Source organism: Castor canadensis, chromosome X, assembly GCF_047511655.1.
Source record: "Castor canadensis chromosome X, mCasCan1.hap1v2, whole genome shotgun sequence".
NCBI lineage: Eukaryota > Metazoa > Chordata > Mammalia > Rodentia > Castoridae > Castor > Castor canadensis.
Window position 1 is genome coordinate 98,099,714 of NC_133405.1, and position 72,089 is coordinate 98,171,802.

The window sequence follows — 72,089 nt, forward strand, 5'->3', positions numbered from 1 at the left end:
AATAGTGTTTTCCAGACAGTACGAGGTTCAGTCAGCAAGTGCCAGACACAGCTGCTCCCTCTGGTGGTCTGTGCCTTCCACCAGCGGGGACAAGGAGGTCAGCTTCAGCAGTCTCCTGCCATTCATCTGTCAGTGAGTTTTTCTTAGAGCTTTTCCTGAATGCTGGGTATTTAAAAGCCAGCTTCTATATCAGAAAAACTCAAAGTGAGGAATGTTCTATTAAACATGGGAATGCCATACAAGACAAAGAAGGGTTGTGGAAATGTTCCTGATTGAAGGAGGCTAAAGAGATGTCAATTAAATGAAATACCTCACCCTTGACCAGAGCCTTTAACAGAAGGAAACAGATAAAAAGATATTTCTGTCAATTTGGTCAACAGACAAAATTGAAGTATGAATGACAGATTAAGAAAAACATTGAATCAATGTTAATTTTTCTGAAACTAGACCACGGTGACATAGGGAATATGCCCATTCTTCGGAAATGTCCATTGATGTATTTAAGCATGAAGGACCCGATATAATTTGTCCTCATCAGGTTCAAACACACACACTGATGAACAAGTGCACATGTGCAAATGATAAAAGTGGTAAAATGTTAGCAACAGGATGTTCTTTTATTTTTATACCTTTTTTGTAATTTTGAATTTTTAAATGTTCAAAATTTTTAAGGGCAGTCAGAATTTTCTGGCACATGCCAATTGAGCTCTTCCCGGTCAGATATGAGGAATGAAGATGTGGCTATGTCTTCCCAGGTAGGGGAAGACCAGGTAGCCAGGAAGTTGTCAAGTGGCACCCGAAGCCACCCATTTCTGGATTGCCTCATCCTATAAGACACAAAAATAACGGAACATTTTCTTCTAAGGATTGTGGGCCCTGAGTGTTGAAGAAATTTTGATTATGAAAACAAGGTATATCTGTTCATTCATTCATCCATCCATCCACTCAGTAAATTTTTCTTTGACGGCACTGGGGTTTGAACTCAGAGCCTCACATTTGCAAGGCAGGTACTCTTACCACTTGAGCCACTCCACCAGCCTTCAGTAAATGTTTTGAGTACCTACTTACTATCTGCCAGAACTGTGCCAGGGGCTGAGGATGCAGCCCAGGTACAGGAGTGATACAATCCCTGTCCTCAAAACAGGACCCCCTGTGAGGGGTTGGGGCTGTAGCTCAGTGCAGAGTGCTTGCGTAGCATGTGTGAGGCCCTGGGTTCAATCCCCATACCTGGCCCCCTCAAAAGCCTGTGAGCTCATTGGGGTATACGCACAACCATACAACTAAATTCATATTTCTAAGTGAGTTGACCACAAAGTAAACTCAGGAAGCCATGGGGATCCAAGTCCTATGGATGTGTTCCACATTCGATTCTCTCCCAAGATCTCCTAGGCAATAGTTACTTGGGTACCTGATGCTGAGGACAGAAAAACACAGTGCTTAGCCCATCCTGGGCTCCTTCCATCTGTTTCAGTTTCTCTCTCTGTGGGCCATGTTGCCCTCTGTCAGGATCAGGGAAGGACTCAGTGGCTCATTAGCCACTCTATCAACATCCCTGGGCTGATGTGCCAATGAGCTTTGAAACAGTCTTTCTCCTGATCTCTGCCTGTAGGTAAACATGGAAGATATGTCATATATGCTTTTAGAAGGCAAAACCCCACCAAATACAGTCGTGTGGAAGACTGGTAGCATACTATAGCCATGAGACTCCCATCACTGGAATGCTGAGTCACGAAAACAATATGACTGTCTTCCAAATGACAGAATAATGCCCTTTTGGGGACAGTTTTGGTTTCCCCGAGCCCTAATCCCAGGTGTGACACTGACTGTGATGCCCTGTACGCAGGAACAATGCCTTGGGGTGCCAACGTAGACAGCACTAGGGAGAGAGTTCTTAAGATTGTCTGTGTGTGCATGTGTGTGACTGCATGTGACACAATATGCCCTTTCTGTCCACGGGTCTCAGGTGGGTTGACCTTCACCTCTGATGAATTCTGGGCCCAGTCCAAAGAAGCTCCAGATTCAGATCCAACAAACGTTTACTGAGTCCCTACAAAGTTCCAAGCCTTTTTACTTTATACTTTGACACATTTTATATCATTTAATCTTTAACAACAACCCTTTAAGGTAGGAATTGCCTGCATTTTACAGATGAGAAAACAATTGCAAAGAGGTTCATTGATTTGCTCAAGTATATCATACAGCTTTTTTTTTTTAACACTCACACACTACACTGTCAACTGAGGCCTGTCTGTGTTGATTGCTTATCTTACAGCATTTCTTGTCTTCTCTACTTCTGGAGCGACTGCTCCCCTTACACAAGCCCCCTTATTTCTTCTCTTTTCACTAGCCCTCATGGGCTTTGTTTTTAATACTGCATTTAATAGCACAAAAATCACGAATACGAAGAAACTGGCAAAGGTGTTCGTCAATGAGCTAGCCCTGCCTCCTCCACTTTTCTGCTTTCATACCCACGTACGTAAATGGGCTACATTTTTATAAACTTTTCTCCCCCCCCAAAAACGTGTAACTGTTATGTGATTGGTCAATTGAAGCTGAAACACCCATGGAGAAAGATGTTTTACGGTTACAAGGGCACAACCCCCCCACACCACCCCCCTCCCCCCCACACCTTCCCACACAACCTTTTGGAGGAATATAGGATGTGTACCAGTGTCAAGATCTCCCTGCTCCTGTCTTCCCCACCCAGGGCATTCCTGCCATTTAATTTCCTTTAATTGACTGCTTAGTCTAGAGCCTCTTATCCCTCCCCTCCTATTTCTCTTCCAATCAGGACCTTTTGGACACTGGGTACTGTTCAATTCTTACTCTGTCAGGCCCATGGGCCATGGTCAAGTAGGTCCTTTAATTCTCGATGCCAGTTGTAGTACGAGTGTCAACATCTTCCATTACAGGTAGGTCTGTGTGGCTTCAGTAGGCTTGCGTATTCATTTCTTTCACTTTCTCTGACTCGTGTTCAAGGACCTGTTTGTGGTAGAACAGTAAATACCCTTCACTGTCCAGTACGTCCTTAATACTGGCCTTGGTGATAACAGCGTCATCACACTTGAACCACTGGTCCTTGTGGTGTCGGATGAAGCTGGTGTAGTGACCACTCTCCAAGGTTCCTTGGTGATTAACCACAGCAAACAAGGAATACTTATTCTCGTTGTTCCCACTACTGGTTGGCAGCTGCAACTGTCCATTCATTCTGCTCTCTTTACTCGAGGCCATAAACGGTGTCATATCCAGCTCCAGAGGAAAGGAAATGTATGTAGTGATCTTGCGCCTCTGTTTGGCTGAGTGTTCAAACCGTTTGAAATGAAAACAGGCAACAACTGGCAATTTCTTCAACGTAAGCTGTTTGGTAGATTCCTGGTAGCTTTGGCAACTACCACATTTGATTTTGGCACTGCTTCCTAGGTGCTCTGGCCTCGTAAACCTCCGCAAGCAGTCCGTGAGGGTGGTGATGCCCGGTAGGTGACCTTCCCCATTCACGCTGCTCTCCCTGCCCGGACTCATGGGCCAGAAGGAGGTGCAAGAGCCTGGCAAGTCCAAACTGATGTCCCAGCAGGGGTCTATGGTGGTGGAGACGCCATGGCAGGCTTGACAGGTGACATCGGATTGCAGGCCACCTGTGAAGATTTGGTCTATGATGCAGTTACAGTGGTTGGGATTGTTGGCCGTCTTGCCAACATCGTCACCTTTGCAGTGCCTGTGCAGGACATCTAAGGCGGCAATGAGGAACTCATGGGCATCCTGCTGCCTGTACCCTGCTAAGTGGCGAGCATGTATCCACACCAGGTGCAGTAACTTATAGGGAACGTGAGGAGACGGGTTTCCAGAATACAATTCTCGAAAGAGTGAAGACATCTCACAGACCAGACACAAGTCGGGGCTGGGCATTTCGCACCGGTGCCTGTCGGAGAGGAAGAAGTCTCTCAGTATGGGCGTGTGGGTCAGGGCCTGGACGATGCAGTTCATAAAGCAGGTGTTGCCGAGATTAATCAGTCCTCGTAAGCCGATGGTAAAACTGGAGGGGATCCTACGTCTCCGTGGGTTGTGCCCCAGCAGTTCTAACTCGGGTTTGGTTGTTTCCCAGGTGGGATATTTCTCAGCAAGGCCAGGCACCGAACACTGCTGGTGAGAGACCTCTGTTGAGGTGGAGGCTTGTAATTTCAAGGCTTCTCCTTGCTCTTCTTTGGCAATTTGCTCAATGTCTTTGTCATACACATAGTCCTTGCACATGAAGCAGTAGATCCCTCCGTAATAAAGGTCTACCGCTAAGTTGTGTTGTTTTGTCTCAGCGTGCTCATGAATGTGTTTCTCTGTGAAGCAGCCAAAGAAGACACAGGAAAGGCAAGAGTGGAGTCTGTTCAGATGGGTGCCACACACATGGCAGATGCACGACTTTGCCTTGCTTTTCCTGGTCTCTGGGGTTCCACACCACACGAAGCACTGGTAGATAACCCGCAGTTCCTGCCTCCAGTTCTCTCCCACCTTAAAACTGTTCACGTGGGAGCAACCTGGTGGCCCCACGGCAAAATCCACATCCAGGCATCCGCCCCCAGGGCCGCGCCGGGGCCGGGGCCGGGGCGGGGGCCGTGGCCTAGGCTGCGGAGGGGTACGGAGCCGGGTCTGAGGCCGGGGCCGGGGTCGGCGGCGCGGGGCACGGCTGCGGCGCGGAGAGGGATCGGGGGGCCGCGGTGGATCGGAGGGAAGGGTGGGGGGAGGAACCTCGTCGCTGCTGCCGCCACCGCCGCTCGGCGCTGGGTTCTCATCCTCGGGCTCCTGCTTCGTCTCCCCCTTCGGCTCCTGCTCCTCCTCCCATACCGGCTCGGGTTCGGGCTCCAGCTTGAGCTCAGCCGGGCGGCCCGGACCCTCCACCGTCTCCACCTTCCCGGCGGCGTCCACCTTCCCCGCTGTCTCCACCTTCTCGGTGGCGTCCACCTTCCCCGCTGCCTCCACCTTCCCGATTGCCTCCACCTTCCCCTCCACCTTCGCCTCCGCCTCCACCTTCCTCTCCGCCTTCTCCGCCGTCTCCGCCGTCTCCGCCTCCTCTCCCTCCTCCGCCTCCACTGGCGGCGGCTCCTCCCCCTGCTCGCAGGGCTCGGCGGCCACTGGGCGTGGCGGTGCGGGGGCCACGCAGACCTGGGGTGTCCCCCGCCCGGCCTGAGGGAGCGCGGCGGCTGTGGCAGCTGGACCCAAAAGGGACTTTCACTGAAGGAGGCGGCGGCGGAAGCAGGCGACGCCCCCGGGAATCCTCCCGCCGAAGCCCCCTAGTGGAGGCCGCTTCTGCGGCCAGCCCCGTTTCCTATAATTCAATATTTCCCAAACTTGCTTGTTCACGACAATCACGTGGGGGAGCGTGTTCAAATGACAGATTTCACGGCCCCACCCGCAGGGCTACTGAATCAGACTCTGGAAGGGAGCTACTCCGGAACCTGGACCTCTAACTAGGGCCCAAGAGGCTGCTTATGATCAGGCAAGTTTGGGAAACACAGCTCTAATTCATTGAGGCTGGCGGGAAGGGGGGCGGGCACCGCGCAGTCTCTTTAAGGCGCTTCCAGCGCTCAGCTCCAATCGCTGCGCTGACCCCCTTCGTCGTCTCCTCCCCTCTCCTCGTCCTTCCCTTGTCCATGCAGGCTTCTCCGTGTGCTGCGGGGCTGGGGATCGGATGGTTACCAAGCCAGAAACGTTTCTGAGCCTGTGAAATGTTCCCTCACAAGGGGGGTCCTGGGGAGCGCGGGCACAAGCCGTGACAGCCGTCATTCAGGCGGCCGAGCCTGTCCCCGTCCTGTCCCAGCCTCTCTTCCCACCCAGTCCTCCCCAGCAAAGGATGAAGCTCCAGCTCCAATCGGGGGCAGGCCTGGACCCCAGTTCCGGAGGGGTAGTGCTCCCAAGGCCGCTCCACCTGAAATGGCACGTTCCCTTGTCCATCTTATCAACACTATGCACAGTACTTTCATCCTCGGCTCCTTGCCACTTCCTCAGGCTCCCAAGGCCGCGGGTGGAATGAGGGTTTGGCAGCTGGCCTTCTGGCCCAGCTGATGCCGAGCAGCCTGGGGACAGGACCCAGCTCTCCCAGACAAGGCCAGCGGGAGGAGCAAGCCACCACGAGGGCATCCTTGCAGCTGCCACCTCCCCTAGGCGAGGGCGGAGGGCAGCAAGCCATAGGACCCTTAGGCCCTAGCAGGCTCTTGGGGTGGGCGGCAGGTGGTCGTGGAAAGGATGTCTGTTGAGCTGCCGGGGGGAGAGGAGTTAGGGACCGGCCTGAAGGGGCCTCTGGAGCCCCTGTGCTGAGGGGCTGCTGGCACTAGAAGGCAGCACCATAGGGTCCACAAGAAATGAGCCCAGAACAAGCGGCTCAAGTCGTGCGCATGGCAGGAGTTGTCCCAAGCAGCTGCTGCTGCTGGTCCTAGGAAGCGCAGCCCAAGGCAGGTAACAGATGCACGTGGGGCCAAAGGGAGAGTGTGGTAAGAGCGTGGTCCTGGTGGCCATTGGCTGTGGCCTGGTGCACACTGGCTGGCTTGTGGGGCTGTGCTGCCTACAAAACACAGCAGAGTTCTCCCAGGTTACCATTGGCTGTCACCCTCCACCTGGCGTTAGACCCTGGGGTTAGCAGCCTGGAGGACTATGCAATTCTGAGCCCTTAAAGAGGCTGTCTGGTTCCTAACTAGCCTAGGGCTGTCCGAGTGCCTAAATCAGCGCTGCCTTAAATTCCTTGAAGTACCTCAGCATCCTTCCAATAAATGCCTGCCCTTCCTGACCTGCCACCAGAGGAAATGCAACTAGCACACCCCTGAAGGAATGCTGCTGTTAAAAGTGACTGGGGTCATGGAGCATGGGAGGAGGGAACAAAGGAGCACTCTCACCCCCCTTTCACAGACTGACAATAAAGAGGCAGATCTAACTTGGAAGTGTCTACCACTGAATAGCCATGGTAACCTGAAGTTGCCTGACTGAGAACTTCCTGCAGAAAACCAAAGGTCCACCTGGATTCTGCCCAGGCCAGACCATTGTGGAAGTGGATTCACTCAGCCCCCGCCCAGTGGTAGGAGCTGGAGACACAGCACTGAACCAAAGTCACTTACCCCAGGGCTAGAATCGGGGCTGGCTAACACTAAGGAAGTGTATAGGTCACTGGCAGAGAAGAGGATGTCAGAAAGAGTTTGACATTTGATTTTTTTTTTAAAGCAGTCCCCGTGGGAAAAATCACAACTTAGTTGTTACTTCCTTACACTCATTTCCTGATTGCATGTTGCTTTTGCTTTGAATCACATGTGAAGGGTTTTACCATAATCTTTAGATGCTTAGTGCTTGTATGGGTCTGAATTCAGTCCTGGGCAAATGTCACCATCTCTGCCTCACAAAGACCTGACCTTAAAGACAACTCCTCGGGCAGTCCTTGTGCCTGGGTGCTAAATACAGTTTGACCACAAGGTGGCAAAAGAGCAAATGACAATTCCTCATATTTTTTGTATGTTTATATAAAACTACTGGTTTATATCAAAATGCTCCCTAAAAGTATTTTTGAAAAATATGCTCCTTCATGCATTTTTAGGCTGACTTCTAAAATTTTGCATCATAAATGTCAACCGGCTGCAAAAATGTAATGCCTGACAAGTGTTAACCTTCAAAAATAAAACTGTTACGTCAGTACTTTACACAAATCCGGTAAAACCTAAATACCTTAGTGATTTCAGAGCCATCATCGTCTGTTTTAAAAATTCATAACAGAGCCCTTCGATTGTTGCAAGTTGTACATGTTCCCTTTTCTCCCTGAGTTAACTGCACTGTTTTTCCACTAGAATTTTGACCAAATAATATATATTTTTGCACTTAAAACAATTTTATAGATTATCCTATCTTATCACTCTGCATCAAATATATGTATATATTTTTCTATTATAATTCTCTTTAAGTGTTCCTGTGATCCATGATAAAACTCTAAGTGTTGTTTAAGATTTTGCTCTTGCAAAAATTTTTTTCTTCTTGCTTGGGTTATTATGACAATTAGTATTAGAATATGATGGGTCCAAACATTGTATATATAGTACAAATTTGGTAGGTAACATTACACAAAACTTTATTGACAACAGATAAGTCTTGATAGAGCTTTTCTGAAAAAAATTGTGGGTGTATTCATAGCTAAATATTACTGCTTTTTGCAGGAATGAGACAAGAATTAAGCATCAAATTCCTTCCTAATGTTTGTTTGGTTAACTGTTATCACACAGAAACCTCCTTTTTTATTAAAAGAGAATGGATATTTTCACAATAACAGGTCTTTGAGTTCTTTTGGGGAGTATATGAGGAAAAATTACACAATGATTTAGCCTCAAAATTATTTCTCATGATTTATCAACTGATGACTCCACTGGATTTTCCCTCAATTTCCATGGAAGCAAACAATTAGAAACTGTCCAAGGTGCGAAAGTATTTGATTCAGTCATTCATTGGAGTAATTTGTGTGTCCGCCATCCACAGCAGTGTTTAGAATCGAATGTCTGGCACCCTGAGGATTTCACACTGCATGACAGTGTATCCAGGTAACGTTCAGGATGGATAAAAATATGCTTTTCTTTTGTAAGGGCAAAAGGGAGCATGTAAAAGGGGAAGGAACAAGACAACCAACTTGATTCCTCTACCACAAGCATGTTGCCTGGCAGGGAAATTTTTAAAAAGTACATATAAAATGTGAGGATGTAAAAATTGATTTCCTTCCATCTCCTATACCTCCAGGTAATGCATACCTTGCTTTGAAAGTTGCTGGTTTATTTGTATTGTTTTAAAAGTAATATATACAATATTTGGGGGATTTGAAAAAAATACCTTTTTTCAAGAAGGGAGCATGACATAAAAAGTGAAAGTGCCTCTCTCCCCCACCAGTCACACCCAGTTCTAGTCCTCTGAAATTTTTGAAAAATTGCTATGCAAATATAAGCAAGTTTTATACATATATCCTTTTCTGAAAAGTAAATGAGACTATAACATACTGAAGTTCTTTCCACATTGCTCTACACATCCAATGAAATGTCAATAAAAAATTCAATGAGTTTTTAAGGAAAGACTTTACAAAGCAATCCCTACATTAATATGAAAGACTGAAAAGCAGTTTTCCCCTTTCTCTTTCTTCCTCCTGGAAATGAGGATTTAATGGCTATAATTGAGTAATCATCTTGCAACCGATCACAATGGAAAGATGGAAAAAACTGATCACCTTTGGGCCTATTCTTACTTGAGGAAGAAATACTGTCTTTTATCAACTCCAAGTGTTTTGACATTGCCGAGATCTTCGAATGACAGTTTATGTATGGCAGCATTACGTTTTCTTTCTTGGTGGTACATAAAATCCTGTGTGAGTCTCCGCTGATAGCATCTTAGAATCAAATGCCATCCTTTTAAGTCTTTGTTATTTGGATCATAGTTATGTGTAGCTGAATACAGTTCCTAAGTAATAGTAGGCTTTCTATGTCACTCCTCCTAGAGTCTCAGGTCTTTATTCTGGCCTTTCAGGTCCTACTGAATGTGGCCTCGGTCTTTTCAAACTTGCTTCTTATCAACTTGGCCTTGCGCAAACAGACTAGACTTATTGTCAGTCCTTGAGTAAACTCAGCTGACTCCTGCTTCCAGGCCAATGCCCTTACTGTTGCTTCTGCTTGGAAAACCCTTCTCTTAGAATCATCATGGCTTTCTTTCTCACCTGCTTCACTTCTCTGCTTCAATGTCACCTTATCTGAGACCTCGATTGCTATACAAAATAGCGGCTCATACCTGCTTTATTTTTCTTCATAACACCATCACCCATGATGTATCAAATAGTCACCACATGAATATGTTAAATACTACACACTTATAATGAAGCTAAACTCCATGAGTGTAAGATGTTTATTATCCTATTCCCAGTGCCTATTTGGGACTTACTACATATTTAAATATTTGTGAAATGAAAAAATGGATGTTTATCATCATGAGTGAAGCCCACCATATTTTCATCTCTTCACCATTTTGTATTACCTTTCTTTGTGAACTGTCTGGTCACATCCTTTGTCTAGTTTTCTTATGGGTTCTTACTAGTCGTCATAATAACTAACACTTGGATTAGCACTTGAAGCATGGCAAGAACTGTTCTATTTTACTTACTTACCCCTTGCTACAGTTTTAAGCCGTGAATTTATCATCCCCATTTTATTTTTATTTTTTGCAGTATTGGGGTTTGAACTTAGGTCCTCATAGCACAGTGATAAGGTAGGAGTAGTATTATTGCCAGTGTTCACATGAGGACTAAGGCACACAAACACTTGAAGGGTTGGGGATGTAGCTCAGTGGTAGAGTGCCTACCTAGCGTGCACTAGGCCCTGGATTTGATTCTCAGCACTGTAATTTTTTTTAAATTAAGTACTTTGAAAATGCTTGCGCTTACTCACTGCTTCTGTACCTCTTCCCACTTGGAATATACCTAATTTCATCAATGAGATCTGATGCCTACTTTTTCTGGGCCATTGATGTCTTACTAGTGGCTTGCAAGTCTTCTCTGGGCTAAAGAAAGGGAAAATAGCAAGTCCACACAACACCAAGGCCCCTGCATCTCAGAGCTGGGCTCCTTTCATCCCATTTAGACCAAGCCATGGCTGGAGGAGTGGCTCAAGTGGTAGAGCACCTGCCTAGCAAGTGTGAGGTCCTGAGTTCAAACCCCAGTACTGCCCCCCAAAAAAGTTTAATGTCATCAACTATGAAGCTAGCAGCCAAATCCAGAATGTGGGATGTTTTATATAAAAGCCCTGATTTTTCAATAATAAATGGCATTTAAAAGAGGATTTATTCGTCACCTTTCTCTTCTCTTTGACAAAATAACTGACAGAAACAACATCAGGAAGGAAGGATTTATCTGGGCTCATGGTTTCAGAGGGCTCAGATCAGGGTCAATTGGCCCCATTCACTTAGACAGAACATCATGGTGGTGGGTGTATGTGGCAGAGATTTTTCAGCTCATTTTGGGCAGGAAGCAGAGAAGGGGGACTCTAAGAGAGGCCAGGGCAGATATAGCTTCCAAAAACATGCTCCTAGTGACCTACTTCCTCCAACTAGGCCCCACCTCCTACCTTTCAATACCTCCCAATAATGCCACCATACTAGGAATCCATCAAGGGATGAACTATTCAGTAGGTAGAGCCCTTAGGATCTAATCCTCTCTGGAAACCCGTCACAGACACACCCAGAGGTGTGCTTTACTAATCTCCTAGGCATTGCTTAATCCAATCTAGTTGAGAATCAAAATTAACCATCATAGGTTATGAGAAAAAAAAGATATTTACAGGTTTTTAAAGAGACTTAACAACCAAATATAACATTACATTTGATTTGAACAGTACTGTGAAAAATCAGCTTTAAAGACATGGTATTACACACCTGTAATTCCAGCACTCAGTAGGAAAGGCAGCTGGCAAAGTTCAAGGCTATCCTGGGCTACATGGGGACTATGTAGCCCTGCCTTTTAAAAAAAATAAGTTAAAAAAAAAACACTTCTTGAGACAATCAAAGAAAGTTGAATATGAATTGGCATTTAATCATATTAAGGAGTTACAGATAGTAAATTGTGGCAATGGTATTGTGGTTATGTGAAAAAGTATTTTTCTGTGAGAAATACACACTCAATGTCAGTACACTGAGCAATATGATAGCTAGGATTTGAATTACAAGATTTCAACAAATCTTGGGATGGGTGGTATAAATGAAGCAAGTTTGGCAAAATGTTGATAATTGTTGTAGCTGACTAAAGTGGTTCATTATATTAATCTCTACTTTTGCATCTATTTAAATTTTTTCATAGTAAAATGATTTTCAAAGATAAACAGTGGGACTCTGTTTCCAGAAAAGTGTGATAGGTATACTTTTCCCTATCTCTCCTGCTAAGTAAAGTTATAAACCCTGGACATTGTATATAACACAAATCACAATAAGACTCCGTCACAATAAGGCAGACTGGCCGTAGACCTCAAAACCCAAACAATGACATATCAGTGAATTCCCTGAGGGCTTTTTTTCCCTTTCCTATATTCCTGACTGAGCTGTGGAGATGCTGGTGATCTGGAAACATCAATGAGCATAGACTGCCCCCCTCCCACCAAAGCCTCAGGGAAAGCCTGCTCTCTCTAGCCAAAGGACCAGGAGAGGGACAGCCTTTCAAGACAGGTAAGTTTTAGATAATAACCATTCTACTCCAACCAACCACACAGAAAAAAATTGCCCCACTATCTATGCCTACCAAAGCCAAGTGGGAAACTTAAACTTCCACCTTTGGCAGGCTGTAATATGGTGATATTACATCTCCATCATGGTGATGTCAGAGAACTGCAAGTTGGGAGCCAGAGCTGACATTCTCTCTGGGCAGCAGCAAGCCCCATCTGACAGTGGAGAACACACCCAAATTAAAATGTCAGCACTAATGGAACATGATAAGGTATTATTATTATATATAGCATACTACCTAGAGTGGTCAATTAAAAAGGGATATAAAGCAATACATTTCAAAAACACTATAGGTAAATAAAATTCAATCCCGTTTTTAAAAAAAGTATAAGCAGTGGCTCATGCCTATATTCCTAGCTACCTGGGAAGTAAAGATCAGGAGGATCAAAATTTGAGGCTAGCTGGCATAAGATACTGTGCGAGACTCCATCTCAACCTAATGGCTAGGATGGTGGTGTGAGTCTATCATTTCAGCTACATGGGGAAGCACAAGTAGAATTGTGGTCCAGACCAGTCAGATCATAAAGCAAGACCCTATCTCAAAAACAACCAATGCAAAAAGGTCTGGTGGAGTGGCTCAAGTAGTAAAGCACCTGCCTACCAGGTGCAAGTGCAAGACCCTGAGTTCAAACCCCAGTACTGCAAAAACAAAACAAAAAAAAACTTCAAGTAACTCATAGAAAGGTAGAAAAAAGAATAATAGAAACAAAAAACAAAGAGATCAAAGAAAAAATAAATACAATGCTAGATTTAAGCCCTAACATACCAATATCAAAACGTGGAAATAACCAAAATGTTCTCTTTTTTTAATTGTTGTGCTGGTGGGGGTACATTGTGGCATTTATAAAGGTTCTTAAAATGTATCAAAGATATCATACTTGAATTCACCCCCTCCACTGCAAAATGTTTTTTAATAGGTAAATAGCTAGGCAAATTGTGATCCATGCATACCATGAAATACTATTCACCAACAGAAGGACAAACTATACCTACAAAAATTTGGATGGATCTCACGGACATTATGCTGAGTGGGGAGAAAGCCAATTTCCAAAAGTCACTAACTGGTTCCAATTATATAACATTCTTGAAGTGACAAAATAACACGGATTCAGAACAGGTTAGTAGTCACCAGGGGTTAGGGATGATGGGTGGGAGGGGAGTGGGCATGGCTATGAAGGGGTAGCAGGAAGGCAATCTTTGCAGTGATGGAACCGTTCTGTATCTAGCTTGTGGTGGTGGCTGCAGAAGTCTACACATGGCAAGATAATGAGAACTCTACACACAACATTGTCCCAATGTCAACTTTATGTTGCACAAGATGTGACCATTGGGGAAAATTGGATGAAGATTATATAAAACAAGTATTATCTCTTAGAAAAGGAATCACAAATAAAAAAGGAAGAAATTGAATTCTCATCAATAATTTTTCTACCGTATGCTTTTCAATTACAGTATGAGGTATTTTCACCTAAATGCAGAGGCTCCCAGGTGTCTCCATAGGCTCTAATAAGACTGACCCCATACAGGTCTGTGTGACAGTATTTCCTTTATTGCTCCTCTGGGTAACATTGCTGGAATACAGAAAGCCTAGGCCTCCATCTAGGACCATGGCTGTGGACGTGTCTTAGTCTGTTTGTGCTGCTATAAAAAATACCTGACACGTATGGAAGAGAACACACAGTACTTGTCTCTCTGTGTCTGGCTTATTTCACTTAATATAATGTCCTCTAGTTCCATCCATTTTGCTGCAGACGACAGGATTTCATTCTTCTTTATGACTGCAGATAAATTTATGTCTGTTTTACCTTCTACCTCCAGATTGAACATCTACCCTAAACTTAATACTCCTTCAAGTGTGGAAAAGGTCACCATTCTGAAGGTATTGTCTTCTTTTCACACAGAAGAAAAGACCCAGTTTGTCGGGGCTTATTCTTTTTACAAGGTAATGAAAGAATTCTAAGTCACAATGTTTTGCTTCTACTACTTATATAAAATGAAAGTGTACTGATTTTTACCTTTGTTTTAAAGAAGATGTGCTCATGAGCATTTCATCCAAGGATTCATGGAAACAGACGTGATAAAATATTTATTAGGATAAACATAAACTAGGTATCCAATAAAATGTAAAAACATAAAAAAAGTATTTCCCTGGAAGAGTATTTAATGCCACCTGAACCCTTGTAAATGGGCATCATTGACTAACATCAGGCACAATTAGACTGAAAGATAGCTCCCTCAATTAGAATTTAGCAATCCCCTCATATTTCCTTAATAACACTAAGCCCAGTATTTGTAAAAACTGCACAAATACTAGTTATACTAGTACTAGTACAGACAGTCCCTGGTTTACAATGGTTTGACTTACAATTTTTCAACTTTTACAATGGTGCAAGAACAATACATATTCAGTACCAACTGTGCCTCACATCTTGGATTTTGGTCTTTCTCAGTCTGATACTCTCTTGTGATGCTGGACAGCAGCAGTGAGCTGTGGCTCCCAGTTCATCATGCAGCCCTGACACTCTATAATGCACTGGGTTGCTAAACTAGATTGTGCAGTAGGTTAGGGATATTCAGTGCCTTTTAGATTTACAAAAGTTTCAACTTCCAATGGGCTTATTGGGTTATAACTCCAGTGTAAGTCAAGCAGCATCTGTACCAGGAGTAGTAAGCAGTTTTAGGAGAAACCTCACATGGAAAGTGACACTAGCACTCAGGAAGCTGAGACACGAGGATCTTGAGTTCCAGGCCAGCTTGATGATTATGGTGGTGGTGGTCATGGTGGTGGCAGCAATGGTGGTGGTGGTGGTAGTGGTGGTAATGATGGTAGAAACAACAATGACAGCAGAATTAACCAAACCCTGAGTTCACAAAACTATTACTAGGTAGACATCACACACACACATACACACAGGATTGGAAAGACCTCTAACATTTTCCTTCACATTGTCAGTACAGGTTTGGGGGAATCCCAAATATGCCAGAAAAAAATCTACTGCCAAAAAATATGACATGGCTGGGTGCCAGTGGCTCATGCCTATAATCCTAGCTACTTGGGAGACTGAGCTCAGGAGCATCAAGGTTCGAAACCAGCATGGGAAAAATAGTTCAAGAGACCCCATCTCCATAATAACCAAAGGAAATGGACTGGAGGTGCGGCTCAAGTGGTAGAGCACCTGCTTTGCAAGCGTGATGCCCTGAGTGCAAACTCCAGTCCCATCAAAAAAGAAAGAAATATGACATGAAGGGAAATTCAGCATTCTGAGGGAATTTTAGGCAGAGGATTTTGGGACTACATTCTCTTGGATAAACATGATATCATTACTAGTGGAAAGGCAGGAAAACCAGAGGAAAAAATAGAGGAAAGGGATCACATTACCTGAATTCATGACAGAGCTCCCTTTCCATGAGGGAGAAAAAGAGAGCATGAGCAAGCGTAATGAATAAAACATGGGACAATACTGACCTACTTTATTGAACAGATGAAAATGGCAGGCCATGCACACCCATGTTTATTGCAGCACTATTCACAATAGCCAAGTTATGGAAACAGCCAAGATGCCCCACTACTGACGAATGGATTAAGAAAATGTGGTATTTATACAGAATGGAATTTTATGCAGCCATGAAGAAGAACGAAATGTTATCATTTGCTGGTAAATGGATGGAATTGGAGAACCTCATTCTGAATGAGGTTAGCCTGGCCCAAAAGACCAAAAATCGTATGTTCTCCCTCATATGCGGACATTAGATCAAGCGCAAACACAACAAGGGGATTGGACTTTGATCACATGATAAAGCGAGAACACACAAGGAAGGTATGAGGATAGGTAAGACTCCCAAAAACCTAGACAGCATTTGTTGCCCTCAACCCAGAGAAACTAAATCAGATACTTTAAAGCAACTGAGGCCAATAGGAGAAAGGGACCAGGAGCTGGAGAAAAGGTTAGATCAAGAAGAATTAACTTAGAAGGTAACACACATGTACAGGAAATCAATGCGAGTCAACTCCCTGTATAGCTATCCTTATCTCAACTAGCAAAAACCCTTGGTCCTTCCTATTATTGCTTATACTCTCTCTTCAACAAAATTAGAGATAAGGGCAAAATAGTTTCTGCCTGGTAGCAAGGGGTTAGGGGGGATAAGGGAGGGTGTGGGGGGAAGGGGGGGAGAAATGACCCAAACATTGTATGCACATATGAATAAAATAAAATTAAAAAAAGAAAATGGCAGGCCATCGGTTTCAATTCTAGAGGTCAAAGGGCAATAGCTCTAACAAATGGAGGGGGAGTTATGGGAACTACAAAGAAGTCAGTGATTCACTAGTAACTCCACCCTAAGAAGTAAGTGGGAAGAATGTTTCTGAAAGTGATGAGGTATTTGAGGAGTGTCAAGGTAAGGGACAAATCTATGTCATTGTGGTGTGCCTTGCTCACCTCTGAGGTGCACTAAGACGGCATGTCTGCACGTGAAACCTTGAAAGCAAGTCAAGCAAGGGAGATGATCTTCAAGGTAGGAGAGAGCAGGAACAGAGCACCTAGCAATGCAAAGAAACCTACCCTGCTCAGCCATCCACCCACCCTGAAGTAGAATGGACAGTTATCATTGAGAATCTTGATATTCAGTTAAGAATGAGAAAGTTTTCCGTTCCAGGGAGGGTGTCCTAAGGAGTGAAAAGCTTTCCAAGTGGTCAATGGAGGTATAGTGCAACATAACAGAGGAAGTTGTTGGGGCTTTTTGCTCAGACAATTGACATGGGGATATGTAGAAGGTCAGAGAACATATAGGAAATATTTGGGAATAGGATTAATCAGAAGGTAATGGTGAATCTTGAGAGAGGTTTTCATGAGCCTCACTGGGAAGCCTTTTTGCTAGTCATCACAAGGACATTCCATTCAATTATAATGGAACCTCCAGGGTTCCTATCCCCAAGAATGGCAATAGCCACTCAAAATACTACACTTAATAATTTGGCACTTACCCCATTACATAAAGTATGGAAAGACTATATGATCTTTTAATTATTATATCCAAAAATAGTCAAAGGCCAAAACAAAATGGTTGATGCTAATTACTTTCTAGAAACCATCTAGAAAACAACTTTCTGATGATTGTGATGGTTACTTTTAGGTGTCAACCAGACTGGACTAAGGAACACCTAGGAACCTGGCAAAGTATTATGTCTGGGTGTGTCTGTCAAGCATTTTCCAGAGGGCACCAGCATGAGTCTGAGTGGATGAGGTCATCAACATGGGCAGGCACTATCCAATCAGCCAGGCCAATTTGTGACCCAGGAAGAATAAAGGCAAAGAAAAGGTGAATGTTTCTGTCCATCCAGGATCTGGGATACACTCTTCTTCTCTTCTACTTGGACATCAGAACAACAAGCTTGTTGACCTATGGACTCCAGTACTACAGCAGAAACCTTCCCCTGGATTCTTGGGCTTTCAGCCTTGGACTGAAAGTTACACCATTGGCCTACCTGATTCTGAAGCCTTCAGTCTGAACTCAGTTACAATCCCAGCACTCCAGAGTCTCCAGCTGGCAGATAGCCTGTCATGGAACTTCTCATACTCCATAATCATGGAATCCAATCCCACTAATAAACCCCCTATCATCATCCATCTATCTATCTATCTATCCATCCATCTTTTTATATTCAATTGGTTCTGTCTTTTGGAGAATTCTAACACAGTGGTGAACTGAAAAATTGGAAATGAATTCCTACAATAAACCAAGGGTAGTTAGCTTTACAAAGAGGAATGGACAGAGATTTGAGAAAAATAAGATGATATTGAGGTTCTTATAAAGTGGAACATATATTTGCCATATGGCCCAGTAACCCCCTCTCAGGTATTTACCCAAGAGAAGTAAAAATGTTCATTCACAAAAAAAATCTATCTATGAATGTTTATAGAAGCCCCCAAAACAACACAAACAGTCTTCATGGGTGAACAGATAAACTAACTTTGATATGTCAACACATGAATTACTAGTCAGCAATAAAGGCAATGAACTGTTGATACACACAATAACATGGATGATCTCAAATACATTGTGCTGACCAAGAGAAGCTGAAATCAGAAGGCCATACACTGTATGGTTCCATTTTCATTCTGGAGAAGGTAAAACTGTGGGGAGAGAAAAATAGATCAGTGGTTGCCAGCACCTTATCAGGGAATGGTTGACTACAAAGGGGGCATGGGAAACTTTTAAGGGTATGAAAATATTCTGTATTTTGATGGTAACGTTGATCATACAACTATACATGTTTGGTAAAACTCAGTACTATAGTTCTAGAAAGAATGGGGTTTACTATATGTAAATTGTATCTTAATATACCTGAATTTAAAATTACTGGGTCAAAAATTTTAACTGGACTGGGGGCATCACTCAAGTGGTAAAACACCACCTGCCTAGCAAGTGTGAGGCCTTGAGTTCAAACCCCAGGACCACAAACAAATTAACTGATTATCTAAAGAGAGATACTTTAAGGAAAAAGGCATCAATATGGTTGGTTCTTTTGCACCCAGTTCTGAAACTGGGTGGCAGGGCTTGAACCCAAAAAAACACACATGAACTCACCTATCACTTCTGGAAAGAGAACAGCATCTTTGCTCTTTAGAGAGAACAAGTGTTTCCTAAGACACCAGGATGAGCAATACATTTTACCTGCCTTCTTTTGAACTTCACATATGGGACTCTGCCTCCAGAGAGAGATGGGAGTTGTTTTGGTTCTGAGCCAAGACTACCCAAAGACATCTGATCATTCCACCCTTACAAATTTCAAACTAAGAAAGCAGGAGTAGAGGGTCCCCCAGGATATAATTATTTCCCAAAGCCAGAGTTACGAGAAGGTTCCCCCTGAATTCTGGGTATAGGCCTAATTAATTTAAAGCTCCTCATCTGTAGGCATTGTTTATGAGATGGAAGATTTGCAAAATTCCACAAGGAACACCTGAGAACCCTGAGAACCCACAGAGGAGACCACTGGTATAAGTTCTGGAGTCCAAACTTAATATGGCCACTTTAAGATTGAATTGAGCTTAAAGTGAGCATGTCTTAGGAACCTCCAGGGTTCCTTTGGTTTTATTTTCCATATAACAAAGTCATCAATCTTCATAATATGGCATGGAGAAAGAAAACACTGCCACAACACAATTAATTTTGATGGAAGAGTAAGCTGGGTGGTGAGATCCATCAAAGATGTCATATATTCACACTGGAGTTTAAATTGGTATAAAGATTATGGCTACCACAAACTCCCAACAGAAACAAACCCATTGCCATGCTGTAATAGAAAAAATGAAAACATTAGCCTAAAATGGTTTTATTGGAAGCAGAGCTATTGCCAAGTTTCATCAACGAACAATCCTGATTCATTAGAAAACCAAATGGAACTCGGGGTGAAGGACTATGCTCCATTGTTTCCATTTCAATTTATCCGTAAGATCCTTGACACTGGTAGTAGCCTATGACAATGACTTGAATGGAGCCATTCTAGGATAAGCCTCCATCTTTTCCACAGGAAAAGATGCCTTGTATGTCTAACTCAATATTATTCTCTAAATAATATTAGGAGAACTCTACTTAAAAAAGCAAATTAGACTTTTAAGACAACTCCTCTGTACAAGGAAAAGCTGGACTAGAAGACTAAGGACCCCAAATCTAAATAAACTATCTTAGAAACTAGAGTTTGGTCTGGGAGGTTGAAATTGTGCATTTGGGCTTCCAAAAGAATACTCCATTTTGAGGACGTCAGACACCATGGTAACACAGCCACCCTACTGACAGTCAGTACGTTGTTAGACTAGTGGGACATTCAGTACTTGAACTACCTCTGCCATCCTGCCCATTTGAGAGTCAGTCTGAGACCAGGAATGTAGTATACGTCTGTCATCCCAGCTACTCAGGAGGCGTGGATAGGTGGATCATAGGTCCTGGCCCTGGTGTGATGCTCTATCCAAAAAAACAACTAAACTGAAAAAGGGCTGGGGTGCATGGCTCAATTGGAACATCTGCCTAGCAAGTGTGAGATCCTGAGTTCAAACCCCAGTACCACTGAGAGGAAGAAAGAGTAAGACAGAGGGGAGGGGGGATGTCAGTCTGGCATAACAGTCAAGTGCATGGACTCTTGCCATTTCCCAGCTATGAGACCTTAGGCAGATTATTTAACACCTCTGTGCTCCAATTCCTTAATCTGTATAAATAGATACAGTCATAATAGTGACCCCATTTAGCATTGGTATGAGTGGTGACAAGGCAAGAGCACTTAGAATAAGCAAGAGCTCTTATCAGTATTATCTGTTAATATTATCATTTTCATTTCCAGAGACCCAAAGTACAAAATCGAATTGAGAAGTAAGAATTGGGAACACTAGCCAGCCTTAGCCAAAAGATGCAATGAGGATCCCAACCACATGGACCTCAGAACCAGCTAGACCCTCTTCTCTGCACTTTTGTTCCTGGGCATTACAACCTAGAGAAGGCACAGAAAAACCAAAGTATCACACACATCCCTCTATGATGAGTGGGTGCCAACTTTTCCCTTTGCATTTCTGGAAACTTCTGCCATAACTAACCAAGATCAATATATGAATTTGTAGGTTTCCTAGGGCTGCCATAAAAATATCACAAACTGGGTGCTTTTAAACAGGAGAAATTTATTCTCTCATTGTTCTGGAGACTAGAAGTCCAAGTCAAAGTGTTGATAGGGCCATATTATTCTCTCTCTCTCTCTCTCTCTCTCTCTCTCTCTCACTCTCTTTCTTTGTCTCTCTCTCTCTGAAAGCTCTAGGGAAGCCACACCTTTCTCTTAGCTTTTGGTATTGCTGACAGTCCTTGACATTCCGGGTTTGTAGACACATCACTTTGATCTCTGCCTCTGTTGTCACATAGGTATTCTTATGTGTCTCTCTGTGTGTATCTCTTCTTATAAGACTGGCCATATTGGTTTAAGAACCCACATATGACCTCATCTTAACTGCAGACTCTATTTCCAAATGAAAGTCACATTCACAGGTACTGGGAGTTCAACTTCCCTTTTTGGGGACACTATACAACCTATAACAGGGTCTGAGATAACAGACATTTTAGTGTACCTCAAGCCATGGTGTTGTCACACATTGGATAATGCAGAGGAGTGAACATTGAAGGGCAGCCAAGTTTTGTACTTGTCTAGAATGCTTCTTCAATGGTTCTAAACCAGCCTCTCTGAGGACTGCTTTCAGGTGATCCCTAGATGGGTTCATCACTTCAGGTAAACTTTGTCAAACACTTCTCAGGATTGGCTGTTCTTGGTAGTAGTTCACAGCTCCTCTTGTTAAGTTGAGGCCATCCCAACTATAAAGAAGGAAGCTTCCAACACTGGAAACTACTAAGATTTTTTGCCTCTAAGGCAAGGGGAGACACTTTCTACTCTGAAATGATCTAGTAAATAACAGTTCTCACACAATGCATATCTCATATCTCCAACCCTGTGGACACTGTTGAAAGAATGGATCAGGTCTAGAGGTTGAACTGCATAAGGCACCATCATATCTTAGAGCTAAAATTGGACTGAAGGCCTTTCCCTCCAGGTTTGATGAGCTTGAGGAATAAAAAAATACATATTTAAGGCCAGACTGACAACTTTTGGAGGTTCTAATTCACTGGGGGAGTCAGAGGTAAAGCACACTTTGGCAAAGAGTTACAGCACTTTTAATCCAGGGCTCTAAAACTTAAACCAATTAGCTTATATAATAGCATCCAAGAACCAGGCCAGGACCCTACTCAGGTCAAAGAGAAGGTCCTAAAATGACTGCGAATTGGTCATGGCATATTTCCAAGTGCTTTTCATCTTCTCATACTTGTGGGGAGCGAAGGGATGAGGGATCTTTTTTTCAGCTGTGGAGAAGTTGGTAGTAGGGGACTAAGGGTGGGATAAGGGGCTCCATTAGCCCTCGTCTGTTCATGCACTGCAGCTAAATAGACATGGGCAGAAACCCACAATCTTTCTTCCCCCATGGGTTAAAACCAGAGACAGATGCAAGACTCTCCTAGAATGCCCTGTGGTGGCCATAAATATGTACCACTGGGATTTGATGCAGGAAATATAGGTGACAGCCTCAGCTGCCACCTTAGTCCACCAACATGTTCACACTGTGACATGCTTCCCCCAGGCTTACTAATAGCCACGGATGGAGCATGGTGCAAGAAATATTACTGGCCCACTCCTGGACACATGCTTCCTATAGCCAATCTTCCAACTTTCTTTGAACTGTATGGAAGATTGGGATTCCTCCTAGCCAAACCTATTTCCTTCCTCCTTGTCTCTCACTGATATTACACCTGAATTATAGTCTAAAATTTCTCCCTACCTATTTCTGTTTCTTCCTCTTTATCACCTGCAGTCATTTCCTCCAATTTCATGTACACCTAACCCCATCTTGGCATTTGTTTCTTGAAGGTTCTGAACAGACATAAATTGAACTGTTGGCAGGGTCCAAGAAAACAGATGGTCCAGTCGTGTTTGGATCACTCAACACATGGTGGGCAAAGAATTTTCCCAACCAATTGCAGATGGGAACAGTCACCTGGAGCAGAAGAAGGAATAAAAAGGCTGACAAGACTGCACATTTGGAATGGCTGTATGGTGTGAGGTCAGAAATGCCATGAGTGGATTATGTTCCATGGCAAGCCCAGAAAGTTCACTTTTCCCCAAAGTCATTATGAAATCAGCCCAGTAGCTACAGGCTAGGGCTGAGAGTACGAGAGGTGGTTCCAGAGCTAGGCTCATTAATGTTTGCAGAGCTCATGGGGCCTTGAAGTAGTAGAAATCTGTTAGCAGCAATTAACTGCGAGAAGCCAGGACACTGCATCACCACAATGACTGGCAAGGTCAGAAGAGAGCTGAGAGGGCTTGCCATGCAAGGAGTGGAGACCAGAAGTGAACCAAAGTGCTGCTTAACATCTACAACCAGAAAAGGCAGAGAATGGAGGAGGAGGCTGAGGGTGGTTGTCCTAATAAAAAGAGTGACGATAAAGGGGTGACATGCCAGTGGCTCATGCCTGTAATCAGGAGGCAGAGATCCAGAGGATCACAGTTGGAAGCCAGCCTGGGAAAATACTTCCTAAGATCCTATCTGGGGGAGGGGAGTGGTGGCAGAGCCATCACAAACATAAAAGGGCTGGTGGAGTGGCTCAAGCAGTAAGAGTGCCTGTCTAGCAAGTGTAAGGGCTTGAGTTCAAACCCCAGAGTAGCAAAACAAAGGGGGGGGGACGGAGGGGAGTAACATGGGGGAGATCTTTGTGATGACAGGACAATTCAAGATCCCAATTGCAGTAGCAGTTATACATATCTGTCCTTGTGGTAAAAATGTCATAGAATGATCCACAAACAGACAAAAGAAATAAGTGCATGCAAAAATCCGGTCAAATCTAAGTAGTGTCTGTAGTCTAGTTCATTGTATTGCACCAACTGATGTCCTAATTTGGACAACCCAGTATATATTTGTGAGCTGTCACTGTAGGGAAAGTGGGGTAACAGGTAAACAGAACTTCTCTCCACCATTTTGCAACTTCACAAGAAGAAGCAACAAGCCTATAATTATTTCTGAAGTTAAAAAAAGAAAAGCTTTGGAGCAAAAGTCCAATCTCAAAGGCATATTAGCAGAAAGAATAGATGAAGCCCTCAGGCTAGACACAGTGATCTTTGTACTTGTAGTTTGCTATGAAACATAGTTACCTGAAACACAAAGGAGCTAAAATTCCACATTTTCATACAGAGTGACAACCAATTATCTCTTGGATCCCAAACAAGGAAGACATCTACAGGTAGCTGAAACTCTCTTGGCTTTTGTTATTGAGATATGTTCAACAGGATTGCTTTTCACAGGCCAAGGAAGAAACCAGAGAATCAAACTTGCAACTTAGAAGCAACTTGGAAGAAAAGCCCACTGACAATTGTTGGTCACTCTGAAGAAATGCTGAATTACCAACCATCTTGACAGCACAGAGGACAATATTGTGTGGGAAAATATGGAAAATTCCAAACCCAACTGAAAAGTGATTCAGAAAAGCCCTGTTCTAGATGTGAAAAGATTTTAGAAATCTTTAAGCAATTTACATTGCTTACGTTTTTATGTATTCACGAGAGTGACGTATGAAAGACAACATATCTATATAAGCTAACAAGAACTCTTAATAAGTAAAAATTAACAAGTTCTAAGAACACATGTCAGCATTATATAACTGGCAGGGTTTTTAAAAAAAATTCTTAGTGTATGGATATGTAAAATAATGGTACATCTTACACTCTGTGTCAGATTGATTGAAATATAGTTATCTGGGGACAGCCCCTGGCTTTGCTCCCTATAGCCAGTTCTAACCATAGCTTTCACCTTTAAAGACACTCGGTCAGAGAATAGGACCCATATATCAGCCATTCGTGGAATAAGATGGCCCCAGCATCCTTCACCTCACCATATTGGATCCTTGACCTCTGCTCCCCTCAATATGAGGAACCTGCCCTCTTCAACTTACTTCAACCCCTGTACTAGGGACCTCATCTTTTCTCTGTGAGTACCTCACTTAATGACTGCATCCTGGATGTGGAGGACATTCACAACCCACAACAGAATCTATGCATCACCTTCAGTGGCCAGCAAAGTAGAAAAAGGCCAAGTTTAACCATCCTCCTGCGGGAAATAGGATTTTCTTCCCATCAAGTCAGCATGATCTGGCTCTGCCACAAGCTTTGGAAGAAGTTTCTGGTTTAATTCAGGCAGACAGAATGGTACTGAAAAGAGGAGGTGGAGAGGCCTAGCTCTGGTTGGGAATTGTTGGGTCCTTTCTTGGGCCTAGCTGTAGGCAAAGACTATTTGGTGATGGGAAGGGGAGACACAAGAACGTTTGTCTTGGCAAAATCATCTCCTGGCATGAAAAGCTCAAGTGAGAGCCCTGGCCTTTGTGTGGACTTTTTCAGTCTGTAAGTGCCAAAGGGACATCTCCCGGCATGCTCAGCTGCCTAATTGTGGGAGGGTTTTCGCTTGAATGGGAAGGAATTTGGAAAAGAAGAAATTTTAGGGAGTAGCATTTGCACAAAACTATGAAATTTTAAATTGGTATTAAATGAAATGTTTCTGATCAAAAATGTCTGATCTTTCAGTAAATTCAAATGATTTCAAATCCAATTTTTGGTGATTTGAGTTGAGTGGATTTGTTTCAGGTTATGAGGGAGTTGTTTCCTGGGGATTCTTGCAATATTTTTGGCTCTGTTTCAATTTCATTTTAAGGTGAGTGATCTTATTCTGTCTGTTCAAGTTTTAAAGTTTTCATAAACCTTTCTAAGTTTGCAAATGGGCTAAAAACAAGTATCTTACAACAGCAGTTTCTACTTTTAGAATTTTATGTTACTGTCCTGGCCCTGTTTTCAGTTTGTGAATTATTTAAAATGTTTCAATGGTTTTGCCTTGTGTGTTTCTTTCCTATTTAAGAGGATTTTCATTTGGGCAATTGTTTTCAGTCTCTTTTTTTTTTTTTTTGTAAGACTGGTGTTTGAACTCAGGGCTTTGTGTTTGCAAAGCAGGTGCTCAACCACTTGAGCCACACCTCCAGTCCTGTTTTCAGTCTCTGATATTATTTTGATACTATACACTTTTGTGTCAAAATTGAGGGTGTGACTGTTCCACAGACTTTCCATTTGGACATTTGGTTAAATTTTTAACCCCATGTGGCATTTTCTAAGCTTTATAAGAAGTACATATTTGTATGTCTTTCAGAATTTGGGGAGGGGATATTTATCTCTGAAATCTAATTTATATAAACCCATTATTCCTGCTCTGGGTAGCAGTGTTTTCATGAAATTTCCAGTTCCAAATTAGTCTTGAATACACGCCTGCTGTCACTCATTATTTTCTTTTGGTAAGGACATTTAACATGAGATCTACCGTCTTAACTATTTTAAGTGTGCAATACAGTATTTCTATTAGAGGCACACTGCTACAAAGATCTCTAAAATTTATTAATCCTGCAGAACTGAAACATTATAGCCATTCAATAGCAGCTCCCGTCCCCCTTCCCTCCAGCCCTCAAGTACCATTCTACTCTCTGCTTCAATAATTTTGACTATTTTAGATTTCCACATGTAAGTGGAACCATGAACTATTTGTCTTGTATCTGGCTTATTTCACTTAGCATAAAGTCCTCAAGGTTCATCTATGTTGTCACATATAGCAGGATTTCCTTCTTTTTCAAGGCTAAATAACATTCCATTCTATCATATACAACATTTTGTCTATCCATTTATCCATCTAGGGACATTTACTTTCTTACACATCTTGGCTATATCATGAATAGTGGTGCAATGAATGTGACAGTGGAGATACCACTGGGATATTGACTTCACTTCTCTTGGGTAAATACCCACAAGTGGGATTCCCAAATGACATGGGTTCTGTATGTCATTTTTTTTTTTTTTTTTGGTGATGGTACTGAGGTTTGAACTCAGGGTTTCACACTTGCTAAGCAGGTACTCTGTTGTTTGAGCCGTGCCTCCATTCCTTTTCCCTCTGGTTATTTTGGAGATAGGGTCTTGCTTTTTGCCCAGGCTGACCTGGATCATGATCCTCCTATTTATGCTTCCTGCCACAGTAGAGATGACAGGCATGTACCACCGCGCCCAGCTATTGGTAGAGACTGAGTCTCTCGAAGTTGTTGCCCAGGCTTAGCTAAAACCACAGTCCTCCCGATCGCAGCCTCCCCAGTAGCTAGGATTGCAGGCATGAGCCACAGGTGGCCAGCAATCTTTAATTTTTTAGGAACTTCCATTCTGTTTTCCATAGAGGCTACATCATTTTTTTTGCACTCTCACCAGCAGTGTACAAGGGTTCCAATTTTTTTCATATCCTCACCAGCATCAGTCATCACTTGTCTCTGATACTGACCATCCTAACAGCATAAGGTGAGAGTTCATAGAGGTTTTGATTTGCATTTCCTGAGCACCTTTTCATGTACCTGTTGACCATTCATATGTTCTCTTTGCAGAGATGTCCAAAGAAGTCCTTTGTCCACTTTCAAAGCAGGCTATTATTTGCTTGGCTATCGAGTTGTGAAGTTTCTTTGGATACTAATCCCTTATGGGATGTATGGCTTGAAAATATTTTCTCCCATTCCAAATGGTGCCTTTTTACTCTTGATTGTTCCCTTTGCTGTGAGGAAACTGCACTCTTGGCAACTTTTATGTACTCTCTTAAACTGTTAATAAAATCATGAACTGAGCTATTTTATGTTACACAGATTAAGGCACACTTTGATCATGGGATCAGTGCAGACAATTTTCTTTTTCTGTTTTTTTTTTTTTTCTTTATTCCAAATCTCTCCTCTTTTTTTTCCTCTCCCTCCACCACAGATAAACACTCAAAATGTATTTAAAATATGGCCTGGATATGTTTGTTTCTTTTTAAAAAAATACATGCAAGTTTTAAACGTACTTTTTTTCTCAAAACTCAGTTTTCAATTTTTAGATTATTTCTCACACAGTATTATTCACTCTACAAACCTGGCCTTGTTATATTTTTGATTGTCTGTATCACTTGCATCAATGCAGGCATCACTCAGCCTTAATGGTTCTCAGTCCAATGACATTATATTGCTGCTATGTGCTTTCTAAATGGAGGCTTTTTATCTAATTGGGCTGTTTCATATCATGAAAGGCCAGTCTCAGAGTGTCAGGTCAGGGACGAGGGTCTCTTTCTGCGCAGGGAATGACTTGGGGTAAATTCAGTACCTGGCTTGCTAAACATCTCTTTGCCTCCATCTGTAGCGTGCCTTCCTTCATGCAGAGGCTGGAAGCTAAAATCTCCAGTATTCCTCTGGAACAAGGGGATATATGTAATTTAGGTTTTGCTACTCAGGTACACTCATGTGATAATTACCTTTCAAAATCTAGGCAAGGTGGGAAAGAGGTGGCAATAGGAGAGGCCCCCATTTCACTACAGGTCTAGCAGGCAGGGGTGGTCCTGGAACAACAGCTGTGCTTCCATCTCTCAGAATCGTGACTAAGGTAGCATGTTCCCAGAGCCAACAGCTAGGTGGCAGGTCCCTAATCCCAGGATTGGGACTAAGGTGATTTGATTCTGAACCAAGCTGTCAAGAAAGAAACTTCTTGATTTCCTGGCTTACCTGTGGCAGAGGTAGCAGTCTTCCTGGTGTGACAGCCCTTTTTGTTGTTCTAGGAGTCATTCTCAGCCTAGATGTTGCTCCTGCAGCCCTTCTGATGATTTTGTAAGCACCTTATTCCTTATGTTAAATGTACATCCTTTTAAAATAGCTAGAGTGATTTCTGTTATGTGCAACTGAAGTTTGATACACATGCTTGATCAAAACAAAGCTCTTCCTATAAGAATAAGTTCTAAAGAGCCAATGTGATGGTGCATGCTTGTAATCCCAGCACTCAGGAGGCTGAGGCTCACTCAGGAAGATTGAGAGTTCAAGGCCAGCCTGGGCTATATAGCTTCCAAAAAGAAAAACACCAGGATACCAATGCCAGTGTTCTTTCTGATAATTACCTACAAGTTGTTCTTACTTTGAGGGTCACTCATTAAGGCCTGTCAGATACAGAGCCTCTTTTCATGGCCCAGTAATCCCAGAGCAAATGAAAGGGGTCTATTATATGTTAAAGGAGTAACTCCTCTCCTTGGACAACTAAAACCCCCTATCCTCAATGGAACTGAGTTTCTTCTAGCATTTCCCCTCTCAGAATAGAACAACCTGATAGAGAAATGTCTCCCTCTTTTTCCTAGGGCCCTAACACCCAAGGACTAGGTCCAAAATAAGAGGCGATGAGGAGAGAAGAGAAAGATCTGCATGTCATCTTTAGCAGGCCATTGAAAGACAAAGAACAGTGAGCTACAAGACCACCAGGCTGGTCAGAGAGATCCTCTCATCTCACTGAAGCCACCTAGAACTGCCCCAAGCTCTGAAAGCTAAGCTTACTAGGCCTCTTCGGAGTGACAAAGGTAGCTTGCTCACCTGCCCCTGCTTCCTGCTTGCCTTGTAGTCTCCCCCACCCCACCCCCATGGCCTGTGCCTCATTCAGAGAATGTGAAGGGAAAACTCCTAGGCAGAATACTTGTATGTGCAATGCTTCCAGATGCTAAAGACTTGGTGGATTGCTAGGGACAGCAATCTACCCTGGACACCACAAAAGAAAGTCCCAAGAAGGTGCTAGGCCATACAGATGACGCACAACTGCATAAATGGCAGCTCTACCAATTCAGGCCCAAACAGCCCTTCCCACTCTGCACTCATATCCCCCCCAACTGCTTTGTTTCATGTCTGAATGCTTTACTTGTTCAGGCTGATAGCCCTGTTTAATCCTGAGCTTTCTACCTTTTGGATATATTTCTTAGGCTCCTATTAACCACCTGTTAAAGACATGTCTTTTTCAATCCATAAGTTTCTAAACAACCTAGGATCCAATTCTGGATCATCTTGCCTGGAAGGCAACCCTGATGGATCTTGACTCAGCTCAGACTAAGGGCTTGATAAAAAATACCCTCCACCATCAACCCAAATATTATTTCTTTTTCTACTTTTTTTTTTTTTTGGCAGTACTGGGGTTTGAACTCAAGGCCTCATGCTTGCCAGGCAGGTGCTCTACCACTTGAGCCATGGCTCCAGCCCACTCCAGGTGTTATTACTACATTGTTTTCTGAAATGTGTTCAAAGTTGGAGGGTTTGGAAAGGCAGAGTGTATTACAAGGTCATGCTCCATGTATGAAATTAATGATTGATTAGGAAAATCCCTGATAGCACTCGGAATTAGTTAAGGTTAACACACTAGCTGTGATAACAGAAACCAGGACATGCTTTCAGCTGGTTAACACAACAGAAGTTTAATTCTTACTCCATAAAACAATGGTGATACTCTTGCCTGCCAGTGGCATCCTTTTGTCTTGTGATCTCACTTTTCTCCCGATCCCCAGTACCCCTCAGTTTAGCCAGTGGATAGAGAAACAGACCATGGTGAAGGCACAATCCCTTATTTGGCCATGGCGTGATTATCACGCTCCACCAGCAAGCACTAATCACCTGGATGGAGTGGGGGAGAAGGCTCTTAGAACTGTAATCCTTGGCTAAGCAACGGCTCCTAGCAACCATGCTATGCCATAGAAACAGAGCAGGAATCTTAGTTGGCCACTAAGCCATCTCAGCTACACCTCCTTATTTCCTTTGAAATAGTCATCTTCCAAATAAATCATAGCTGGAGATAAAATTTCAGATTTTATCAAAATGCAGTGAGTCAACATTTCCTGAAAATAAATGAAAAACAAACTCTTTTAAGTGTCTGAACATTGGCCCAATATGTAGAAGTAAACTTTAGAAGTCTTAATATTTTTTCATGGTGTGTAAAAACTAGCACACTCATTCTTCACCAGCATTTAAATAATTGGACACAAAGGCTTAAAAGTTAAAAAAAAATTAAGGGGAAAAAAATCCCTGAGTTCCCTCTTGGTATACAAAATGTTCAAATATGTGAAAGATACAGATGTTATGTGTTGAATGCTTGTGTCCCCCTAATTCATATGTTGAAATCCTGACTCCTAATGTGATGGAATTAGAAAGTGGAGCCTTTGGAAAGTGATTAATTAGGCCATGTGGGCGGATCGTCACGAATGGGATTAATGCCCTCATAAAAGAGACCCCAGAGAGGTCTCTCTGCTGCTCGTCCTGTGAGAATACAACCAGACAGCCATCTGTAAACCAGGGCCTACTGGCCCGCATGAGACACAGGCTCTGCTGGCCCCTTGATCTGGGACTTCCTAGCCTCTGGAAGCATGAGAAATAAATGGCTGATGTTTAAACCACCTGGTGTATGACGATTTGTTATAGCAGCCTGAGTAGATGAGGACAAGTGGCAATGAAGTAATTGTTGACTCTGGGTTTTTTAGACAAAACGTACACTTATTCCTATCTATAAGCTACTCTTTTGGATCTGGCAAGCTTATCCACAGCAGGGGTCTGCCCGTCCCGAGCTGCACCTCTGGTGGACTGTGGGTCAACACAGGAGGGAGTTCCAGAAGCCTGGAAGCTCTCATTAAAAGAAAGTCCATCTGGGTACTGGTCATTGCCTCTCTAGCCTGCGACCCTCCAGCCACACATGCTAAATCCCTCCACCCTTGCCTATCTGCTGAATGACGAAGACTAGGGCTTTTCATGCAAAGAGTCCCTTCATTCAGGCAAGAATGTATATAAGCCACGTGTCTGCTTTCCTGACCCACGGGCTCTGCTTTTCTCCATATCTAAATCTTGAAATAAAATTTTGTTTGTATTCTCCATAGAGAATCCATTCCCATCAAATATGTGGGCATTACAAGAGTTAAATGACGGTTTCCTATGGGGAGATGTGTTGAGGGGCTACCTCCACAGAATTTATCTAGAAAGTCCCATTAGACATTACTTCTTCTCTCAAGTCTTTCTTTCCAGTCTCCAGTGTCAGATCCTCCTCCTCCCCACTACCTGCACCATTTCCCAAACAGCCTTCCATTTTCCTTGGCTTCAGTCTCTCCCTCAGGGATCTTACCAGGTCCTCTCAGTCTCTGTACTTGCTCTTGCTGGGACATTTAAATCTCTTCTAGCTTCTACCTCCAAAGTAGCACACTCCATCCACCCACTACTGAAAATTCAGAACTGGGATAGGTTATTAATTTTAATGAGGTTGATGACTTTGTACCTAACCCTTCCCCCAGAAAAACTTCTGTTAACAGAGCCTACCCTCCTTAGAAATTTGTAGGATATCGTATCTAATTTTCTCTCCTGCTGCTTGTACAACATAAACATCCTGGTATTTTTCAGCTAATTTGTAGGGAAGAGGGCACTCTATCCATAGAAGTCACTCAACTAGGCATTATGAGGTAGGGAGTGGGGAGAAAATAGAATCTATGGATCAAATGAAATGTAAAATACATAGATTCTCACTGAAAGCTGGTCCAAGTGCCTGCTCTCATGGATGAACATCACTGACTGACACTTGAAACTGATTGCTCCATATATAAGGGAATTCAAACCGGTTTACTCTGGCTATCAGAATCAGACAGCTACACTGAAGTTATATTATATGAAGAAGCTTTAGAGGGGCACACATTAATTTTTAACATGATTCATTTAAAAACTGGTTGGTAATTAATATAAAAATACTTAAGTTATATGCATCATAACACTGACACTATGAATGGCTATGGCAAGGGCAGTACGTTTGAGTTGGGTTATATTTAAAAAAAAAAAGATAAAAGAATATCACTTTGGAAGAAGATTCTAGTCTAAGTAGGGTTTTCACCCAGGAAATTCCTGGCTCCTGAGTTGCCTCAGAATCTTTTGAAGGTTATGGGTTCTCATCCCAGGGAAGAAAGAGCACAAGAGCCACCCTACAGAGATGTGGGCTGGGTCTACACAACCAGAAATTTCCTTGGTTCTATTTTTCCAGGTGGAGACAATCAAAGGTCAGAAGAGCAGTCCTGGGAACTGACCTCCCTAAATGCTGTGGAAACAGAATGCCTACCAAGGAGAGAAAAGCCAGTAAAGTTGCCCATGAAGAAGGGATTAGTTCTGGGCTAGCATAGGCTCCAATCGGCTAGTGAGAGCCAAATGTGGGCAACTCTTCCTACTCTACATTCCATTCAATGATGTCACATTGGTAGCTTGACCTTGGCCATGGAAATAGGCAAATGATACAAATCGGGATTTTCCTGGTTTTCTAGCTTACTACGTAGGGAACAGACAGGATCCCTCCATGACAGTCCCTTCAAATGTATGGTGCCTACCCACTCCTTACCTGGACATCTGTTGGTGTTTTCTCTTTTCAGTATCCATACTTGTCTTGTGGTCACAATACTCCTGCTCTTTTCCTTGATCCCCAGAGTTCATTTATAAATTACTGTTTTACTCTACAGATTTGAGCTAGGCCCACTTACACTATGTAAAAAGGAAAGTGGGCCACAACTGTACAAACTAAATCAAAACCTGACTGCTACATCCGAGCATTTTACTTTAAAACACGGAAGGGCTTCTATTGCCCTTCTTAGTATAGATTACAGTTAACTAACATACCAAGTCAGAGCTTGAGCCAGAATTTGAACCCAGGTCTGTTATGACTCTGTATCCCATGTTCATAACCGCTTCACTGCTCTGCTCTCAACACAGTTATCAGGCATCATGGCAATAAACAGAGCTCTGTGGGAAGCCAGAAAGTGCTAGGGACCTGTGCCCTCCTTTGCCTAGCCTCAGTCTCATTATGCCTCAGACAGCATGTGGCGCGTGTGGAGGAAAGAGCCAGTTGACGTGCGGGATTGCCAAGCAACAGCTTAGGAAACGCACCCAAACCATGGCAACCGAGCACTGCAGACCCAGCAACAGCCTCATTTCATTTACAAGAGGAAGAGGAGGGCTTTGTCAACAATCAATGTGATAAATGACAAGACTACTGCCTACGCAAGTACAAGGCATTGTCGTTATCGTCATCATCACTTTGCTACTTTAAAGCACACAGTATCAAATAACCTATGAAAAGGATTTCTTGGAAAAATACAGGACTAAACAACTCATGCCATCTATAAACCATGTACACACACATTTTTGAAAAATATGTATCTCTAATACCCCAAATCTCAACCAACTGTCCTTTATTTCATAGAGCTATTCATTGAGGGAGGGCTGGGAAGGAGAGCTCACATATAAACATGTCTCATTTGAAAATCAATTTATTTACGAAGCATCTTTTAATTAATTCCTCACAATTACACAGTGTGCTGGGTATTGTTTTTTCTACTCTATGGACAGACAAGGCATGATGTGGGGATTGTAAATGAGTTTCCATGGGGTCAATAGATAATAAAATACAGATCCCAGGCTCCCTCCTGCTAAAATATCTTAAATCTCAGAACCCTCTGAGAGTCTGATCATGCGCTACCTCCTCTCCCTTGAAAAAGGCAAAAAACACCTGGTTCACTACAGTTTGCCTGAAATTCACCAGGACTCATGACTCCTTAATGTGCATCTGTGCAACCCAGCTGGACGAGCAATATTCAGTTGCTTTTAACCATGACACAAAGTGCTCTTAGGACATTTCTATTTGTTTGCTTAGTGGTTCTAGGAAGCTTCACCAAACTCAGAGGGTTGTAAGCTAGGAGCCATAGGGTGTTCGTAGTTGTAGGCAGAGGGGAATAGATATCACTGAGTTAATAATTTTGCTGTCTTAATTTTTTTCATCTGTTCCAATTTTGACCCCTCCAAATTGAATCCTGACAAGAGTCCTGCACTCACTGCACTGGCTAGGCCCCCTTCCACCAGAAATGGAGGAAGCTGAAGTCTCTCAGTGAAAAGCTGACCCCAGAGTAAGTGGCTCTGATTCTCAGTATATTGAGCCACTTTTTAAAAACTGTTGTGATCTGGACATTGTCCCCTTGCTGTCAGGAGACATCATGGCTATTCCAGTGATGGGAAGAATGGGGCCTTCACCTGGTGGGCTGTGTCTTTTTTTTTCTCAGAGACCTTAAGTTGTTTTGCTGAGGACCATACCAGGCAAGCTCTACGTCCTTCATGATACAGTTCAGGCCTTTGACTTTCAACTGTTCCTACCCCATAGTTGGTGCCAGGCCTTCCATGACACCATGGATTCCCTTTTTCATTCTTAATCCCAGGGTCTAGACTAAAAGTTAATTGGGTGGCATTTTTGGACTGCTAGGACATTCCACTGTGATATTTGGAGATGAAAAGGAACCCAAATCCAGTTGAGGGTAGAAGAGAGATTGAGAGAGAGAGATTTTCCTTAAGCCTTCAATGAAATCTGAACTGTGTATTGAAGTCCCTTGGCCTTGAATGTGGTCAGTCTCTGTCTCCCTCTAAACTTTCCTCCCTTCAGTGTTGGGATCTTTATCTAGTCTGGGATAGCTGGAAGTCCCTTGTACAAACCACAGACTCTCCTGTTCCTGTCCATGGCTACATCCTTATCCTTGGTATTCGAAAGACCTAAGATCTTACAACTCAAAACCCTTCTTTCAGTTTATCTTCTAAAATCTCTTTTGTGATTCAAAAGCTGATCTCCAGCTCTTTGCTGAAGTAATGCTACCCTGAGGGAGGAGCCTTGGACCTGTCCTGCCCAGGAGTACAAGGGTTAGGGGAGCTGGGGTGAAAAACAAAGGTCAATGATTCACAGTATTACACTTTCACAAGAAGAAAGAGAAATATGTTTGGTGATAAAGAGATGAGATCAAGAGAGACCAAGGTAGCCAGGCATAGTGGTACACACCTGTAATCCCAGCACTCAGGAGACTGACGCAAGAGGATTGCAAGCTTGAAGCCAGTCCGGTCTACATAATGAGACCCTGTCTCAAAACAAACAAACAAATAACCCCAGACTAATCCTAAAAATGAGCCCCTGCCTCTTCATGTATTTCTCTTCCAAAAGGAAATTTCACGTAGAAACAGATTTGTCTTGCTTTTGTGGGTCTTGTTTTGTTTTTGGGTGGTACTGGTTTTTTTGTTTGTTTTAACTCAAGGCCTCTCACTTGCTAGGAAGGGGCTCTACAACTTGAGCCACACCTCCAGCAGTTTTCCTGCTGTAGTTATTTTTCAGATAAGGTCCCATGTTTTTGCTCAGGTCAGACCTCAGACTGTGATCCTCCTACCTATACCTCCCTCTTAGCTGGGATTAAAGAAGTACACTACCATGCCTGGCTTGTTGAGTTGGAGAGGTCTCTCTGTTTCTCCTGGGCTGGCTTAAACCACTATTTTCCCAATCTCTGCCTCCAGAATAGCTGGGATTACAGTGTAACTCACCACACTTAGTCTAGTCTTGGTTTTGCTCTCCCTGGACGTTCCAGCTCCTAGCATGCTAGCCACCCTGATCTGAAAGGTATTATGCCTTGTATGCATTCTCTCATTTAAATCCATAAAATAGTGGCATTGTATCCAGAAGCAGATGAGGATCTGAGCATTACAGAAAACAAGTAATTTGCTCTTGGAAAATAGCTAAAAATTTAAGATGGAATCTATTTTCTGCCAAGCACTAAACTAATAATCATCATGACCTAACAGTTTCCTTGAACTTAGCTTCTCTCAGGGTTGAAAGAAGAGGAGACAGTAATGCCCAGTTCCCATGTTAGAGTATGTGTGTCATACTAGAGTCTAGGGGATAGCATCTTTGCAGACTGGGCCCTAGGTCCAGCTGTCTTTGAAGTCCAAGACATGACAAGCATGAGAAGAGCTATATGCTATTGGAATGAAGTGTCACTTACCATTCATGATGTCATCTTCCTTTAGCTATGCAGAGTAATTGTCACAGCAGCCTTGAGACTGTTACCTTTAGAAAGGCGTGCTGTCAAGGTTAGTTCTCGGCTGGTATCTGGAAAACCTGGCCCTTGTAGTAAGCAGAATACTGTCCCCCCAAAAATGTCCACATTCTAATCCCCAGAACCTATGTATATGTTAATTTACACGGCAAATGGGATTTTGAAGATGTGATGAAGGCTTTGAGATGGAGAGATTGCCATGAATTATCTGAGCTGGCCCAATCTAATCATGTGAGTCCCGAAAATTAGGAGAACCTTCCCCAGCTGTGGCTAGAGCTGTGACTTGAGGACTCTACTCAGTGTTCTGGCTTCAAAGATGGAGAAGGGACCACAGGCTAAGGAATGCGGTAACCTCTGGAAGCAAGGAATGATCCTCACTTCATGGACAATAAGAAAATAGAGACTTCTGTCCTGTAACCCCAAAGAACTGAATTCTGCCAACAACCATAGTGAGCAGGAAGGGGGTTCTCCCCTAGAACCTCTAAAGAGGACCGTAGTCCTGTAAACACCTTGATTTTAACCTGGTGAGATCAGTGTTGCCTTCTGACCTACAGAACTCTAAGGTGACAAATTTGTATTTAAGCTTCTAGGCTTGTGATAACTTGTCATGGCAGCAATAGAAAACTGACATAGCACTTGACATGTTCCCTAGTTGACAATGGTGCTTTGGTGTCCCTAACCAGTTGTACAATGTAGTTGATGCTGAATGCCTGCTTTCTTCTGAGAGCCTAGGATATTGGTTCATGAGAAGCAGGGAATGCCTAGTGACAAGCCACCAGAACCATGGGCACTAAGTGAGCTTCCTTGGGCAAAAATGTCACCCACATATTATGCATTTTTTATTCCTGGGGAAGAGTATGTCAGTTTTCCCTCCACAAGAAGAGAAAATGAGGAGGCCTGAGTAGAGACTTCTCTAGACCCCATGTCCTTTTTTTTTCCCTCTTTGATCTTATTTTGCATCCTTTTGCTGTAATAACCTTAGTCGTAAGTACAATAATATATACTGCATCCCATGAGTCATTCTCGCAAATTCACTGAACATATGGTTGGTCTTGGGACCCCTGAAATGAAGGATCCCAAGCCACATTTCGAGTGGCCAGTAAGTTTCAAAGCACTACATTACATGTGACCCGAAGGTAACCCTTTACAGTCTATGTCTCACTTGGGGTGAGAGACAGAGGCAGTGGGGCCCAGGTTTGATTGCCTTCCCTGTTGCTAAGCAACCGTGGTGCTTTCCAGAGCAGGAGCAGGATGCAAACAGGAAGTGCCATGTTCCACCACAGCAGAGGCACACATGCTCCCTCTGGTGGTCTTTCAACGGTCACAGCCAGAGATGGAAATGGGAACTTGGCCTCATTGATGAATAGAAGCAAATGTCAAGGCCCCTAGCTGAGCCGATGGACGCTCAATTCCAACAGGTCTTCAGACTCAGCAATGCCACTGTTGTAAAGTTTCATCTACTCCTCCTCGAACTATATCCTGAGCACAGAATTCTTTCTAGAAAACATCTGCCTGGACAGTAGACTCTGGTGATACACACGATTGGCCTGTCCTTCAGAATGCAATGGAGGCACAGAACGTGGAGAGGAGTCATCTCTGAAAGTCAGTCAGAAATCCTATGTCAAGTCGTAGTGTGGTATGAGGGGAGCTACCTCTCTTTCCATCTCCCTTATTTAATAAGCTATCTGCCCCCCTCCAAAAAAAAAAAAAAAACCAATCAGCATCTCCTAGGCTTCTCCTGAGACTAGGGGCCTAAAGTGTCAGAAAACATTTATAACTACAAGGAAAATGGCCAGCTTAGTTTTTTCATTCATTCCTGTATTGACGCCCTGAGCTAGCTGCTGTGGGATACAGTAGTAAACCGGTCAGACACGGCCCCTCCCCCGTGGGGTTCGCAGTCCAAGACAACACCTCCCATCTGCCATGACAATAATCAATATAGAACCTGACCACCAAATTAGGCAGGCCTGGATTCCCAGTTGTCCCTGAGCCGTATCTAGAACCTACAGCTAGAAGGGCAGGACTTGGGACTCTGAGGTCATACCCTACCCAACCTCTTCTGAATAGCCCTTCTAAATTTTCAGGAATCCATGCATTAAGAGTTCTGCCTCCCTAAGATGGAAACCAGAGCACAGTCTAGGGGAAAGGCTTGATCTCTATGTTCCACCAATCTGATGTTCACCATCAAGATTTTGTGGTTTTACCTGGTCTTTTTTTGTGACAGGGTCTCACTATGTAGCCCAGGCTGGCCTTAAACTCATGATCCTCCTGCCTCAGCCTCCCAAGTGCTGGGATTACAGATGTGCACTATCACACCCAGAATTGCATCAAGATTTTGGATCAGGGAGAGAAACAGGTGAGAAGTATTCAGTGGAAGCCACACCTGGTGATGGTGGAAGGTCATGGCTGAGACACTGAGTTTTCACAAGCAGCTGTAGTAGATGTCCTAGTGGAGTCCTGACTTGCCTTCAGAATTACCTGTCCCAGGAGGTGGGGTCACACCAACTTCTACCTATGCCCCCAAACCAGATTTTCTAGCCAGTTGGAGGTTTCCTTGAGCTACCTAATAGTTATTTTAAAAATTCTCTTTCTACTTAAAGAAACAAGAATTGCTTCCGCTGCATGTAGCTAAGAAGTCTGATGGATAAAGAAGGACCCGAAAATGAATAGGGACTGGTCAATTTGCAGTTTCTGGGGAGCAGGAATGTCTTGGATCAAACATGACTAAAAAGAAGGGGTCTTGAAGTCTCACCCAGGTACCCATTTATGTTTATTTCTTTAGGTTCTTTCCCAATTTTGAAAGTCCCAGGTCCTCCATCCCACTATAAAGCCTGAACTTATCTGCTTACCTACAAAGAGGACTGAAACACATAAGGGTGCCCTGCTTACTGGCAGTGATGCGGCTGCATGGCCTGTGTCTCACCAGCCACAAGATGGCGAAAGAGATTATCTCAGCCACCCAGCCTGTCTTCCTGTACCTCCTCCACACCATAGTGATCCTAAACAGAGCATTTACTGAGCACTTACTGTGTGCTGGGCACCAGTCTGAGGGTTTGAATGCATGACATCATTTTTAATCCTCACAATGATCCTATGCAATAGCTGCCATTTCACATGTGGGCAAAACGAGGCACAGAGATACCCATCTAGTTTAACTCTAACCCATTTTCAGCACAGTAGCTCCACTTACACCAGCCTCACCACACACATGGATATACTGTGCTATGCTACAATTTTATGATGGTTACGTTGTCACTAGGCAGTAGGAATTTTTCAGCTCTAGTAGAATTTTATGGGACCAGCACCATATATGTGGTCAACTAAAATATCATTATGAGTCACATCACTATCATCTAAAAAGACATTAAGGGTTTATTATAAAGGCAACATGTGTTCATGGTGAAAATATTCAGTGCTAATGATTAGTAATATCCTTTATCTCTCACACACAGCACATGGCGTTACTCTACACGGTGTTCTACAGCACGCTGCTTTAGATCAGCATTGCATCTTGCACATCAGATGTGGGCTAGGCCAGCTCTTGCCCTTGGGCCTTGTTTACAGGCCTGGAGTATGGTGTGGCTGCAAAGACCCATCTGTGTGCTAGGAAGCAAGCAGTGTTTTATGGTTCACTGGAGCCCAAGTGACAATGAAATGTGGGAGAGGAAGAGAGCTGACAGGCTGCAGGAGCCAGAAGGTGTGATGAGAAATAGGGTAAGGCTGTTGGTGAGGCTGGTCCTCACGTCTGGTGTATTCAGGCCCCTAAGCAAAGTCCTAGAGAAAATTTAGATTGGAAGAAAACCAACATTCACAGTGCCTTTAGGACAGGCCTAGCTCTTCACTTTGCACATTGCTATTTTAACTCATTTAATCAATATGGAATTACCTGCATTTTAAAGGCAAAAAAGCTGAAACTCAAAGAACATCTACATGTTAAACACAGATCCCAGTTTTTAAGTAGAACCAAGAGCCAACCCAGTTCTTTCGATTCCTATCCAGGGTACTGTCCACTGTACTCAGCAAAAGCTTCTAGGGAAAGAGTACCTTGTACTCCAGTGTTCACGGAATAAAGGCTTTTTATCTCCCATGCACCCCTGATCTTCCTTCCCCATCCTTCCTTCATTACTGTAAGCTTCCTACAGCACTGCAGGGCCAGGAATCAAACAGTTACTAAGTTCACAAATGTTTCTGAGCCTGTGAAATATTCCCTCAGGGGGATCCTAGGGAGCTCGGGCACAACCCACGAAAGCCATCATTCAGGCGGCCGAGCCTGTCCTAGCCTCTCTTTCCACTCAAGTCCTGCCCCCCCCACCCCCAAGCAAAGGATGAAGCTCCAGCTCCAATCGGGGGCAGGCCTGGACCCCAGTTCCGGAGGGGTAGTGCTCCCAAGGCCGCTCCACCTGAAATGGCACGTTCCCTTGTCCATCTTATCAACACTATGCACAGTACTTTCATCCTCGGCTCCTTGCCACTTCCTCAGGCTCCCAAGGCCGCGGGTGGAATGAGGGTTTGGCAGCTGGCCTTCTGGCCCAGCTGATGCCGAGCAGCCTGGGGACAGGACCCAGCTCTCCCAGTCAAGGCCAGCGGGAGGAGCAAGGCGCCATGAGGGCATCCTTGCAGCTGCCACCTCCCCTAGGCTGGAGGGGGGGCAAGCTACAGAACCCTTAGGCCCTAGCAGGCTCCTGGGGTGGGCGGCAGGTGGTCATGGAAAGGATGTCTGTTGAGCTCCCAGTGGGGAGAGGAGTTAGGAACCAGCCTGAAGGGGCCTCTGGAGCCCCTGTGCTGAGGGGCTGCTGGAACTAGAACTTTGCTAGGGTGTGATCAGGCAGCATGGCCCAAGCCAGCCACTGTGCACTTGACCACAGTCAGCCACCACCAGAACTCAGTGAATGGGCTGTTCCTGTAACACTGTCTCCCTTCATCCTCACATCTGATGCCTCCTGTGGGCTGCGCTCCCTGGAACCAGTGGCCGCAACTAAATCAGACACCTGCAGCCATGTCCAAGACCTGGGCTTATTCCTCGGGGTCCCTGAAATGCCACCACATGACCACTACAGATCCCACAGACACTGAGACAGTAAGGAAAGGATATTATGGACAACTCTGTATAATGAAAATCTTGAAAACATGGACAAAATCCTAGAAGAACAAAACTTACCCACTGACTGAAGAAAAACAGTATATTGGAAATAATTCTATTTTTACTAAAGATATTGAATAGTTAACTTAAAACTTCCCTACAAAGACAACTCTAGGCCCATCTGGCTTCACTAGCAAAGTCTATCAAATACTTAAGAAATATTTTCAATGTCACATAAACTCTACAAGAAAAATAGAAAAAAAAGGGGATATACATCCCAACTCATTTTATGAAGTCAGAATAACCTTGATGCCAAAGCTTGATATAGAGAGTACATGAAAAATTATAGATCAATCTCACTCGAACAAAAACACAGAAAAGGAACCAGCAATACATCATATATCATGACTTAAATTAGGCTTAGTGTAGGAATACCACATTAAGATTAATGGAGAAACATTCACCTCAGTAGATACAGAATAAGTGATATAAGTGTTAATCCAACCTGTATAAATGGTAAGTACTCTCGGAAAACTAGGAATGAAAAAGAATTTCCTTACTCTAATAGAAGGTATCTATATGTTTAAAAGAAAAAAAAACACCTATGGCACTCATCATAGTGAAATGTTGGAAGTGCTCTGTTTGCAATGAGGAACATAAAAAAGATGTCCACCCACAGGTTACTCCAGAGGCACCTGAACACCCATGTTTATTGCGGCACTATTCACAACAGGCAATTTATGGAAACAGCCAAGATGCCCCACTACTGACGAATGGATCAAGAAAATGTGGTATTTATACAGAATGGAATTTTATGCAGCCATAAAGAAGAACGAAATATTATCATTCGCTGGTAAATGGATGGAGTTGGAGAACATTAGTCTGAGTGAGGTTAGCCTGGCCCAAAAGACCAAAAATCATATGTTCTCCCTCATATGTGGACATTAGATCAAGGGCAAACACAACAAAGGAATTGGACTTTGAGCACATGATAAAAGCAAGAGCACATAAGGGAGGGTAAGGATAGGTAAGACACCTAAAAAATTAGATAACATTTGTTGCCCTTAATGCAGAGAAACTAAAGCAGATACCTTAAAAGCAACTGAAGCCAATAGGAAAAGGGGACCAGGAACTAGAGAAAAGGTTAGATCAAAAAGAATTAACCTAGAAGGTAACACACACGCACAGGAAATTAATGTGAGTCAACTCCCTGTATAGCTGTCCTTATCTCAACGAGCAAAAACCCTTGTTCCTTCCTATTATTGCTTATACTCTCTCTTCAACAGAATTGGAGATAAGGGCAAAATAGTTTCTACTGGGTATTGAGGGGGTGGGGGGGAGAAGGAGGGGGCGAAGTGGGTGGTAAGGGAGGGGGTGGGGGCAGGGGGGAGAAATGACCCAAGCCTTGTATGCACATATGAATAATAAAACAATAAAAAAAAAACAAGAACAAGAACAAAAAGGGCATGGTGGTGCACATCTGTGGTGTAAGCCACACGGGGGACATTAGTGTTTGGCTTCCTGGATTATTACTAGAGATGGTAATTTGAACAGGCTAGCTACCTGGGTTATTTGCTGTGAATGTAAGGACTGGTTTTCTGAGTATGTTGCTGAATGTTTTGAGCCAAAGTTCTGTTTTTATGTGTGATTTTTCCATTGTTCATTTGTATATTCATTCTATCATTGCTCATAAGATCTTAATAAAAGCAAAAGTAACATTAACTATTCTAAAAAAAAAGAAAAAAAAAAGATGTCCACCATGCTTCTGATCAACACTGTACTGAGGAGATCTAGCCAGTATATAAGGTAAGGATAAGAAATAAAAGTATAAATACAAAAGAAATAAGCTAAGGTTATTATTTATATATTATACAATTATATATGTAGAAAATCCAAAAAGCAGCCAGGTATGGTGGGGCACGTCTGTAATCCTAGCACTCAGGAGGCTGAGGCAAGAGGATCACAAGTTCTAGGCCACACTGGGCTACATAGTTGACCCTGTCTCAAATAAACAAGACAAAAAGGGAAGTCCAAAAAGATGCAGAGATAAAACTAGTAGAATAAGCAAGATTGGCAAGGTTGATAGATACAAAATCAATATACAAAAGCATATAGCCTTTCCATACATCAACTTGCTCTAAACAGGACATGAAGAGTTTTTAAGGTACAATAGTATCAACTTCCTAGGAGCAGACTTAACAAAAGCCTCACATCACTTCTTCAGAGAAAACTGTCAAGCTTTATTGAAAGAATTTAACAACTCAAAATTTCAATATGATAGCACATGTGGCTTCTGCTCATCTTCTTAACTTATGGCTGCTGTCACCTGGAATATAAATGTAACAGTTGGATACATCACTTAGCAGAATTTCATTGATGCTATTGAAAGCACACAGAGGACACTACAGTTATGGTTTTATAAGACAAAGAGAAAGAAAAGCAGAACCCTAATGGCTACAAAGACTTCTATGGTAATGTACATCTTCAGGTTCATGAGCACTAATTTTAATATGCATGTCTCTTGCTAGTACCAAGAGAAAACAGCCTTCCCAAAGTCCAGAACAGATTAAAACTCTATGAGCGCATTTAATAATTTTAAGTAAGAGGCAAAATGACCAGTGATTTCAAGTTTTAAAAAAATTGGCCACACAAAAATTCCAAGCAAAATTAGCAAACCCAGTGTCATTCAAAAATATTGATTTAAAGCACTGTGCTAGTCATACATTGGCTAAGACAATGTCATCGTTGAAATTGTTTAAATGACCAAGGAGGTCAACGAACAGCATTGCATTTGATTTGCCTCTTGTGCGAATGTATAAAACTGCTAGTTGAAATAGTTCAACCTGTGATATTTACAGCAGGGTGGTTGTGTTCCATTGGCACCTATTATGCTGGTGTAAGTATTCCTAGCACCCCCTCTCATTCTTAAGAGTGTCCCAGTTTTGCATAATAAAAATTTACATGGTTTAAGCCACTACCATGATAGATGACATTAAAATGAGAGGGAGAGGTTGGGGATGTGACTCAATTATAGAGCTAGCAAGCTTGAGGGAGTGTTAGCAGGGGGAGTTACAATTTCTCAGCCTGGCTACCAATTTTAAAAAACAATAAACCTAAAAAAGCCAAAAGATACATATCAATCTTATTTTTGGTGTTTAAAATATAAAGTGATTTTGGGGGCCCAGACATGATGGTGTGTGCCTGTAATCTCAGCTACTTGGGAGGCAGAAATGGGAAGATAACAGTTTGAGGCTTACCTGGGCAAAAGTTAGTCAGACCTATCTCAAAAAACAAGCCAGGCCAGGTGCTGGTGGCTCACACCTGTAATCTGGTCTACTTGAGAGGCTGAGATGGAGAGGATAGGAGTTTGAGGCCAGCATAGGCATGACTCAAAAGTGGTAGAGCACCTACATAGCAAGCACAAAGCCTTGAATTCAAACCCCAGTACTCCCCTTTCAAAAAAAAAAACAAGTTGGGAGTGGTGGTACATGCCTGTAATTCCAGCTGAGGTAGGAGGATAGTGGTCCTAAGCCACCATAGGCAAAAAGCCACACCCTATCTGCAAAATGGATTGGCATGTGGGTCAAGTGGCAGAGTGAGCAAGTACAAGTGCTCTAGTTCAAGCCCTAGTATTGGCAAGAAAATAAAGTGATTTTTGATTAAAAAAAAATTTGAACAGCAATACTGCTGTTGTTTTTTGTTTAGATATCCAATTACTACCGGGGTATGTTAAATAATTATGTACTTTAAAAAGCACTTAACCATTTGAAAGGACTTCTGCTCCAAAGTAGTAATGCTTTCATGTTTTCTAATTCAACGACAAAGCTTGATCCAAATGTTTTTGCCCTGACACTGTCTTTGAATTGCCCGCTTGGTATTGAACGATTGTCATCTGTGATATTTCTTACTAAAGTATAACACTGTAGAAAAGAACAACTCTGTGGTTTCCATTGTTAAGAGATAACATACCTGCTTCTGGAGTGTTAGCATGCTCTAGATAAGGTAGAATCTTCCCTTTCGCATCAGGGCTATCTCCACGCTCACCTCTAGTCTTTTCCACACCCATTTCCAGGCAGTCAATTTCTAATTCAGATTCTTATGTAAATAAAAAGTTATTAATGTAAGCAATAAACCATAAATTAGTGTTGCTAAATAAAGCTCTATAGGCAAACAGTCTAACAAATGTGATGTATTAGGAATGCAATGACCATTGGTGCTTTCTGCTAGAAAATGAGGAAGTTAGGTTTCCAGAATATAACTTCCTCTATGAAGCTTCTATGTTCCTAAGACTGTTTAAGACAACTGTCATTTTTGTAATATGTATGTGTGTATATATATTTTATATACACACACACTCAGTTATTGCAACTATCTCATTAGATCTTGTTTGTTTACATGAGTAGTTCTGAGCTCATGAGAGAAATAATCTCTCATCTATTTATATCCTCAACACCTAGTACATTATCTTGTACACAGTAGGCTACAATAAGTGAGTGAATAGTAATTAAGAATAGTAATATGAGGCAAGTCAGAACATTTTACAAAACAAGTAATTTGGACTCTGGTTGTCAATGTCATGAAAGATAAAGACTGAGGAACATTTCTAAGTTAAAGGAGACCAAAGCCATAACAACTGAACACAATGAACTGGATTGGATCCTGATCATGAAGGAAAAACCAGTGCAATAAAGGATGTTAGGTCAACTGACAAAACTGCAATGCACTATATTAGATTATGGTTTCTTGATGTTAAATTTCTTGAATTTCACAATTGTACAGAGGTTATGAGGAATATCTCTATTGTTAGAAAAACACTGAATTGCTTAGGGAGTAAAGAGTGGCGATATTTGAAACTTACTCTCAAACAGTTCAACAATAATATGTGTATTAGCATGCAAAGAGAAGCAAATGAGATGGCAAAATGTTAGCAATTGGTCCATCAAGGTAAAGAGTATATGGGAGATCCATGTACTTTCTTATAACTTTTCTCTAAGTTGTAGGTTTTTTCTGAGGAAAAAGTTTTTTTAAACTTTTTTAAAGTTTTGTGTGACAACTAGCTTATGTTTCAGGGAGACAAAGGTACTGAAGACTAACAGCAACTAGGAAAATATTTTGCATTTTAGTTTTCCAAATTATAAATTTTAAAAAATTGCAATGTAAGTGCTAGCCAAAATACATCCAGGCTTGTTCAAACATTCAATGCAATGACTTACACCCAGAAAACAAGATCTGAAGATCAAGTTTAACTAGTAAAATAGTTTATCATTTTGTCTAAATCTAGTATCCTTCAATTTGCTAATGTAGCATCATGACAAGGACTTCCAACATGTCAAATAACTCTTCAGACATAGGATAGGTAAGATGTGGAGAAAAACCAGTCATAGTTATGGACTATAGTCAGCTGAAAACTATACCACCTGCTCTCTTAGCAATAGGGCTCCAGCCAATCTCCAGGGAATGCTTTGTTTATTCCTCTCACTAGCGCAAATGGAAACACAAATGATTCCTTCATACCTTCATCACTTTCAATCACAATTATTTCTCCTTCTCCCTCTTGTCTAGGTTCAATACCCTGACTCTTTTTTGGTGACTCATGATGTTCAGATCGCTCACCACTGGGCTTCTGGTCCTGGGGAGAAAGTTGGCACAAATAAATAGCATCTTATTAACAGGATGGCTAAAAAGGCACAAATGTCCATACTATGTACATATTATGTGAGAATAACTAATCAGATAAATCTGAAGAGGTTTTTCTTATCCTCTTTTCTTGATGGTACTCTGGGGCTGATGGTATAGCTCACTGGTAGGACACTTGCCTAGTATGTGGGAAGGCTCTGGGCTCGATATCCAGCACTACAGAAAAATAAAAATGTTACTCTTCTTATATAGAAAATAATCCAACAAGGGAATTACCTGCAAGGACTAATGATTGTGGAAACTATTTTAATCTTCTCTGGGCTCTTTGTTTATTAATAATCACGACAGGGAAATCATGGGGACTATTTCCAGGCTCATACATACATACCCACACAACATCAGACCATGTCTCCTTGCTCAGTGCCCTGCTCAGGGGATTCAGTGTTCAACCATTTTGAACAGGGAAGTCGTTTATACATCAGAACTACATTGGTTCAGATCTGTTCATTTTTCCTTTTTTTTCCCACAAAATAAATCTCTGTCAATGGAAATACGATATTAAAACACTCACCATCACAGGTTTATTCTCACTGGAAGATTCTTGACCACGACCACTTCCCATGGATCTGGATCTGACTCGTGCACTCATGTTTCACGCTGAAAGTAGAAAATCATGAGCTGAAGATCATGGCATAAAAGAATAATTATATGTGAATATTTCCACAGTTTTAAAAAGAGATTTAACGCAAAGCTGGATTCTATTATGAACAGATTTTCTAACATACAGCCAGGACCACTTCTGTTCTTGTCCAGCTCCCATTTTCTCAATGGAAACTCCAGAATTGGTCTTCTGTAAGTAGTTTCAGGTGCCTTGGCACTCAACACACCTCACAAATTACCCTCCAAATTTTACTCAATTTCAAATGAGCCCCTGTCCTCCTTCTCCTACCCAAACTACAAAGCCCATGGCACAGAGCATCAACCACCAAGCTTTTGCTCCTCCGCGGCCACAAACCACGCTGCCCCACCTGCCAAAAGCCCGCTCTCTCCCCCTCATACTTAAACATGGACGGGCTGATCTAAAGACCTGGGGCCTAAGTTCCTGCAGGTGACAGAGTCAAAGACCTCACAAGCACAATCCCCCATCCCCCAGCTCCACTGGCCTAAATGAAAGCCTACAACGAGCATGCACAAAGGCTAGTGCCTGCCCTGCCGGCCATAGCTCCCCCAACCCCGTAGGTCCCCACTGATGACCCCAGAATCTGTCCTCTGCCAGCTGTTCCAGTCCAGCAACTTTGTGACTCAGATACCTCCAACCACAACCCCAACGTTCGCCCCTTCTTCACCTGACCGCTCCTCTACTTAGCCCACCTTCTTCCCTTGTCCCAGCCCGCCAGACAGCAAAGCCCACGGCGACGGTGCCATCTGCAAAGTAAAGGACGACGACCTCGAGGCCTTTCCTCTTCCAAGGCCATAGACAGCACTGCCCGACCTGCCTGAAGCCCGACAGGCCCTCCTCACACTCACACCTAACCCTTGCCGGAGGACCGATGGGGGGACCTACGGCTAAGGCGAGAATGGGTGAGACAGGAGGAACGCCATCGTCACGCTCACGGCCAGGGTTCACCTCGACGCGCACCCAGGCGCACGCGCAAGCGCACAGCCACGCGGAGCCACGCCCCACTCCTACCCCCAGGTCCCCACTTGAGAACCCCAGAATCTGCCCTCTGTCCTCTGCTGGCCATTTCAGACTTTCTAGCACCCTACCTCCAAACCCCTCCCTAACATTTCCCCACCTTCGCTCGAAACCGTCCCCTGCTTTCTCCCTTTTCCCAGTCGTGCCAGGTCTTCAACAAGGCGCAAGGCTGTGCAGCCACCTGGGAAGAGAAGGAAGACCTTGTGGTCTCTGCCACTGACCATGGTTATGGGTTGCGCCATCCAACCCACCAGGAGCTCACTGGCTCATTCACTCACACTTGCGCAGGTCGCCAGGAGACAGCATAGAGCCGCAGGCCAGATCAAGAAGGGAACGCCAGTGCTATCTACCCTGGGCTGCCATCTAATGAGAACGTTTTTTGTAGCCAATCCCGACCCCCAGAGTGGTCAGCTCCACCAGCCAATCTCAAACCTTCATGGTGGCTTGGTAACATCCCTGTGCATGCGCAGTGGGATGTGACAGGTGCGCTGTATTTTCTACTGTATGGGCCTGCCCCACATGGAGGAAAGTATGGCTTCCCAGCTGGTAGTGAGGCAGGGTAGATCAGGGAAAACGAGGCCTGGGAAGCAGCAACCAGGAATTGAGAGATAAACACTGCATTAATGAACGGCTTGATAACAAGCACAAGGTACTATTTTTCTTTGCTTGAAGCCTTACACTCCCTCAATAAGCTGCAACATTTAGTAAAATGGGGGGGGGAAGAGCACTTTTCCAAGATACCTCTGATCTTGGCTGTTGGCCCAATTGCATAGCATGCTCTGGGAACTGAGCAAGGATAATTTGAGCAAGCAAAGACCTTTATCCTGAGAAAAACCACCTGGGAAAAATGACTCCTCTGGACACAGAAAGTGTTTACAAAAAATGCATATTGTAAACATGGACACCTGTCCTAAAGGGAGCATATGGTGGGACCCATTATTAAAAGAGAAGCTCAGCCATCTATGTAACAATGACCCAAATTTAATAAGCAAGCCAACCTTGAAATCTTTGGGGCCCAATTGATAAAACTGTAACAGCAAGAATGATTAAATATCCCAAGTGTCAGAACAAAGGGTTGCACTTTTCCTAAGGTAAATTCAAGCCAAACCCCCAGCCCACTTTTTCACCATAATATCCCTGATGTTAGAGCACTGGTGGCGCCTGTTATCAGATGTGCTACATCCATGTCTGGACTGTGTGCTGTCTATCTTTGCTTTGCTTTGCTTTACTAATTGTCTTTTTTGGGCTCTACCTCAATGTGTCCTAAAATTCTTTTTTTGCTACATCACAGACTCTGTACCCAAGCCAGGAAGAGGCCTTCTCCCATTTGGAGACTTCCTCCCTGGAGCCTCACTGGTTCTGGGAACAGTTGTTTGGAGACTTGTCCAGGACTCCATCATCCAAGTGAGAAGCTTATTTTCCTTTCACCCCCTGCTCCTCTCTCAGATCTCACTCCTCCCTCTATCCTACTTTTTCCCTCTGCATGTTGAAGCTACATGCAGCTTTCCTCAAACCTCTTTCTTTTTCTCTCCTGACACAGAAACCAAACTGCAAACTCCACGGGCATGAGATGAAGTAAACAGACATTAGTTCTCCCCAACCTCCTCCTTAAGCCCTGAAGCTTCCTGGGCCAAGGTTTTTGTTAAGTCTTGATCTCTGCTGCTTCTATATGGAGGCAAAACTCCCATCACCACAAGAAACAAGGCTCACCCTGGCTCTCTGACTCCAAGTACCTTGCTTAAGTCTTGTAAAGTAGGAGTCATAAAGAGATGAGTACCCAAGAAACCTCCAGGACACTTGGAGGGATGTCACAATCTCAGGAAGACTTCCCTTACTAGGATGTAGCAACCGGAACTCAGGAATATTTAAATATCCTGAGGTAAAACTTAAAATTCAAAGGAATGAGTATTCTGAACTTTCTCCTTCTCCTAAGACACAGATACAAGACCAGAAAAGGAGGGGAAGAATTTTCAGTAGCCCTAATAATTCTCCTCTAAGTTGTGTTAAAAAGAAAAGCTGGGGGGGAGAAGGGGTAAAGAGGGGTCCTGCCCCCACCAGTCTCCAGGCAAGGATGCAATGCTGGTTGACTCTCAGGACTCAGAGGCCAGCTGGGCACCACTGGGGGGAAAAGGTGTGAAATTCTACCATATTCACTGGAAAAACTGGCAGCTTCCATATCTCTGACTCCATTCATTCTCCCTAACTGATCTCCCTAACGAATTCCTATGGCATCTTCATGCAGCTGTTTTTCCTTCTGTTCTCCTATAATGAGTCACGTGCATCCTTTCATTTCAATTGGCTTTGGGAACAAAGTCATAGATTGGCTAAGTTCTTTTATTAGGGTCATTAGGGAATATTTTTGCATTGCGGTTACTTAAATCAGAAAAAAACTTTTAAACAGACCTTTTGTATCCAAAACTGCAATAATAGGGGTAACCCAAAGATTTTTGACTCTTAGTGTATTCTCCCTCCTGTCTGCATTTTTTCTTGCTTAAGATATTCTTGCTGTTCATGAGGTCATTTTGAAGTTTTGTTATTTTATTCAGTCTTAATTGGAATGAAACATTCTGTAAGTCTTAGACTCATGTAAAACCAGGATGAAAGAAAAAAATACGTAAGAGTCTTTTAAAAAAATATCCAAGCAACAGTTCACCAAAAGCAGAGGATCTCATGGGACGGCAGTCACTGCCCACTGCTCCTCAGAAGGCCTGAAAGTAAACTGTATGGGGCAACCACAATTTCAAACTTCCCTTTTTTGTAAATATGATTTTAAAACTCAAGGATAAAACTTTAAGATGAGGAGGGCTAACCTCAGACATCCTTAAGGTTAACTATCCAAGGTTTATGCATTTACTCAATCTTCTCCAGGGTGACTTAAAAGGGTTAAATATGATAAACTTCAATAAAGACAAAATTCTCACCACTGTAAAAAAAAAAACTCATGCTTTCTGTCTGTCTAAGAGTGCTTTTACTTTCTGTTCAAGAGAGGGAGCATAAGGCCAGATCCAGTCTCTGCAGTCTTTGTTGGGGACACCCAAGGATAAAAGGTTGCCCCATGGGAGGTGGTGACACCCCCTCACCAGGACGCAACAATAGTCCAGTCAGATGGAAACATTTCTATCCCTTCCTTTTTTTTTCTTACAGGTGGATACTGTAACCTGATGGTATGAGGAATCCTATTAACATTCCTGACAATTCTCCCTTAGGATGTATATTTAAAAGTTAGGATTTTCAGAAAAAAAAATCAAGGGAAAATTGTATTTTCACTTTACAAAAATGTATGGCCAAACCTGATATATTAAACCCCCTCCCAGAGTGGGCCTGTGGCCTAGAACTCTCATCACAACTTTGGCAATCTATAAATAAATGCATAAGCCAATGAAGCAAAAGTCACTCACAGCAGGCTGGTCCTGGATGATGGGGACAGGAAAAACTGTCCCATACAGCTGCCAAAATGACATTCATTTTGGGGTCCTTCCCACTCTTACCCTCTTGGGCCTACACTGGTTGCTTCTTACCAAGCCATCTGAGTTCATTTAAACTAACTTCAGCATCTTACTTTTGTCTAACTCTGTGTTGGCAATTAACAGGAGAGGGATATAAAATGCAAAGCAACAAGGAGATTTAAAGAGGTATAATTTATATAAAATTAAAAAGTGCTGACTCTATCTTGGTGCCCCCTAAATAAATTCTGACTAGTCTATTTATAGTTATAAATCTATGGGGAAATGATTTATCAAAAGTTACACTCTAAATAAATGTAATTGTTTTTCTGTGTGTCGTTTTATGTATCGCTATTGGTCTGTGTCTATAATGAGTCTTAAAATAACACTGAGTAAACTTAATCTGCCCCTGGAATTTCAGAAAATAACTGACTAGCTACCAGTGGCCATTTGATCTTTATGTTGTTTTGAGCTCATTATATGCTTGCTTAAATTGACACTCTTGGCATGCCTAATTTAAGACATTTTTGTGGGGGGGGTGAGCATTTTTAAGATGATTCTTAGACTGTAATTACAGAGGGGCCGTTGCTTCCGTCTGAATATTTTTTTTCTACTGCCTCATTCAAAGCATTCAAGACTTAACTTTCAAATGCTGGACTAAAGAAAAAAGATGTCTGCTATGAATGCCTGGATTTGCTTATTTAAACAAATGAGCTCAATCTGTTTCACTCTGTCATAAATATAATTTGGATTCAACTCTCTTTTAAAATATATTTGGGTGCATTAACAAATGTGTTCTTGTAAATTGCTACTATATAAAGAGCAATTTAAAGTTGCTTTCTTTCAATCTTCTTTAAGAATAAGACTACTAAAATTATTTTGTTGGGTTAAAAAAGTAATTTTTGTCTGAATTCATAAATTTTGTAAACGTTTCAAAATACAAATTTAAAAAGACAATATAAAAAGATATGGTAATGTGTTTTAAAACTTAAGGGAAAGATATAAGAAAAAATTCTATAAAGTATGGCTTTGCCCTAAAATAAAGATTGTCCCAAATTAGGAAAAAGCTGGGGGGAAGGGGGAGCAGAGAAAGACGGAACCAGAGGGCCAAAAAGGATTTTAAGATATACTTGTATTTTATATATATGATATAGCACCTAAAAATCTTATTGTATAATTAAGTTGGCTATAATTAAATGATTACCTAAAGTATTTCCTAAGGTCAAAGTTTAATACATTGATGTAAAACTAAAATCTAATTGTATGTCTAATATAAAAATGCTTTCTTAGGGTGAATGAGGGTGAATATGGTGGATATATTTTGTATCTATATATGAAAATAGAAGAATGAAACCCATTGAAATTGTTCTAAGAGAGGGGGAAGAGGGAGAATGATGGAGGGGTGAATGTAACTAAGATATATTGTAAGCACGTAGATATCACACTATATCCCCTATACAACTATTATATGCTAGTAAATTTTTTAAAAATAAAAATGCTTTCTTAAAATATTGTGTGCTTTCAATAACATTTACCAAATCAACTCAAAGAATAGAGACTTTATGTTTTGTTAAACATAATTGCTCTTATTTTCTCTTTTTCTCTAGCCACCCCCCCCCCAAGCCAGTCCTACCACTCTTGTTCTCTTAACATTTTGTAGGACTTATTGACTACTTAAAAAACTGAGTCTTAACTGAGTCAAGGTTCACTTGAGTACCTGTTTATGTTAAACTCCTTTAAATGAACACTTTACAAACAACTCTTATTTTAGGTGATTCCAGTATATCCTATGTGCCTGTGACTAAAAATGTGTACAACTGTATGTCTAAACTTTACAATGTTACACGAAGGTTTGCAGAGTTAAAGATAGAAGAGTTTAATACATGCAAGAATCCAACAAGTGCTCTCTGTTGTACAATGTACACCACGCCTGGCCTGCATCTATTTGCCTTGACTAAATAAACATTTTCGTATGCAGGAGATAAACTTTCGCATCAAAAAAGTTTATTTAAGATAAACAACATTGTCACCTAGACTCGTAAGAGGCCTAAAGCTTTGATTTTTCTCAGTGCTGCAGATCTATTATCGCACTGACCCAGTACTTCTAAATTTTACTTCAGAAAGAAAAACTAAACCACTACGTAGAGGACTTCTGTGTAGTTATGATGCTAATCATTATTTTGTATATTAAATGTATTTATGTTCCCCAAGTATATAAATCTTGTACACAAAGCTTAAAAAAATTTCACTAAACTAGTATCCTCCAAACTAAGATGGTTAATGGTGCCAGCCTTTTGTAGGCTTGTGTTCATATGTTCCTAATTGTGACTATCTTTAAGCTGAGGTAATTAGATATGCCCAAACACTGCACTCAAAGAAGTGCCACTCAAATAATTAAAAGAATTGGACATTGGCACCTAAGATTACATCTATAAACAAGTACATTGTACCTTATTTAAAATTCATTTATTTTTAAGACAAAATGAAATGAGGATATATACATAGACATATATAGTAACCTATTGACTGTACATATATGTATGTAGATAGATAAATAGATTTATCATTCTTTACATTAAAAATTTGAATGTAACTTGAAAAAGATAATTTAAAAAGCTTGATGGTCCTGACATAATGCTGTCATTCATAATTATTGTACTAAAATGCTGTATGCAATAGAGGTAAATACACTATTCATCAATTGTTAAGCTTTCTTCACCATTCTAACCATGACTGTTCTAAGTCTTTTGTCATCCACAGTTTGGATCCTTCTTGAAAGCATTTACAATCAAGTTCATTGGAAGTGACTCTGGCAAGTGCTAATTTTCCAAAAAATTAGTTTTTCTTCAGATGTTTACTTTTATTGGGTTTTGTTCTTATTTTTTTCTTGTAAAACTTTGTAACTGTTGCCTGTTGAGAGTCTATAAAAGCACAACTTCTAACAAAGCAATTTTGAGTTACTGAGGAATTACCTACAAGGCAGAGAATATTAAACTCAAAAATGGACTCCGGGTAATCACAGCCTATGAACCACTTCTTCTAAACTTCTTAGTTCCCTAAATTTGGCCAAAAAGGGTTTTTTTGGCACTGAATTCCAGATATCTGTCACTTCTCCCCTAACATGGGATCACATCAGACCAATTGGTACAAATCTCATCCCAGCAACATGGTACAATTAACCACAGAGTAGTTAGTTAATCAATGGTTATCTTCAGAAAAAAAAAACCAAAACTGTTCAGAAACAAGGGGAAAGTTGTCAAAATAAAAATGGAGTCACTTCCAAAAATCATATGTTCTCCCTCATATGTGCACATTAGATGAAGGGCAAACACAACAAGGGGATTGAACTTTGATCACATGATAAAGCGAGAGCACACAAGGGAGGGGTGAGGATAGGTAAGACACCTAAGAAACTAGATAGCATTTTTTACCCTCAATGCAGAGAAACTAAAGCAGATACTTTAAAGCAACTGAGGCCAATAGGAGAAGGGGACCAGGAACTAGAGAAAAGGTTAGTTCGAAAAGAATTAACCTAGAAGGTAACACACATGTACAGGAAAGCAATGCGAGTCAACTCCCTGTATAGCTATCCTTATCTCAACTAGCGAAAACCCTTGTTCCTTCCTGTTATTGCTTACACTCTCTCTTCAACAAAATTAGAGATAAGGGCAAAATAGTTTCTGCTGGGTAGCGAGGGGGTAGGAGGGGAAAGGGAGAGGGCGGGGGGTAAGGGAGGGGGTGTGGGAAGGGAGGAGAAATGACCCAAACATTGTATGCACATATGAATAAAATAGAAATTTTTAAAAAATGGAGTCACTTATGCCAACCCTTCCAAATTAAATAAAGCTGAGAGGTTTACAAAGAGGTTCTTACACATAGTTACCTGACCTTAAAAACAAGCTCTCCTACCAGACACTTTTACACTAAAGGAAAACTCATGCCTTTGGAAAAAGGCTTCTATTTTTAAAACAATAACTATTTCCACTGATTCCAAACATATTTTAATAGTCCATGTTCATAGAGTTATTTCATATCAAGGTATAGTATTCTAGGACTTACATTCAGAAAACAATGTCAGACCCTGCTTTATGTCTTAATGGTTTATTAGCCTCATGGTTCTTTAAAACCTCTTAATAAAAAGATGTTGCTTGTCCTTAAATTATTCATATATAGGAAATATTACTTTGCTGTTTCATTATACTGTTTTTATAAAGTATTCTCATCCCTAATTTGTCTTCTGGCTTCTTTTCCAGTTAAAAGCCATGTGATGCTCCTGGTATCATCTGATCCTAGCAATCTGACACCTGAGCTTCCCATGTCACCCCTAGATCAGTTAGGGCACAACTTCTGGTCCTTCATTAGGATCAACGTCTAGTCCCAGCTCAAAGTGATTTTGGAAGACTGACCATCACCCGTTGACTTCCCAAAAGATTAAAGGATTGAAGTTATTTAAGGGGAAAATGAGGCCTAGGAAACAGCAAGGAACTCAGAGATAAACGCTGTATTATTAACTGGCTTGACTAAAAGCACAAGATGCTATTTTCTTTGCTTGAAGCCTTATGCCCCCTCTATAAGCTGCCGCATTTAGTAAAAAAAGAAAAAGAAGGAATAAAGAGCGGTTCTCTCCCTCTGACCTTGGCCGCTTGCCCAAATGATTAGTGTGCTCTGGGAACTGAGGAATTATATCTTTAAAAAGACAATTGTCCTGAGGAAAATCACCTGGGAAAAATGACTCCTCTGGGCACAAAAAGTGTTTACACAAATATACATATCATAAAGATGAACATCTGTCTTCAAGGAGCATCTGGAAGAACCCTTCTTTGGTTTAAAGGGATGTTCAGACATCTATGTTGTAATGACCCAAATTTAATACATGGGCCAACCTTCAATTCTTTTGGGCCCAATTGACAAAACAGTACAATAACAAGAATGATTAAATATACCAGGCATCCAAAATAAAGAGGAGTACTTTTCTTAAGGTACATTCAAGCCAAACTCCAACCTACTTTTTCTCCTTGATGTTGGAGCACTCATAGCACCTGTTAGTAGATGTGCCCTCACCTGCGTCTGGGCTGTGTAGTATATTTCTATCTTTTCTTTGCTTTACTAATAAACTTTCTTGATCTCTACCTCAATGTGTCCTAAAATTTCTTTTTGTGACAGCATCACCAACTCAGTATCCCTTTTGGAACATCACTGGTTATGGTGATGGTAGAAAGGCTTGTACTTTGCTTCTCTCCCTACTCCAAAGACTTTGTCCTATGTCTACGAATGTTCCCAGGACTGCGTTCCCCCTACTGATTTACTCTTCAACTTTTCCTCTCAGTTCTGCTTCAGTGGCTCTCAATACTTTAGACTCCCTAGAGATGTGTGAAAGCTTTTAGGCTCTGAGAGAACACAACCCATCTTAATCATGATAGGAACCCAGAAAATGTAAAGAAAAGGATTGATGTGTCTGAATAACAAATAAGACTTAAAAATTGGACAGGGCTTGTGGTGTTGCTCAAGTGGTACAGCACCTACCTAACAAGTGTGAAGCCCTGAGTTCAAACCCTAGTACTGCCAAAAAAAGAACACATCCTGGAACACAACATTTCTATTTCTAGGACCTAATTTTAAGAAGATAGTCTTGGTTGTGAGCAAATCTTTAGATATATGGGATTTCCAAAGCAGCTTAATGTACAATAGCATGTTCGTAGACTTCAAATGTGCTAAATTATGGCAAATTTGAAAATGAAATATGGCTAACTGTCAAAAGAAAATCTGAGATTGGGCATAGTAGTACATGCCTGTAATCATAGCTTCTTGGGAGATGTAGGCAAGGAAGATCCCGGTTGAGGCCTGTGGGGCAAAAAGAAGAGACCTTATCTGAAAAATAACTAAATCAAAAAGGAGCTGGAGGTGTGTGGCTCAAGTGGTAGAGCTGCTGCCTGGCAAGCCCAAGGCCTGGGAATAATGTCTCCTGCTACCGCAATGCCATCCACCATAGGTTATTAACTTGAAACACCTGATTCTGCCCCACTGCATGTGTAGCATGGTCCCAAAAGAAGGAGGCATTGGAAAAGCTCACCAGTGCCATTACATCACCAACTTTCCTCCCAGAAAATGGGTTTTTTTCAACAGGTATGAGAAAGATCAGAGCAACCCAACCCTCCCTAAGGGTTGGGGGTTAAGCACTTATGCACCATTAAGAATGTTAATGTTATGATGTCTTTATCATAAGCACCATTTAATACTTTTTTCCCTCAAATAAGCTGTTGGGAGCCAGCAGTTTGGCCCCTTGATTGACAGCTGTCAGACCCTTCCCTCATGCATGGCTCCCTTGAGTGGGAAGCTGTCAACCAAGCATCTGCTTCTTTGGCAACTGGCCTGACTGCCCTCCTGGCAGCCCAGCTGCTTTGAACACTTTGCAGAAAGTGAACTCCACAAAACCACTCCAGCTTTGAAGACTGAACTCCAAAGAAACTCCATTCCAGCTGCGGAAACTGCTGCAACCATGGCGCTGCTGAAGGCTCCAGGTCTATTTCAGGAGGCTTTGCTCCAGTCACGACTGCTCCAGACAGCTTGCCCCAACTCCAGGAGAATTCACTTCAGCCATGATGAGCCTCAGTGAAGTCTAGATGGTCTCACCTACAGTTGCTCTAGCTGGTCCCATTCATCTTTCAGCAATTGTCACTCAGGCCAAGGGAGATCACATCCCCCAGTGGCTCAACAAAAAGCTTGTGATTGACAGAAGGGAGGCTGTGCACATTTGAGGCTTGTGACTGGTGAAACTAGAAACTCTGCACAAGCATGAAATGCTCCCTCTTCCGCCTATATATGCAGGCTGTTTTTCACTCTTCTTGAGTCAGTCTGGGAGGCTCCTGTTCACTTCTTCCCCAGGTGTTGGAACACTAGGTCCCAAAACAGGCCAGAGGGCCTTGTATGGCCTACTTTTATGGCTTCCAGCCCAGGCACCTGGTGTCAGCAGCTAGAAGGCAGCTGGAGAATGACTCCCAGGTTGTAAGTCCCCAGGAACTCCTGGGGCTATAAGCTCTTGGCTCACTCAGCAGCTAGGAGGCAGCTGAAAAGTTGCAGAGTGACTGGAAGCAGAGACTGCAGAAACAATGGACTGTGGAAGGCAAGAGCGTGCAAAAAGCCAAAGAGCCAAGCACAACAACTGCAGAGCCAGGTTGCTGGAAGAGTTCCAGAGAGCAGCAGAGGGTTAAGAGCTAAGGACCTGGCACCCAAAGCTTGCAGCCATAGCACTAGCTGCTGGAGGTTGGGCCATTGGCACTCAGAGTCTAGAACAATAAGCCTCTGACTCTGAGGATTTGGAGTCATAAGTCTGATTCTCAGGGCCTACAAATATAAGCCTCTGGGTTTGAAAGACCATCCCATAAGACTCTGGATTCCAGGACTGCCAACTCTAGGAGAAGTGCTCCTTACCTATTCGTGACTTCCATCTGAACAGAGCCAAAGGCCCTCAGCCAGCTGTTTGTGACAGATGCAGTAGACTTTATTGATTTGTGACAAAGGAGGGTTTCCTGTGTCCCTCCCCTTCTTCAAGGGGTCTGTTATGGAAATTATAAAGAGCAGAGATTCTCCCATGTTGGAGAATTGAGTAGGGACAGGGACTCACCATCAGCTGAGGACCTCTCTCTCCCTTTCCTATTCTGGGTGGGGCTGGTGATCCAGGAGCTCTCACTCCTTGGAGGCCATATGTGTTACTGGAAAGCTGGTTCCCATGGCCTCAGTGCCAATTCACAAATAATGAGAGTGGGGCTTTGAGGAAAAGGAAATAAGGTTTATTGTGTGTCAGACGAAGAAGAGGACAGGGAGAGTCAACCTCTCAAAGTTCTGTCATCCTGCTTCTGAGAGAGTGTCTGCTTTTTAATGGGGAGTTCAGGGGCTCAGTTCCAGTATGTGACAAAACTCATGTCCTACAATAGTGCTAGCATGGGTTCTCCCAGTAAGGCACCACATTTCTGAAGCTGTATGTGTTGGCTGACAGGTTAACTGGTAGCCAGAGAGAGGTAAAGGGGAGAAGACTGCCTGGTTTAATTGGAGAGTAGAGTGTTAACCTTGGTCTCTCCAGCATGGAAAGCAAGAGAAGGGGCTGGAATGTCAGTTTGAATAGCATAACAAAGTAAACTGGCCAGCATGCAAGCTGGCTGCACCAAAAGTTTTCCTTTTTTTTTTTTTTAAGTCCTGGTTACATTTTCCCTACTGTCAATTTGTTCCTTCCATTTCTATGGAAAATGGATGTCACAATCATCTAACTGTTCCCTGCTTTTAGTTAATTCTTGGGCCCAAACAAGGAGTCAGTACACCTCATCACTGCCCCCACCCCCTCCCTTACCACCCACTCCGCCCCCTCCCTCTCCCCCCCACCCCCTCAATACCCAGCAGAAACTATTTTGCCCTTATCTCTAATTTTGTTGAAGAGAGAGTATAAGCAATAATAGGAAGGAACAAGGGTTTTTGCTAGTTGAGGTAAGGATAGCTATACAGGGAGTTGACTCACATTAATTTCCTGTGCATGTGTGTTACCTTCTAGGTTAATTCTTTTTGATCTAATCTTTTCTCTAGTTCCTGGTCCCCTTTTCCTATTGGCCTCAGTTGCTTTTAAGGTAACTGCTTTAGTTTCTCTGCATTGAGGGCAACAACCACTCTGGAAAAAAATTTGGAGGCTACTTAAAAAGCTAGATATCGATCTACCATTTGATCCAGCAATACCACTCTTGGGGATATACCCAAAAGACTGTGACACGGGTTACTCCAGAGGCACCTGCACACCCATGTTTATTGCAGCACTATTCACAATAGCCAAGTTATGGAAACAGCCAAGATGCCCCACTACTGACGAATGGATCAAGAAAATGTGGTATCTATACACAATGGAATTTTATGCAGCCATGAAGAACAAAATGTTATCATTCACTGGTAAATGGATGGAATTGGAGAACATTATTCTGAGTGAGGTTAGCCTGACCCAAAAGACCAAAAATCGTATGTTCTCCCTCATATGTGGACATTAGATCAAGGGCAAACACAACAATGGGATTGGACTTTGAGCACATGATAAAAGCGAGAGCACACAAGGGAGGGGTGAGGATAGGTAAGACACATAAAAAATTAGCTAGCATTTGTTGCCCTTAACGCAGAGAAACTAAAGCAGTTACCTTAAAAGCAACTGAGGCCAACAGGAGAAAGGGACCAGGAACTAGAGAAAAGGTGAGATCAAAAAGAATTAACCTAGAAGGTAACACACACGCACAGGAAATTAATGTGAGTCAACTCCCTGTATAGCTATCCTTATCTCAACTAGCAAAAACCCTTGTTCCTTCCTATTATTGTTTATACTCTCTCTTCAACAAAATTAGAAATAAGGGCAAAATAGTTTATGCTGGGTATTGAGGGGGTTGGGGGGAGAGGGAGGGGGCAGAGTGGGTGGTAAGGGAGGGGGTGGGGGCAGGGGGGTGAAATGACCCAAGCCTTGTATGCACATATGAATAATAAAATTTTTTTTAAAAAAGCACCTGTTATATAAGGACCATAAGTTCACCACTCTATAGCTGAGGCCAAATTCATTGTCGTATCAGGAAATGAGCTTGACATAGTAGTGATTGAAGGTAAAGCCAGTCCCAGATCAAAGATGGATTAGTGGGTGTCACTGTTAAAGTCACAGAAGATACCTGGTCCTCAGTGTAACCCAAGATGCCCTTTAGGGGGTCCTCTGATGCTTGCTGCATCACCTTCTTGATGTCTTCATATTTGGTGATTTTTTCCAGGCAGCAGTTCAAATCCATGACTGATACATGAAGGGTTGGCACATAAAAGACTATTTGGATCAGGGATGACCTTGCCCATACCCTTGGCAGCACCCATGCATACAGTGATGATGTTCTGGGCAATCCCATGCCATTATGCTATAGTTTCTCAGAGGGGCCACACGAGCTGTGGTCATGAGTCTCTCTATGATGCCAAAGTTGTCCCAGCCATGGTGGGGAGGGTGCCAAGAGTTTGTGGCACAGGAGGCATTGCTGATAATCTTGAGGAAGTTATCAGACTTCTTATGGTTCAACTCCATCACAAACATGGGGGCATCAGAAGGCGCAGAGACAGTAATGTTTTTGGCTCCGCCCTTCAAGTGAACCCCAGCCTTCTCCATGGGAGTGAAGACACCAGTGGACTCTTTCCATTGATGACAAACTTCCCATTCTCACCCTTGACTGTGCCATTGAACTTGCCATGGATGGACTCATACTGGAGCATGTAGACCATGAAAGGAACTTTGAGGGCACAATTATTCACTTTGTTCCAGTTAAATGCAGCCCTGATGACCACGTGTTCAATATAGCCACTTCTATTTTGTTTTGACTTTTACCAGACATAACACATCCCTTGGGGTTGTAGGCCACCTGCATCTGATGCACCTCACAGAGCTCCACCATCCCCTTGGTGGGTCTGTCCTCTGCTATCACAGAAGGGGTGGTGTCAGGGGATGTTGGAGGAGGAGGGCAGCAGCTCACTTTTCTTGCTTTGGGCAGACAAAAGTAGTGACTGCCAGAGGACAGAAAGGGATTTGCCCTGCTTGCCCTTCCCCCACCTAACAACACCAGGAACATCTTTTGATCCTTGTATGTCAGGACCATCCCAGGCCCTGCAGGTTCCTTAGAGAAGAACACATTCTTTGAGAGTTAGAAAGGTCCCTTGTGACAGTAGGATTGCCAGACTTTTTCCCCCTCTTTCTGTCTCCCACAGATAAAATGCAGAGTCAATATAGAGCCACGTACAAAGAACATACAATTCTTACTGGATCTCACCTATCAAGGATAACCACTATTATTCTTTGCAGTGCTGGCTTTTTGAACTCAGGGCCTCACACTTGCTAAGCTAGTACTTACCACTCGATCCATATCCACAACCCCTTTGCTTTAGTTTGTTTTTCAGATAGGGTCTTCTTGTACTTTTGCCCAGGCAGGCCTTGAGTCTTGATCCTCCTTCCTCTGCCTCCCAAGTAGCTGGGATTACAGATGTACACCACCATATCTGGCCTAAGAACAACCACTTTTAGTATCTATGCAGGAGCTGCTCCTAAGACTCAGCACATAGATGTGGGTGAAATAAATAGCTCTGCAATCAGCATAACTCTGTGCTCTAATCTCAGTCTTCTCTTTCTCCTCAGGTAAAGTGCTTTCACTGGTTCTTACTGGTTTCCTGACATCTCTTGGAAAGGTTACCTTCTTGGCCACTGTCTCCCTGACTTGCTGCTTGTCTGTTGATGGCAGCTATGTTCTCTATATAGGATCAAGTTTCTCCGGGATGCTTTGAAGGAGTTAGAGGGGAAGTAAAGTCCTTTCTGTATGAGAGCTTGGAATCTGAAATGGAAAAGAAACCCATTTTTCAAAGGACTCTAGCTCCCAGGTGCCCTCATCCTCAGGCAACAGTGCAGAGCAAGCTGTCTGACCAGAGTAGGGACCTTCCACGCCCTTGTTTGTATTATTGTGGTGATTATAGATTGCACTTTCATCTTTCGGCACAAGCAATAGCAGCTCCTTACAAATAATCACTAAAAACTGGCCAGTCCCACTGTCTTATTTAAATCTCAGCATAAGGTCACCTAATTCTTGGTACAATAACATCTGGTATTATGGTATTGTCACTAGGACCACTGAGGTGTCACAAGAGCATCCCCTCCTTCCCTCTCCTCCCTTATTATAGCTGAGGGTGACAATTTGCCAGGGTCAGAGGTGACAACCAAGGGTGATGACAGGCAATTGTGTCCAGTCTGAAGTGGATTCAGTGTCAGGGTCGCCAAGGCCAAGGTGAGCTCTGTGCAGACTACCCAGAATCCCTGTGGAAAAATCATGGGAAACACTGCCTGAGCCAGCAGTGAGCACAATGCATGGGCTGGATGCCATGCTGTGCTGAGTTGGGTGGAGTGATGTCCTGAGTGGGGAGGGGGACTCATGTTTACTTGTTGACTACTGGTGTGTGCTTGGAGGGAGGTCGAGGGTGGTTGTGGCAGTGGGGAGCGCTCTGCTCTTCCAGCCTGATCTTCTTCAGGCCAGGATTTGCCCGCCCTTGTGAGTCTGTGGATGGGCCAAATCTAGGAGGGTTACTGCTTGCAACAATCCCCACCCCCCACAGTTGGGAGGAAATCTCAAAAGTCAGCCTTGAAAATAGGGAGCCCTAGAGGGTGCAGCTGGGGTATATAGGAGGTGTCTATGTTGAGCCCCAACAGCTTGGGCACCTATCACCACCACTTTAAAAGGGAGGAGGAAGTAAATTTTGGAGTTTATAAGAAACTCCCAATAATCAATATTCCTCAATTCATAATGCATTGAGCATCTTTTCCTTGCAAGCTCCCTTTCAGGAGTTATGCTAAAGGTATATTCACCCAGGCAGGCTGCAGTGTGTATACAATAAGTGCAACAGTGAACTTGAAGAGTCTGTGTGTTTAATGATACATTTGCTCGTATGAATTGCAATAAAATTAGACAGTGGGATTTTTGAAGCTATTGAAAGAATTATATAAATTAACAAATATTGATATAGAATGTTAGTTAATGTTAAACACTCAAAAAAAGTCATAGAACATGGTGTGGTGGGGCAGGCCTGTAATCCCAGCACTTGGGTGGAAGCAGGAGGGTTGCTAGTTGGAGGCCAGCCTGTCTCAAAAAACAAAATAAACAAAAATATAGAACACTGCAGTACAATCCTACATTTGTTTTAAACAGATGTGTGTGTGTGTTGATTATTCATGGTCTTTTGTAATATGAAATTGGGATGAACTTGCATTGTGCTGCACTTTTGAAGGGGCGGTATTGGGGTTTGAATTCAGGGCCTTGCACTTGCTGGCAGGTACCTACCACTCAAGCCATGCCCCCAGCCCTCTATCACACGTTTCTGATACTTTCTTCAGATTTATTTTAAAAATTGGATTGTAAAACCAAAGTAGGGACTTTAAAGATTTTTTTTTCCTGTTTCTTTTTTTTTTTCTTTTATTATTCATATGTGCATACAAGGCTTGGTTCATTTCTCCCCCCTGCCCCCACCCCCTCCCTTACCACCCACTCCACCCCCTCCCGCTCCCCCTGGACTTTAAAGATTTTAATATGTTTTGCTATATGACTAAGATATGAGAAACCATTTTGTGTACAAGTTCAATTTGCGTACAAGAAACTCCATTTTGGGGAATGGCTCAAGTGGTAGAGCACCTTCATAGCAAGTATGAGGCTCTAAGTTCAATCCTTATACTGCCAAAAAAATTTTAAAATCTCCATTTTCTTCCATCCTTTCAATTCTTGAGGATAACATTATTTTTCTGCTATTTCGATGGGTAGGAAAAATACCACACTAGTATTTAAATTTGCATTTTTAATAAATAATAAGGTTGAGGCAGGCTAGAAGTAGGAAAAGTTTGGGGCACATGTAGGTGCCTGGGGATGGGCCAGACCACCCTCACCTGGCTGGGAACCGCCCATGCCCCTCCCTGCTGGTTCATTATTGGGTCGGAACCTCCTGGGCCTGCCCTCCCGTGGGGTAGTGTAGATTTTAAAGGCACCTGAAAAAAAAGCACGCTCTGTCTGCCTGTGGACTCCATCTGCGCTCACAGTGCCCTCTGCTTCTTCTTCCCTTTCCTCACCTGGCAGAACAGGTAACTCCCCTTTTCTCAATAAAGCTCACCCCTTTTCTCACCCCATCCACGTGCTCTGCTTGGAGTTTTCCATCTGGAGCACAAAACCCAGGACTTTCTGATCACAGACTGCACCCCATAACATTTGTGGTGAGCCAGCCAAGAGAAACTGACCAGTGAGATCCCAATATGATGTCCCAATTTATTTTAATCCATCTTTCTGTCCTCTGGTACCATGCCTCACCACCTGATGCTTCAGAACAAAACGCCACTTAAGGCTTGGGTGGTAGAGGACTCTCACACTGGGGCATGGGCCTGATACTCAGGGCTCGTTTGGAGCCCCGGCATAGATGGACCACACCCTGATTGGCAGGGTGCAACATTCCCAGCAAGAGTCACAAGCTCCTGCGAGCACCCCAAGGCGCAGGGTTCATGTCCGGGTTCTCTGGTCCTGCCCCGGGGGATGGACCATATTAAATGCTAGCTGCCCCTTCCCCAACCCTACCTTCCCTAACCCTTAATCACTTCCCCCGTCCTCTCCTTGCCTGCACTGTGGGAGACCCTACTCCAAGGTCTCGAACCCGCCACGTGGCCTGGGACAATTGGAAACACTCCCCTCTCCCCCCATCTTTCTAATCTTCTCTTCCTTTCTTTCTTCCCTAACCAGGTGGATTTAAAACAACAAATGGGAGGCACACCTCTGTCAGCCCATCCAGCGACGGGTTTTTTTGTTGTTGTTTTGTTTTTTTAAGAAAAAAAGAAAGCCTGCTCTGAGAAAGCATGGCTGCTTAAAAACACATTGGACGGGGGAGCCCCGCGGACAGGGAGCAAATAAACTGCTACCTGTGGGGTGAGAGGCTTGTGTGCCCCTTGCAGTCGCCCCCCCCAGAGGAGGAGGGGACATAAAACTACAGGTTTTACACCTGCCAGGAAATGGAATAGCGGTAAAGGGAACAGAGCCTTGCTGCCCCAACCCAAGCGCAGTGTTCTGGCCACCGCTGGCACCTAGGGACAGGTGTGCACACATGGCTTCCTGGGACACCCCTTGGGGCAGGAACACGCAGCATGGCACAGCTGTGTGGCTTCCTGGCTGGCCACTTGTGGAATCCATGTCTTCGGTTCACTACGATGCGCATGCACGGTTACTCAGTTGGCCACTCGAGGTAATCACACCAGCGGTTCAGGAGGTCCACGCCCACGCGGCTTTCTAGATGGCTGGTCCAGACAGTCCCACGGACAGCCACTCATGCGTTTTTCTTGATCCGCCCCCAGAGGCCATGCCTCCGGAGACCCAGAAGTCCCTCCTCGGAGGGCCATGCCTCTGGAGGGCTGGAGCAGGCTGCCACCGGCTCAGGACCCCCAAAACGCCTACCACTGCTGGCGTGGAACACCGCCCCCCATGTCCAGCACCATTCGGCAGGGCTTCGGGGCCTGCGGCCACGGGGTGCAATCCCCCCTTGGGCCCCGCTCCCCTTCTCAGCGTGGCTGGAAGTCTCGCCTAGCCAGCCATGGAGCACAGCGGTAAGACACAGTGACCTGCGTGTATGCTCCGCGCTGCATGCGCCGGCAGGCTCTGTGCAGCTGCCTCCAGCTGAAAGGCTCCCAGTGCCTAAGCTGGTTGAGAGAAATGCAGAGGCATGGCAGCTCCACCACCAGTGGGGAAGCCAGGGGAGCTCAGGGCACCTGGGACAAGGTATATGAGGCGCCACCTCTGGTGACCAAGGTCCCATGCCTAACCAAACTGCCTTCTCCCTATCTGCAACCTTCTCTGTCTCCCTCCTCTAACCCACTCTCTTACTCACCTATCTACCCTAGCCACGCTATCTAAATTCTCGCCCATGGTCACCTTACCCCCATAGCCTACAGGGGTCATAGAAACACTCACACCAAGGTCACACTCCCTTGTCCCAGGGCTAACAAGAACTTGTCTGCCTATCTTAGCCAGACATTCTAAATTCCACTCAAAGGTAAAATCTAAATTAAAATATAGATTACAACTGTATAGCTGTAATGTTAATTGTTGCTGTCCTTAAATGTTAAATGCATTTAAATTCTCTAAAGCATGTTTTCTAAAGTTAGAAACAGTGCCATTTAAGGATTTGACATTGGTCACCCATAAAGCATATCTATAATAAGAAAGAAGCATTGTAACTTATTTAAAATTCATTTACTCTAAAGGCAAAGTTAGAAAAAATTTATTAATACAAGATCATCTTTTTACACCAAAATATAGTGTTAATTAATGCTGTCCATCATAATTATTATTCTAAAATGCAATATACACTAAACCTTTAAAAACATTCTAACCTTAACTGTTCTTTGCTGATAAAATTAGGCTTACAGCCAAGAGGTTAAAGAAAATGGGCTTTTATATGTGGACATTTTAAATAGGCAATTTAATTAGAGGTTTTATTCTTAACAATTAATTTTTATTTTAAAATTAATAAAATTTTGTTCTCCATAGCTCAAAGTAGTGTATCAAATTCTAACTTTGTTTAAGGTCTTTTCCAAACTGTAGATGTGTAAATGGCTGGGTCCTACAGAGTTTAGATTCTTGGCTTTCTAGGTGATAACAAAGTCCATTTGTAAGAAAATCCAGGATCTAATTATAAACAGCTGGAGTAAACTAGACACTAACAAAACCTTTTAAATCCCACCTTAGCTTGCTTCAATTTATCTGATCTTTTCATTAGCATGCCTACTCATGGATACCTATCTCTCAGGGGGAATGGACTTTTATTCCTATAACAGATTGCTATTTTGAGCCTGTATGTTGAGTGTAACATGTATTTTTGTTCCATTTGAGAGACCCTTGGAGAGACCATGTGGTCACAGGAAATGCCACCATAAAGGAGCCACCATGTGTCCAGCGCCATCTTGCCACTCCCTAAGAATAAGAAACTCATGGGTGATGCCATCTTGCCTTACTCTAGGAAAATTATAACTAACTTGTGGTTAAAATTCTCTAGATTAATATAATTTCTGTACATTTTTTATTGCATTAATCTGTTAAGGTTTGGGCCAAAAAGAGAATATTTATGTTAAAATCTGTTATAAACTACTTAGGAATCTAGCTGACTAATCTAAAAATAATGACAAAGAAATGGTTTAAGAGTGTCTTCTGAATTAATGTGATTGTTTTGTGTGTCATCGTGTGTGTTTCTGTATCTCCTACCAATTGTGGCCACTTAATTTTTACTTTTTTGAGCTCATTATGTGCACTTATATTCTTTGGCATGCCAAGGTCATAACACCTGTGTGTCTTTGTGTTGAGATGTCTTTAGGATGGTTCTTAAGCTACTTTTATAAAGTTAATGTGCAGAACTGTCTCAAAGGTTATCTAAAGTTCTAATCCCAATCAGCCCTAATTATTCTCTGCCTTAGGTCTAAGGAAAATTTTATAAACAATAATCTCAATCTGTTTTATTCTGCCATGAGTGTAATTTACATTCAACTCCTTTCTAATTAAGTTTATTGATCCATGTGTTCTCATAGAATGCTATTATTAAAAGATGGTCTAATTTGATTTTCTTCCTAAGTCTTTTAAGTTATAAGGTTACTAAGAGCTTTATTTAAAACAGTGTTATCTAAATTTAGGTTTTTACAAAGGATATTTCAATATGCAAATTAAGGTCTTAAAACTTATGAGTTTATAATTTAAAATTTGCCTAAAATTTTTCTAAGGTTAAAATTTAAGGTATCAATATGTATTTAAAAATGGGTTTCTCTTTTATCAAAATAACTGTCAAGACCTTTTGATACTATAGGCTAATACAAAATATTACCAAAACCAAACAAAAGCTTACCCTCCAGATGCAATAATATGCTTAACCCCTTATCCCTGTTTCTGTATCTAATAATTTGAGACAATAATCTTAACTGGTTTATTATTAAAAATTGTACATGTTCTCCCATTTTTCTCAGTTTACAAGCTTACTACAACCCCATGGCCTGATATGAAAACTAACCAGAAGTGATGGGTTTGTATCAGCCAAGCTTACTTTCGTACAATTTGGATTCTGTACTGTCATAATAGCTCTGATGTTTTAATAGTTATGTCAACATTCAGGATCAACATCCCATCAAAAAATCCTCATGCTGGGGTGGATGAGGCTGGCCCTTAGGAGAACAGTTGACTCAGAAGCCAGGGTACCCTGCCACTTGCTTGCTTTACAGACCTGTGATGGAAACAGGTCAAGGTGTTGAGGCTGTGTTGAGGCTTTCAGAAGATTCAAGAAGGACACTTTGAGAATCTTGAAAGTTCTTGTATTTCTGTCCCTGAAAGGGCAACTATCCACCTCCCCTTTCCCTCTCCCTCTTTCCTCCAGCCAGCATAGGGGAAGCCAACACATTCATTTGGCTGTATCCTTAAGTGTTGGGAGATGCTTTGATCCTGCTAACCAAAATAAGATGACTAGTTCTCTTCACAGCCCATTTAAGATTATTTACTATTCTTTATGTTCTGCTTAAATTAGTCTCTTGCCAGACACAAAAACCTAAGGTATTTTTCCAATAACACTAAAGAAATTAAATTTAAACTAAGTAAAATTCCTTAAATAGTTCTAATAGTCCTAGTGCCTTATACATGTATCTAAATGTCATGAAATTATTTATAGAATTAAAAGTGAATACATGAAAGCAGCTATAGTTCTTTTATGTAGGATACCTTCCAATAAGGTCTTTGACATTTCTACTCTTTAGTACAAATGCAAAAAGTTCTGTCATTTAGACCTGACATCTATTTGTCAGCTAAACATTAGTTTATCTGACATCTATTCATCAGATGAACGTTGGTTTACCTGACATTGACTAGATAAACATCATTTTATATATAATATATAATTGAACATCAAAATAGGGGCTATTTAAAATTACTAACACTGCCTTCCCTTAACCATTGAAAAGTTTAGGGTTTTTAACTGTCAGTACCGTATTGACAGTGCTGACAAGCACCAACTTGTTACTTTACCTAACCAAAATTCAAGGTTTAAATTGTGATTAAACCATGGTTACTTTGAGTTTTGTCATTACAGTCCTGATCCTTCAAGAACATTCATGGTAAAGTCCATAAAAAAATGACTCCAACAAGTGCTTATCTATCAACCAGGACAAACTTTCTTAAGTTTCTTAAGTATTGGGGTTGTTTTGTATTTCCCTTGTAAAACTTTGTAACTGTTACCTATTAACATTATACAACAATTTAAATGTGTCAGTACATCCTCTATAGGACAAGCAATTAGATTAATTAAGCCCAGCCTAAGAGCCACTTTTTATAAATCTCTTTGTTGCTTAATTTGGCCAAAAAGGTGTCATTGGCATGACCTCTGATCTGTTCGAGTCTCCCTTCTCCATAGAACAGAATCTGACTTTCTGAACTTTCTCAGGGAGCCCTCCAGCACCAAGGGACAGAACTGCCAAACTGGCAAAATCTTCAGAAACGACTATTCAGAAAAACAGTTTAAGAGGACGTGACCCCGGAGTGGTCAGCATCCCCCAACTTCTCAGAAGAGCAAGTGACATTCAGCCACCCGAGACAGTTCAAAAGGATTACACAAATGAGGAGACTTCTCCAGGTCCAGATGGAGTCAATTATGCCATATGTCTAAAAGCAACCAAAGCTGAGAGATTTAAAAAAAAGTGGGGGGGGGAGCCTCTAGTATTTAAGCCTTCTAGGCTTTTGGCAAAAGGCAAACTCATGTCTTTGGCCAAGGTCTTCTATTTAAACAAAGGCAATATAACTGTCAATGGTGTCTAACGTCTGCTTAGGGATGCCGCAAGCCTTCTTTCTGTACAGAACTGACACATTGATGTTTGCTCTCTAATTGGACTAACACCCAGTCCCTGGTACATCTGGCCCCTAATGTAGTCAGCCTTTAACTACAGTCCAAACTACAGGATCATCTAAGACTTAAAAATAGCTACAGGTATAAACACCTATAGGTAAAGTAACCATAAGACTCCCTGTCACTTTTCAAAATTACTTTGTCCTTCCTGCCACAATGGCAGGGCCCCTTCTGATGCTAAATGTAAGGTC

At 42.6% G+C, this 72,089-nt stretch overlaps 2 protein-coding genes, 1 long non-coding RNA gene and 1 pseudogene across 3 annotated transcripts; 1 reads left to right on the forward strand and 3 right to left on the reverse strand.

Moving 5' to 3' along the window:
- Positions 1-2,640: 2,640 nt before the first annotated feature.
- Positions 2,641-4,494, reverse strand: Usp27x (ubiquitin specific peptidase 27 X-linked). Its single transcript, XM_020152266.2, has one exon. The coding sequence runs from the start codon at positions 4,243-4,245 to the stop codon at positions 2,929-2,931; it is 1,317 nt and encodes a 438-aa protein (XP_020007855.2). The 5' UTR covers positions 4,246-4,494; the 3' UTR covers positions 2,641-2,928.
- Positions 4,495-4,695: 201 nt separating this feature from the next.
- Positions 4,696-19,739, forward strand: LOC141419564 (uncharacterized). Its single transcript, XR_012444206.1, has 3 exons — positions 4,696-5,482; positions 14,068-14,191; positions 17,380-19,739. It is a non-coding gene; the product is annotated as an uncharacterized lncRNA (long non-coding RNA).
- Positions 19,740-20,636: 897 nt separating this feature from the next.
- On the reverse strand, positions 20,637-47,941 carry Page4 (PAGE family member 4). The gene is made up of 4 exons (XM_074062274.1): positions 47,864-47,941; positions 47,170-47,284; positions 45,625-45,750; positions 20,637-20,728 (listed from the first exon to the last, which is right to left on the reverse strand). The coding sequence occupies exons 1-4, from the start codon at positions 47,939-47,941 to the stop codon at positions 20,637-20,639; spliced, it is 411 nt and encodes a 136-aa protein (XP_073918375.1).
- An 11,531-nt stretch (positions 47,942-59,472) lies between these two features.
- On the reverse strand, positions 59,473-62,697 carry LOC141419488 (glyceraldehyde-3-phosphate dehydrogenase-like; annotated as a pseudogene).
- Between the last annotated feature and the right edge of the window lie 9,392 nt (positions 62,698-72,089).

Coding starts and splice junctions, on each gene's coding strand:
- Usp27x (XM_020152266.2), bottom strand. CDS start 4,245: ATGTGCAAGGACTATGTGTATGACAAAGACATTGAGCAAATTGCCAAA.
- Page4 (XM_074062274.1), bottom strand. CDS start 47,941: ATGAGTGCACGAGTCAGATCCAGATCCATGGGAAGTGGTCGTGGTCAA. Junction 47,285..47,863: donor GTGAGAATAAACCTGTGATG/GTGAGTGTTTTA, acceptor CTTTCTCCCCAG/GACCAGAAGCCCAGTGGTGA. Junction 45,751..47,169: donor TGTGATTGAAAGTGATGAAG/GTATGAAGGAAT, acceptor TATTTACATAAG/AATCTGAATTAGAAATTGAC.